Source organism: Pungitius pungitius, chromosome 10, assembly GCF_949316345.1.
Source record: "Pungitius pungitius chromosome 10, fPunPun2.1, whole genome shotgun sequence".
NCBI lineage: Eukaryota > Metazoa > Chordata > Actinopteri > Perciformes > Gasterosteidae > Pungitius > Pungitius pungitius.
In genome coordinates, this window is record NC_084909.1 from 7,967,842 (window position 1) to 8,039,930 (window position 72,089).

The window sequence follows — 72,089 nt, forward strand, 5'->3', positions numbered from 1 at the left end:
TTGATAACTCAGCAGACAAGCAAGCTTAAGTACCCAAAGCATTTGTGACGTAACTGTAACTCGGTGGTTTGGTCGTCTGATATTCGTACATCGGGGCAACACTCACGCAGATGTTTTCACACGTTTCGTGCCCTCTTAGTAAATCCTGATCACTGAACGAGTCAGGCAGGACTGACTCAGAATCACATACTGAGACGCCGTGTTGGGATTCTGGCGGGAACATGAGTCAGGCCGGTAGTCGCTGGCTTTGACTCAGAAGGAAGGCGCAGCAACATCGGAGCGTTGCAGGAGCAGCGCAGGAGGCCGTTTGACACACGCTCAGGGATTCGAGGAGATTAATAAGCAGTGTTGATTAATGTAGAAGTTAAAACTGCCAACAATTTCCACATTGAATGAGGATAAAGGAAACATCTATCTAAATTCAATGCCAATTCCTTGCTGATAGAGATTTATAAGTAAAGATATGTTCTATATATGAGACCTCTATGGCATGACTTTTTATTTTGGGGGGTAAAAAATATTTTAGCCCATATTTGATACAATATCAACCATAAAATGTATGCTCCCCCTCCCCCCAACTTGATTTTGGTTTGTTGCCTCAGGCCAACAGTATGCTATGGGGGTACTGAAAGCCCAAGGTTTTCTCTTGTTCATATAATAAGTAAAATAAGTCAAACAACCAATGTAGGTATTTAGAAAGACTTAATTTTGACAACAAATTTGATTTTATTTGGGGGTGTTCTCCACCAGGGTAGGTGTGGATTTTCAACCTCTACTATATCTTCATCTTCATCTTGTTCAACAGACTCACTGTCATGAGACATGCATTCTCCTAGAGCAAATAAAAAAGCACACATTTGAATGTCATTTAAAATGAATTATTATGAATAAATGACACACATTGTTCTATTGACTGACCTTTGACTGACCCTTGACCTCCTAACTGTCTGGCAAACCTGTTGCAGGGATCTTCTTGACTCCTTTGAAGCTCACTGTCCTCGCTGTCAGAGGGATCGGCCCTAACTGCTTGATCCTGAACCTTTCGCCCATAAAATGTGTCCATTCCCATTCAATATCAGTAGTTGGTGCAGGAAAAACATTGACTATGGTCTGCACAGTGTTGCCTTGAGGCAACGAACCAAAAAAAAACAGTTTGAGTAAATAAATAAAAACAAATGAATTATTCAAACTATCATAGATACTTCTTTACATTCTCATGCACGTGTAAAACATTTTTTTTATGAAGTTATTTCATTTGGTTACAAGGTTAAAAAGTTGATTTGTCTTACCAATTTGTGGCACTCTGTCCCATGCAGCTTCACCCCAAGAGAAAAGGTCACACCCACTTTGGGCCCTCATTTGATTGGACACAGACATGTCTGCTGACTTATATACATTGTTTTGAATTAAAGACATTTAAGGGGCAGTGTAAGGTCCAAAAACGTACTCAGGGCAACAGTATGCCATAGAGGGTTAGGTAAATAAGCCACCATATTTTATCACAGAAAACGTGATGTAAAATGCCTCTGTAGAGGATAGAATTCTGTATCCTTCAATCCAATACAGCGAGCGCCACCTAGAGGGCCGCAAAACACTTTCAATTTGTATGAAATATTTCAACTTGATGCTCCGCTCGTCATCCCCTCCGTCCTGCTGCCACAGCGTGAGCCTCACAGGAGACACACACACACACACACACACACACACACACACACACAGCTGAGAGTGAACGCCTGTGAGTCAATTTGTGTCTGACCGAGAGACGCGGGCACCGAGACACCGACACAACAGGTCTTCAGACCGGCTGCTGGTCCGCATGAAGCAGCGCAGGAAGCGGCCGGTCATCCAGACGCACTTCCTGGAGGAGTCGGTGAAATTAGACGGACGATGCCTCGAACACAAAAGCGTTTGCGGACACGACGTAAAGAGCAGAGGTAGTGGTTATTTATTTCTATGCTGGATAGCGAACATTATTATAATATTATATTATAACTTGTTATTATTATAACAAGTAACGGAGGTGAACCACGCCCTCTTCCAGGCGCGCAGAAAGCGGGACGCGAATGAAGCGAAATAACCACAACTAGCCGGGCCAGTGAAGCGTGGCTTTTGGTGTGAACGCAGCATAACTCCAACGAAGCATTGAAGCCGTACAGAGTAAACCGCCATGTGGAAACAAAAGATCCAACGCTCTGGGAAAGCAGGTGGATATTTTTCAAAGAAAGAAAAATGGGTTACAGATGCAGAATAAGTCCGTCATCTCACCAACTGGCATCGTTAGGTAGTGTTGTTTGTTTGTGCAGGTTTACATACAGATAATAAATAAATATCCATGTGATGATCACTTCATCAGATTTTTGCTTTAAAAAAAAAAAAAAAATTATTGAATACAAATTCAATCTAGAATGATATCAATTAGTTAATCCAAGACAGTGTTAATATTTGAACGGGCCCCGTGCCACTTTGTACTTAAAAAGTTGGGCCCTGAGGTCAAAAAGGTTAAGAACCCCTGCAATACAGGACAAACTGGATTGTCTGCCCGCATTTATCAAGAGAGAGACACCTTTTATTTAGGTCAAAGCAGATAATAAAAAAAACACAAAAACTAGCTCTATTCATATTGATATTACTTTATTCTCTCATTGACTTCTGCTGAATTATTCGGAATGTGATATATATATATATGTATATATGCACACACAGCTGAGAGTGAACGGCGCCGAAACCATCACTAAAGTGTAATACAGGGGCATTTCTTGTGTCAGCAGGGCAGAGGAAGCGAGAGACTAAATGGAAATTTAACACACAGAGTATTGTGCTGCCTGCATCTCTGCTGAGGTAAAGTATCCTCTCTTGTAGCAACAATTGAAGCATTGTAACTGTATCTGAAAGTGTTCCGGAGTTTCTGTCCATCACTATTCGGAGAGCCTGGCAACCTTGAGGAGAAGGCTGTCAGTCACCGCCAGTCTGGAGTGATGGAGGCAGATATAGAACAGAGACACATGAGTTGAAGTGAACACATCCAGTAGAGTACATTGCTTCCTCTTCAACATGAAAAGTGTCCGGGGAGAGTGAGATTTGAGGTGATTCTCCTGAGAACTGCATGGGACATTGGGCCGAGGTTACCAGCTGAGCATCCCCAACTGAAGTGGTAATTCTGCAGGCACATGGACTGATTTGTTGACAGTTCTCCCGCTGTACAGTAGATGGCACTCTTGTCCTTATAATGTGATCGTTAAACCCACAATCTAATCAGAATGTCCTTAAATCAGCATTATTGAGACAAGCACTCAGCATATCTTATATAAAGATTGTTTCTATTTTCATAACACCAAAAATAGGTTATTATTTGTTGATGTCATTATTGCAAGTTTTAGTGGCGATGGTCATAATGACTCGACTGCAAAGCAAGAGAGAAACTGTCGGCAACATAATGAAAATGAACCATTGAGAACCGCTGGTTTGGAACATGGTTGTCACAGATTGTTGCAGCAAATTACCATATGGCCATTTCAATAATTAAAGCTTCCACATCCTGTGTAGAGTATGAAATCATATATCAGTAGATCCTATTATTTATGTTCATAATTTACTCAAATGCAAAATATATCAAGGCAAGAAACAACTTACTGAATATAATTTGACATTGTTCATACTACTGCTTCTTTTACTGTGGTGCCTCCTGACACTCTTAGTGGTTTGCTTCATGGAATCTGGAGTTAATATTGCTTGTCATCATTTTCAATGAAGATGCACGGCGCTAAGAAGCTTACATCCTGAGGGCACTTTGCTTTCATATGTTGTTGTCTTGCTGAAGGATTACCTTGCATTCTCTTGCATCTTCACACATGCAATATGTTCCCAATTTCATGCAGAACATCGTAAACATGCAGAGTACCTGATTGTGCTCATGAATTATTTGGTATTATCTGATCACAGAGGACTAGACTTTGAAAAGACTGAACATGGTAATCCAATCTGTTCCGAAATATCTGTCAAAAGGGGATTGAACAATTCCAAACAGCCCCATTGTAAATTTTTCACAAAGCAGGAGATATGTTTTTGGACAGAGTGCATTAGCAATATCACACAAACAAACACACACACGCGTACGCACACACTTACCTTTGTATAAATGAATAACCTTAATGGTGCATACACATCTCTCTGATCTGCCTAAACATTGCAACAGATCAGAGATATTACATTAGGTACATAACACGTCCAAAATGTTTAAAAAGCAGTATAATTGCACGGCCTACACGGTTAAACTTTTCACAAGAAGATGAATTTCATCTTGGGCCCATGCAATCTGAATTATTTATCCACAAATTCAATGTCAGTCTAGCTGAACAGCATAAACAGCACAGAGTATTATGCAGCAGAGAGAGAACCCGTTTCTCGCTATCTCGACAGAGCAAGGGGGCCCGTGCTCCACATCAAAATGAAAAAACCTTCTACACCTGACAGAGCTCGTCTGACAGTAGAACCCATTATACTGTAGGCCACTCATTATCTGCTCTACCTGTGTGCGTGGGGGAGTGCAGGTGTGTGTGAGTGTGTGTGTGTGAGAGAGAGACTCTGCTTTAGCGTGTGTGTGCACATCTATGTGGAATGACTTTTCCCTTCTGAGCATACATGACAAGGCTTCATGTTTTATCCCAACACAATGCGACCATCAGAGCAGAGGCACGTTTTTTTTAGAAATTGTCAGGAGTGACAACAGTGAGAATGGAGATCAGTGTTTTACTAAATGTGACAAATTCTCTGACCTTTCCAGCACTGCTGTAACTCGCACACACAACCTCACATATTCCAAAAAGATGTGATAACCTCTTTTTTTCTCTTGCCTTGAACTTTCCCCCCGTGTCAGTTCACAGGCGTACCTCCACCAGCTCTCTCTGTGGCTGCGATGGTTGTGCTAGCAAAAAATACCACGTTTTGCATTGGAGTGGCTGTAAGGATGATATTAATTAGCATAATTGCAATGACCATGTGGACTGAGATTATTGTGTGGCTGCTCCGCTGTCTGTTCTATTGTAGCTCCTCTTAGTGCCCGTGGATTGCTCATTGACTCACCCAGCAGTAGCGTATCCTAGCAACGCCTCTTGAATGTACTGTACAGTACTTCCCCCTTCTCATGGGCGCCTTTAATAATCTGCTTTGCTATTTCCGTGTAAGCTTTGTTAAAATATGTATTGTGCATTTGAAACCGTGTTCCTGTGCGGCTGTTTTCTCAATGTTTTACAGCTTGTATTCATACGATTAAATTGTGTTTTTACCACAATAGAAATAGATGCTGCAAGAAAGTTCTGTACATTGTGGAGAAAATATGGTGACCAGCATTCAAAGCCCTGGAATGATTACACAGATTTACTAAATGAAGGATTTGACCCAGGCGATACCATCAACTGTACCGCACTCCTCACAGACAGTTTTTATAAGTGAGGATAATTCCATTCAGTGACCTCGTTGTCATGACGAAGCCGGCTGAATGCAATACACAATTCCTCAACGCGCTGGCCTCAGTCAGCTGCGTACGTCAACTGATGATTAAATGCAATAGGTCTGCGGGAGGATCGCAGGTTTGCAGGAGCCGTCTACAAGAAGCGTTAGAACGCTGCGAGCTGAGGACGGTAGGGATGGAGGGCGGTTTATCTGTCTGCCACAGACGAATCCTGACATGTTTTCGTCTGAGTCTGGCCGTGAAATGTATGGCCCATAGAAAGGCTCCTCATCGTGTGGCTGACAGACAGTATACGTTTTCCGGGACAAGAGATCATGACTTCTGCTGCCCTGTGAAATTGCGACAAGGACCTCTCTGAATCACCACAGGGGGAATCTGTCCACATGTCGTTTGGTGTTTTTGACCTCCGGGAGCAGGTCGTCGCCTGGGATTGTAAGTTATTTACTCTTTTCCCGACCATTCACCAAAATCGCGTTACCTTCATCCTGGGTTATTTGTTTAGAGGCCGCCACAGTTACTGAGAATAACCTGACCAACCCCTCCATACACCGTTTGCAGGGTTATGTTTTAACACGTGTACGTATTAGGGTCTACATCTTCCCAGCATGCAGCAGGAAGCCTCCCGTGAGGGAAACATGTTTCCCTGCATCGCGTTCACCTTCCTGCTCGTCCAGCTCTTCCATTATTTTGTTTTATTCATGCCTCCTGTCGAGCTTCCTCTCCAATGATCCAGAGCTTACCAAGACGCGTGATTGCTGCTCAACTGCTGCAGCATCGAACATCCTCTGTCAGACGCGGATTAAGCTTCTTTAATTCTGTTTAGATTCTTGTTTTCCTTCTCTCTCTCTCTCTCTCTCTCTCTCTTCCTCTCTCTCTCTCTCTTTCATTCTCTTTCATTCTCCTGTTTCTGTCCAGTGCTTTTCCCTGAGGTGAAGAAGATGTTGTCTTCCATCTGGCTGACTTCACAGCAGATTGACAGTCTGTTGCGGTGCTCTTGTGACTCCCTGGTGCATAATGTTCAGCCCACTGCCAGAAGCCCCACTGAACTAATCCAGCTATATTTCTTTTATTGCAACCACTGACAGACACCTTGTAGAATTTGAGGTATAATACACTACTTTGTTGTATTGGGAAAAGGATCCGCTTGTTTATCCTGGTATAGTTAACACAGCACATTGCTCACAGGCTGTATATGAATAGACATCTATTAAGTGTGTTAGACAACTAAAGAGTGAGCAATGTAGTTTTTTCCCCCTTTGAATGAGCAGTCATCTCGCGGAGCTTAATCGCTCTTTATTGTCAGTGACAGCGGGAATGAATGTGACACTGATATTACCCCACTGAGATGAGATTCCCTTTAAATCTGTGCCTGCACTTCATTTGACTGCCCCCTTTCAACATCCCATTTTGAGCCAGATTTTTCGCAAAAGATCTTAAAATCCCTTTTACTTATCGTTAAGCACATTGCTTCCAGCATTGGTGAAACGTTTCCCCTCAAATATTCTCCAAACACGTTTTCCTTAAAAACAGGAAAACAGGAAATTGTGTGTTGTGCTGTTGTAAAATGATTTTTATTCAGCCTGAGCTTAGATTATGTAGAACATTACAGTAGATCTGATGGATTACTCTTTGCAGTGCAACCCGGGCGCTACGTCTTGATCAAGCCATTAGGAGACACATTTCCTGGACCTGGATGCCTGGTGTTAATGAGCCACCTCAGCTGTCCGCTGCGGTTACTTTCAAGGCCATGTGGCTCTCTCAGGGCGAGGGTAAAATGAAATGAGGACGCATGAGTCAGCAGTGAGGATTCGCAGCGAGGTGATTAAAGGAAGTATTGAAGGCCTCTTTTCTGGGGGGAAAGGATTAAGACGATGCTGCTCTCTTCTTCCTCAAAGAGACATCTGATGCGGCCCATACAGGCACCTTGTCCACTGGCATCTTTACTCGGCGGGGAAATGCAAATACACAAATTCAAATATGTTTTTGTATGAGTAGCTATTATTAGACTATGAATTGAAAGATTGGCTTGGCACACCACGGAGTGCATTGGAAATTCCTCCGGCTGAGGATCCAGAGAGAAGGACTTTATGTCTCCGGAGCCAAACATTTGGAAATAAATGAACATATATGAAAATGATTCTTCTGACCCATATGTATGAGACATTAATATTATATATGCATTTATTGTCCATTAACATGAAAATGAGACAACATTACAGATGAAATGATTAGTTGATACATTATACATACAGTAGACATATATACAGACTAAGTGAAGCTTTTTCTCTTTTACATTCTCTTTCTTGTATTTTCAGCCTGAATATTATTTTTTATTTTGCTCTTTCAAATGTTTTTCTAAGGCTCAGTTTTTCCTATATTCTTAATTCATGGCTACTCTCTATCCATTAACAGATGCTCTTTGTTAAAAACCTGTAATTATACAGGGAAGGAATTAAACAATATAAAACTTGTTTTTTCATTGTATTTGCCATAGGACTGATCAGTGCTAACTATGGATTATGGATCAATCCTCATCATCAATCATTTGGGTTCTAACAAATGATTGATTAATTGATCCATCCTTTTTAATGGGTTTTTGGGAAATGTTTTTGTGCATATTTTCTCAATGTTCTGGTACCATATGGTTAATTTTTTCATAACTGGATAAGTAGCAATGATGATGATGAAATAAGCCTTACTTAATGAGACGGAAAGTCAAGTTCCTCTTTAAGACATGTGACCGTCCTTAAGGACATTATGAATACGTCTGTCGAAAGCCTTTTCCGTACATGGTAAAAAACGTGAAGCTTATCACAGGGACGTTGCAGGTGTGAACTTACGGAAACGTACACTCGCTTCTTCTTGACACAGCTCGTGTAAGTAGAAGGAGGCTGTTCCATGTTGGATTGGTGATCAATGTGAACATGTCATTTGTTTGTACAGTACAGTGTGTAACTGGGTTTATGTGTTGATGCGCATTTTTTTAAATTGAATGAGTGCATGTATGAGCAAATGTGCCTCAAAGTCCTATTACATATTCCACTCCCATATGTCTCAAGAGGATAATCATAATGAAATGAGTCACACTTGACCTCCCTTGCAGAGGACTTTAATAGACTATAAATGCCGCTGCAGTGTGGTCAAATTACTGATATATAAATATATATAATTGATAATGTGCCATGCAGCTGCCAAAGGGTTTGTAATGGCTTTTCCTTTATGAAATGTAATGCAGGAGGACACTTTTCATGGTCACTGTTAAAGTTTAAATCTACAGAGTAAAATAAATGATTCATATAAAAGTTTGCTTTAAAGGCATTTCTATACCCAGGGTTGCTTTAACTGATTTCCTGATGGACACATTGCTATTGTACTGTATGTGGATGATGCCATTAGCACATATACATTAAACATGAGCCGGCACTGGAATAAAGTGGAGCAGATGGTAAGCATATTTTGAGCTGAGCCAGAATGAATAATCCCCCCAACTGATGACAAAGCAATGCCAGCAACAGCTTCCAAAGTGAGCAAAGTTTATGTTGTACACTCAAGTTGTCTTTTTTTCGTCTTGTGTCAAAAACCTTGGAATAACACATTTTAAGTGAAGCGTTTTGACGGATCCAAAATGCTAAAACACGTGAATGTTACATAAGTAAACTGTAAAAAGAAAACACAGCAGCCACAAACTTGTCTTTAACGGTAATTGGCTTAGTCTCACTCCGCTCGCTGTGATCTTTGGTTTTAGCTCTGTAAACAAGCTGCTGCTGTGTCTGACATTCTGCTTTTACAGCAGCTTAGCTTTCCGGGTTTAGATGCTGGATGTTTGTCCTTCAGGGGACAGCTGCCCTTAGACCTACCTGTCAGTTTCAATGAGATGTGGCAGAGCATTTTTTGGTACATTTCCTGGAAGCACTTTGGGTATAATCCTTTTCAAAAATGTAATGTGCCTTAACAGATTCATTTTTCTGCAGAGTGACATTAATGTTTCCATCAAATTATCAGGTTAGAACCACTTTATTTTCAACTAATGCTTTGATAAATTACTTTTTAAAGAGTGACATGTCAAGCATATAATTGTACTCTTGCTACCGTATACTTTCAACCAGTTACAGTCAACATTAACTGCACCTAACAGCCTGTACATGTCTTATTTTGTTGACTTCTAGCTCAATCTCCTTCGTTTTTTCTTCTTTCCAAATGATGATGAGCTTTGACATTTCATGGCAGCCCTCGCCAAACCACCGTGGTCATTATTTCTCCGGGATGGGAATATATTTTTCACAAAAGTTTTGTTTGACTGCATTATGCATTACGATTTTTGAATGATTCATTATGTCTGACAAGCAGCCCATAATTGAATGTAGCTTTCAAACGCAGGGCTGTGAAAGCCATCCCACTAACCCGAGTTCAACTTCATCACCTCCAGAAAGCCCATTGCCTGTTTCTGCCCCAATTAAGAATGCGTCTCTTTGTTACTACTTTCAGCGTAAAGACCTCATAATGGAATACGGGGAACAGGAAGGGTCGAATGCAAATTTGAGCCAACCAATTAGGTGGTGTTTTTGTGCTGCAACACTAAGAGTTCTATCTTTAATAGATGGTCGTGTCAATCATTCAGTTATCTGAACTTAAACAGAAGTGCTTTCTGCAGCTCTGTGTGTATTCTCATTGTGTAATAGAAAGTAGTCCTCTATTCCTTTTCCTCATTTAATCAGAAACTATTGATGTGTTAAAGTGACGCAAACACTTTTGCAAGTTTCCTATTCTTACGAGAAACCTTGTGTCAAAAGGGGCCTTACTTTCCTTCGCTTATCTCCATCTTCATTGTCCTCGCCCCTGTCACCCATTGATCTCAGCGGTCCTTGAAAATATTAGCAGGGCGAGGAAATTAAGCTCCTCTGTGCCTATGTGACCCCAACGAAAAAGTAAGACGGAAGGGGGAGAGGAAACAGTGCTTCATTCTGCAACATTTAGTCCAATCAGCTCCCTGAGGCTGAATGCCGACGGGAGGCTGGGTCCCTGTGGCGAGGGAAAGTGGAGGCTGCAAGGCTGCTCTATTTTTCTATGGAATCAAAAATGCATGTGGGTGAAGTGCATTGTGAATTACATACAGGGCGATGTCTTACAAATCCATGCAGCCTTTGAACACGTGTCTGCTCAGCATCGCAGATTACTGCCTAACTGACGCAATAATCAGGAAGCATCCAGTGTCGAAAATGAATGCTGTTCGATAGAACAGAGAAGACACACAATTATGGCTTTTATTGTTGTATACATCTTAAATTGATTAACAATAAGCTGTGCACAAGCAGTACAGATTATTCAGTGATCTTACATCTTACATCTGTTTGTGAATCCTTTATCTGAGATTCAAATGTTTAGCATAGTGAATTTTAACTCAGTAAAAAATAAAATGTCATTGTTGTACAACTGCAACTAAAGAACTGGGTAGATATGCCCAAAACTTGATGTAATTGCATAGTAGCTAACGGCCGAGTGTTTCGACGTGTGAAAAGTGTCTCTTGGCAGCTTGTAAACTGCCGACCACTGTACCTGGGGAGGAGTCCAACACCGTTTACAACCAATGGCATAAAAGGAACACCATACAAGCTGCTGAAATATTCGTCCCACTGCCACAGCAGGCACTGAAATGGCAGCTAAAAGACAATGATGAAGTGAATGACCAACAGCGGGACAGAGGCTTTACACAGCCACGTCTGAAAAATGTCGTTTTACTCCCGCTGCTCAAAATATAGACAGCAGTCATGAATCAGAAATAAACTCACTCCTGTAGCAAACCTACAGTGCACAAAAAAACATCCACATTTAAATGAAAACATGTTAAGGCAACATGCAGATACAATGTATTGTGGTTGTAGTTGCTAGGTAACAAGTGCTTCCGTGGAAAACCCTCATTACAAAGTACTTAAAAGGATTTTATTGATAGCTAATTTGCAGATAGAAGTATTTGGGTACTACCAATAACCACATTAGTAAGAGCTTGTGTACATTCAACCATGATTTCTTCACATTACTCATCTTCTTCTTAAGCAAAGCTTTGCTCTGGAGTTGCTTTTGAACATTTGATTTGTTTCTATATGTAGGAGGATGTGTACGAATTGTAGATCAAAAGCTTGTGTACTGCGTGTCCCGCATGCAGAGGAACAGAGGCACGCAGTTACGTACTATCTCTCTCTCGTAGCTCCACTCTTATCAAACAGTACAGTTGCCTCCACAGCCAGAGCCGGGGATGCAGCCGAGAATCCGCCACCCTCGTCTGAACAGGCTTATTTTTAGCGTGCATGGATTGTGAGAGAGCACTTGTTTTATTTCAGTCGTACTGGCTCTGCCTGAAGCACCACAATTATTTGGTGCCCTTTGAGTATGCAGTCATTTTCCTGGTGGTAGGATTTGTGAAGGTTCACTCCAGCTCAAAGAAACACTCCTTGTGCCCCGATGAGCATGGCGTGTCGTATCACTGAGCTGATGATGGACAAATTTGTCGTAGTTTGTATTCATTGATTTGATTCATTTCCCAAATGTAAAATACGTTCAAATATCTTTTGATCATTATTTTAGTTTGAATGCAAAAGAAGCAAACTGGGTAAATTACACACTGGAATCAAGCCAATACCTTTTTTTTTGCTGAGGATCACATTCGCAGTTACCGTCCATCGCTGGAAAAATACCAAGAACCCGCACTGCCCGTGGCCTCAAAGAATATTTCTGGCGAAGGAGGGTGACTGTTGCTTTGCAAACACGGAATGGAAGAGAGCAGATAAAGCCAGTTTGTCAGTGAGTATTCTACAGCGAGAGTGGGCTCAGTGTGACGTGTCCTCCTCAGCTCCTTTTCCCGGCGCTGTTGGGGACTAAAGCAGAGGTAGAGTTTGACTTTTGGTGGACGCCCACACCAGCCCGTTATCTTAAAAAAAAACAAATAAAATACACCAGAGACAAGGCATCTGTTGTGGCTGCGTAAGTGTGTGAGTGTGTGTGTAGGTGTGTGTGTGTGTGTGTGTGTGTGTGTGTGTGCGTGCGTGCGTGGGTGTGTGGGTGTGTGGGGATATTTTTTATTCTGTCTGTGAGCGTACAGACGTTTCAACAAAGGATGACAAACAACTGATGGATTTTTAGCTTCCCAGTCTCTTTATAACCTATAACGATGCACTGTGAATATTAATACTAATAATACGACATATTAGACGAGACATAGAGAACCCTACAGCGTGCTGTCTACGTGGCAGTTCCATTCTGGCACAATTACAGCAGCCGATTCCACAGTGAATTGTCCAAACTATTTGTAGTGCCTCGGTGTGAGTTATCGGACAAAGAGGGAAAGGTGCAAATGTAAAACAAGTCATGACAGAATGTGACAAGAGACAGAATTGTGCTCCCTGCGGTATTCGCTTTTTCACTCAGCCGCAACACCATCCCTTCCAGAATCAACTTTGATCAATGTCATTTTGCAAAGTTAAAGAATTGGAACAATTCAGACAATTTCATTATTCATCTCACACAGCAAATTGGGTCTCTTCTGTCTGTAATGCACCTGCTCTCATCTCGCTGTCACTTTTGTCTTATTACTGATGTTTGGACATCTGTAATAGACTGCAAAGAAAGCTAAAACAGAATCCCTTTAGTTAAAAGAATACGAATGAATTATTACAATAACTTGGTATATCATATTTAAGTGTAACGGCTAAATGATCTTAGCGGAAACAATGATTGCATATTACCAGTGCAATACATTGAGCATTTCTTTATTTCATTCATTCATTTCTTCCACTCCCGTTATGTGACTTCAGTTTATCACAAACAACAAACAGCAATACCACCTTCTTTTCTTTTCACGGTGCAGATATCGTCCGACCGGCATCACGATCGCCTTAAGCTAAAGTGAGCGCTAAGCTTTCCAACCCTGCGCTTCAGTAAATCACAGCCAGACCTCATGAGTCAGGAGCTGAACAAAAAAAAATGCATTTGTAAAATACGGCAAAGGCCTTGAGAATGGATTCATTTACCAGCCTGATGGACTAAAGACTAATGTAAAGTAAGTGGCAGTTACATATAGAGATTGTCAGACTCTCTCAGGTTACATTTGTGCCCAAACAGCAGGATAAAACTGACAGACGATTGAACGACAGAGATCTTTCTAGATTTCCAATATATGATGAGACATAAAGAACAATTGTTGCTTTTGAGGTTTTTGTTTTAACACGGCCTCTAGTTAATAATAATAATAATACAGGTTGATTTACCTCTGAATTTCTCGATCATTTTTCGAACAAAGGGAACTTTATTTCATATAAAGGTAGTCAAAGAAAGGCTTCTTATTTCTTTTTATTTGAGTGGTTAGCTAGATAAATAACAAACATTGTCTATTACTTTTTAATGTTGCTTATCCTGATTCTTATTTTTTAAATTGCTTTGTAACAGGTTATTGAATAGAGGCTAATAACAAACTATGATAAAAATAATATGAACATGTCGATACAACATGCACGCTCACTTCATGTAGTGCTGGGCTGAGGTGAGAATTTTGCTTTTTTCCCCCTTATCTTTAGTATTCTTGTCACTTTTCATGTGTGAAACTATGTGCAATGCAAATGCCCTCCAGGAAAAACTGTCCAAAAGTGTGAATGGTTATGCTGACCTGGGGCCTGTTTCAGAAAGGAGGTTAAGTGAAAACTCTGAGTATGTTAACCCTGAAATGAGGGAAACTCTGAGTTTTCTGTTTCAGAATGGGAGGTATGTTAAACCTGAGAAAGCAGAGTAAGTCAAGCCTGTTTCAGAAAGAGAGGTAACTTATACTCAGAGTCAGTTACCATGGCAACTTACTCTGTGAACCTAACCTGGTCGGGAGCAGGTTTTCTTCGGGGAACCCAGAGTTTATTTCGTCTCCTCCCCTTTTTTAAAGAGGAAGTGGTATTTAATCACCTCATTCATTCTTTCGGTATTCATTCATTGCGCACATTTCAGTCACGCAGAGCGCATCAAATCAAGTGAATGAAATGGCATGTCCTTTTATGGACGATCCTGTGGATGAAGAGGCTGCATTAATCCGTAGGGAGTTGCATTTACGTCGGGAGAGGATTTTGAGACCCAGAGTGGATTTTTTGTCATATCCATATTCATTTTTATTTGAGCGGTACCGTTTTTCTTTACAGTCAATAAGATACATCCATAATCTCATCCATCCTTACATCAGAAACATCAGCCATCGCGGCCGTGCTCTAACATCCGAGCAGATGCTTTGCGTTGCATTACGTTTCTTTGCAAATGGTAGTTTTCTGTATAACATTGGGGATGCAGAACATATCAGTAAGGCTACTGTTTGCAGAGTTGTAAGGAAAGTGTGCCTCGCTCTTAAGCGCTTTCTCCGAATTTTTGTGCTGTTTCCTGGGCACAAAGCCGTGAAAGCCATCAAAGAGGAGTTTCACAGGATTGCAGGTCAGTGATGTATAAATCGGTTTAAATGAGGCTAACCTGATAAATGACGTTCAGTTAAGAGCATATTGCTGCGACCCCTGTGTAACAATAGGAACTATAGTTAGGAACCATTGTTTAGTTCCGTGGGTCACACGGACTATTGTTGTTGAGACACCGCCTGTGTAACCAGACCGAGCACGATGTACCATACACGCTAAGTTAAGATATTAAAGTTTATAACCCAGTGGGGTGAAACTAAGAAGAGTGTACCATTATTTGTGACGAAGTACCACGCTATAACATGGTGGCAGCGGAAGAGGACTCGGTCTGAGTGCGTACTAGTTTTCTCCGGTCAGAAGAGAGGTAACTGATGCTAGGTTGAGCCGCTAGCGCGCGACTGCCGTGCGATACCATGGAGGGACTTAAGCCGCCACAGACGTTGTGTTTGGACTCCAGCAACCTCTCTAAAACATGGAAGACTTGGAGGGATGAGTTTGTCCTGTATGTGGATCTGACAATGGCTGAAGCTGACGATAAACAGAAGGTAAAACTGTTCAGTTATCTTGTCGGCGAGAGCGGCAGAGAACTTTTGGATACCCTGATGGGCGACATAGCTAAGGATGCATGGAAGATAGAGGACATCATCACAAAGTTTGATGATCATTGCAACCCCAGCGTGAACGAGATTGTCGAACGCTATTGTTTCTTCACGAGAAATCAGGGCGCCAGTGAAAATATAGACAGTTATGTCACTGAACTGAGACTGCTGGCCAAAACATGCAACTTTGGGACTTTGAGAGACTCGCTCATTCGTGATAGGATTGTGTGTGGTGGTAACAACACAATCATGAGAGAAAGACTGCTGCGGGAGAAAAACTTGACACTTGACACATGTCTACAACTGTGCAGAGCAGCAGAGCTCTCCAAGGAGAACGTCAAAACCATCACCGGGCCGATGGTTGAAGAGGTGCATGCCGTTCAAGGAGCACAGTACCAGTGGAAAGGGAACAACACAGTGGAGTGTAAATTCTGCGGAAGAACACATGAAAGAAACAAACAGAAATGTCCGGCGTTCGGAAAGAAGTGTGCAAAATGTGGCAGAGAGAACCACTTTGCAGCCAAATGTAAAGCCAAACCAGACCAAAGGAGGAAGAAAAATGTGAGTACAATAGTAACAGAAGATGTGAGTGATGAATATGAAGATATAACATGTATCACTGTGACAGACACTGAGATAGTGGATGCAGTGGAGACAGATTCGGGCAAAGATGTAGACCCAGAGAGAGAATTGGATGTGAAAGAGAACAACACTGTTAAAGACAACACTCAGCTTCTCTATGCTGGTATGCTAGTAGGCAAAGACATGGTCAAATTCCAAATAGACTGTGGTGCTAGTTGCAACATCATCCCCATTAACTTGCTGAATCCAGACACCGAGCTGGAACACACTAAAAGTGTACTAGTGATGTACAACAAAAGCAAGCTGAGGCCAATGGGGAAATGTACCATTAAAATAAGAAATCCAAGAAATCACAAACAATATCGCTTGGAGTTCCAAGTGGTGAATACGGACGGTGCAGTGCCTCTGCTGGGTAGGAAAGCCAGTGAGGCGATGAAACTGATTAAAGTACACCATGAGAATATCATGACAATAGACAGTATAATCACAGCAGGAAAACCGACAACAGGGTGGACGATGGAACAAATCAAAACAAGTTATGCTGACGTGTTCACTGGAGATGGATGTCTTGGAGGAAAATACAAGATGGAGGTGGACAGCACAGTGAAGCCGGTGCAGCTGCCAAAGAGACGGGTTCCAGTGGCCCTGATGAAACCACTGAAGGAAGAGCTCAGAGACCTGCAACACAGAGGGATAATCACTCCTGTAGAATGCAGCACAGACTGGATCAGTGCTATGGTGGTAGTACAGAAACAGAATGGCAAGCCAAGGGTCTGTATTGATCCCAAACCCTTGAACAAAGCACTAAAGCGCAGTCACTTCCCACTTCCAACCATCGAGGACATCTTACCAGACTTGTCAAAAGCTAAAGTGTTCACAGTGTGTGATGTCAAGAGTGGATTCTGGCATGTACAGCTGGAAGAGGAGTCCAGCTATTTGACAACATTTGCCACTCCATTTGGACGGTACAGATGGCTGAGGATGCCGATGGGGATAAGTCCGGCCCCTGAAATATTCCAGAGAAAGCTGACACAAGCATTGGATAATGTACCCGGTCTGTACATTATTGCGGATGACATCCTGATCACAGGACAAGGGGAGACACCAGAGGAAGCGGAAAGGGATCACGATGAAAAACTGAAAAAGTTTCTCGACAGATGCAGGGAAAAGAACATAAAATTAAATGCAGAAAAATTCAAACTGAGACAGAAGGAGACCACGTACATTGGACACCGCTTGACGGCAGATGGACTCAAAGCGGATCCTGAAAAGGTGCGTGCCATCGGGCAGATGCCAGCACCGATGGATGTAAAAGCAGTGCAGAGGCTCATAGGTATGGTTAATTACCTCACCAAGTTCTGCCCTCACCTCTCAGACCAATGCAAAGTATTGAGAGACCTGACACACAAAGACAGTGAGTGGACATGGACATCAGAACATGAGGAGGCATTCCTCAAACTGAAACAGACAATAGCGAATGCTCCAGTATTGAAATATTACAACCCTGAGGAGGAGCTGACAGTACAGTGTGACGCTTCAGACACGGGTTTGGGTGCAGCACTGATGCAAATGGGGAAGCCAGTCGCTTTCGCAAGCAGGGCACTAACACAAACTGAGGGGCGCTATGCCCAAATAGAAAAAGAGTTTCTAGCAGTGGTTTTCAGCATGGAGAAATTCCACCAATACACATATGGCCGCAAAGTCACTGTACAAAGTGATCACAAGCCACTAGAAACCATAGTGCGCAAACCCCTGCTGAGTGCACCCAAAAGGCTGCAGGGCATGATGCTGCGCATACAAAAATATGACTTGGATGTCATTTATGTGCCTGGAAGAGACATGTTACTGGCCGACACTCTCAGCAGAGCCTATCTTCCTGAGAGTGAGCCTGTGGAAACTGATCTAGAGACTGTCAACATGGTGCAACACTTACCGATCTCCTCAGACCGACTTCATGACATAAGGTCTGCCACAGAAAAAGACACCACATTGCAGCTTCTCATTAAAACAATGAGCCAGAGATGGCCCAAGGACAAGGCACAGGTGCCGAGTGAAATCAGGCCCTACTTCTCATTACAAGGAGAATTAAGCCACCAAGATGGAATAGTCTTCAGAGGTGAGCGTGCCGTCATTCCTGACACGCTGAGATCGGACATCACTGGTCGATTACACTCATCACATCTGGGAGTCGAAGGATGCCTACGTAGAGCTAGAGAGTGTGTCTACTGGCTAGGCATGAACGACCAGATTAAGAAGTATATAGCCAAGTGTGATATCTGCAGATCGATGGACAATAAACAACAAAAAGAAACACTAATGTCACATGAAGTTCCAAGCAGGCCATGGGCGAAGGTGGGCACGGATCTGTTTGTGTTTGACAACAAGGACTATCTCATCACTGTGGATTATTTATCAAACTTTTGGGAAATAGACTACCTGGCGGATACCAAATCCACCACAGTGATAAAGAAACTGAAAGCTCATTTTGCCCGCCAAGGCATTCCGGATTCAGTGATGTCAGACAACGGCCCACAATACGCGTCCCAGGACTTCCAAAAATTTGCCAAGCAGTGGGGATTTCAGCATGTGACCTCGTCACCTGGCTACCCACAGAGCAATGGCAAAGCCGAATCAGCTGTCAAGACGGCAAAAAGACTTCTTATGAAGGCCAAAGCGGCTGGACAGGATCCTTATCTTGCAATTCTTGACCACCGCAACACACCGTCGCAGGGCCTGGATAGTAGCCCAGCACAGCGACTACTCAGCCGCCGTACCAAAACACTGCTGCCAACGAAAGCAACCCTGCTCAGGCCAGAAGTTGTTCAGGTCAGCCAGAAGCTGAAGAACATGCAGCAATGTCAGAGTACATACTATGACAGATCAGCTAGAGACTTGGACACTCTTGCCACGGGTGACTGTGTGAGGATACAGCCACTCCCACCACATGCTGTCTGGAGATTAGGCAGGGTGCTGAAGCCAGTTGATGGGAGGTCCTATGAGGTTCAATTGCACTCTGGAAGTGTCATTAGGAGAAATCGCAGACACCTCAGGCGTGCACCTGGTGTGACCTTTAGTGACCCTCTCGATATGGAGATCAGCATCCCCAGTCAGCCACAGGCTGTGAGAGATGAACCTGCAGAGTCTGTTCCTGTCCCTCACAGCGTCGCAGCAGAACAAACACCCAGAGACACTGGTGGCGGAGACACACCTGTCACGACCAGAGCCGGTCGCACAGTGGTGCAGCCACGGCGATATAAGGACTGTGTGGTATCATGCAGATAAAGGCTGATGTTTACATGCACCTGGCACTGAAAAGTGAACAAGCGCAAAAGTTATGGTTTATTGGATGTTGATGTGATCATTTGCACGTTTCAAGTTCCTAGCGAATGTTTGAATGTTATCTCACTGCGAAATTGGTGATGCTGTGTTTTCAGTCTTATTATAGGCTATGTTCATCAGTTGCTGAGAGAAGATTTTGATTGATGAGCATATTGAATTGTTTTTGATTTAGCAATAAGCAGTGTTAGTATCATAATTTTGTTATTAGCCACAGTCAAATTTTGAGCTAACAGGTCTAACTTTCAAAAGAGAAAGGATGTAACAATAGGAACTATAGTTAGGAACCATTGTTTAGTTCCGTGGGTCACACGGACTATTGTTGTTGAGACACCGCCTGTGTAACCAGACCGAGCACGATGTACCATACACGCTAAGTTAAGATATTAAAGTTTATAACCCAGTGGGGTGAAACTAAGAAGAGTGTACCATTATTTGTGACGAAGTACCACGCTATAACACCCTGGAAGTAAACTAATAATAGAATTCCTTTTAGGATTTCCGAATGTGGTTGGATGCATTGATGGCACACATATTCCCATCATTGCACCTTCCGAAAATGAAGCGGACTATGTCAACAGGAGGTCCATCCACAGTATTAATGTGCAGGATTGCACCTACATGAAAATTAAAATTAGGTTGAATAACACACTGTTCTTCCAGTTTCACTTCTGATATTATAACAGTTGGGCAAGTCACTTATATTACTAACTACAACTGGCTTCTTCAACAGTGTAATTAGATTAATGTAATAATGACTATCTCTAGAAAGTATTGGTCTACTTATTACTAATTACTTTCTAAATCCCATATCAACTTCAACCACTTGAACAATACAAGGAGAGACAAGAAACTGCACTTTTAATGCTTTCAAATAAACATTATACAATTGCATGAACTATTCTTGAAAAAATATATCTTTTAAATTTGATGTTAAATCCACTATTGTTTTATACAGAATTGCTTTATAGTTTATGCAGCATTAAATGCAATTACATCAGATTTTACTTTAAATTACGGAATTAAATTAGTTTTTAGATTACATAGAAATTAATTACACACAACACTGTATAACAGTAATTCAAATGTAAACTTACGCATTGACTCGAGCAGCTATTTTCTCCCAAGCTAACTCTCTGTCCTTCGCCGCTGCAGCCGTGTTGCTTTTTTTTAAAAATATATGTTCGTACTCTCCATATGCTTGCATAAGCACATCCAGTTCTGCTGGTGAAAAATATGAAGACCTCTTTTTGTCTGGCGCTGTTGCCATGGTGACTCGTAATATCTGCGCTCCATTGATAATGGCTTTTTATAGTTGTGGTGCACGCGCTTAACTCAGAGTAGGTCAACTCAGAGTTGATTGAACTAACTCATTTCAGCTGTTCTGTAACCGAAAACTCAGAGTTTCCCATCTCAGGGTAAGTCAACTCAGAGTTCAAGTTTTAACTCAGAGTTGGTTGAACCTCCTTATTGAAACAGGCCCCTGATCAGGGGTATTTCATGCATTTCCCACCGCCAGCTTTTCTCTACATGTGAAACCGTTTAAAAGGACACTTTGGTTCTTCCACATGCCTGACGTTGCCCTCAGCAGATTCTTTTTGAGCACAAACCAACTATAAAGCTGTAAGCCCCAAGCAAAAAGGCAGTATCCTTCCCACCAGGTGATCCATGTGGAAAATGTAGAAAAAAGAACTAACTGTTTATTTTTGTCCCTGCATTGCAGTGCATACGTACACAAACACATCCAGCATCAACACACACAGACGTTTATTTAAATTGTCATTATATTCTGACACGAATCTCGTTGGCTTGCTGGTTAGCACATTGACAAGCAATGGAGATGACAGATGCTTTATTGTTTGCATTATTGATTAAGTTTCCGTTTTAACAGTACAAGGGGAAAACCTTTACGCACGTGCTGCAGAGTGCCGAGTGCAGACGTCAAGGACGGAGCTGCTGGCGCTAGTTGGTCATGAAGACGGATTAACAAAAACAAAACACCATCCGAAACGTACAAGGCCTCCAGTACCTCATTATTGTTGGGTTGGATAATCACTGTTAATGGGGAGGGGCTTAGAAAGCTGTCAAATGGACGGCTATAAAGCTCCAAATTAACATCCCCTAATACAATTCTGCAAATTGGATGTGGCATGCCGCAGCCGACTCATGGATTACATTTCACATGAGCGTAGAAAGAGGGAAATGCAGCGAAAACCACTGGAACTGTGAGAAGCTATTTGCCTTGTCCCTGCTGCGTGTCGTGGGCAACAAAGTCACCGGCGGGTTCCGACCCGCGTTGCGCCATCTTTCACAGGTGACGCATCGTAACCACCTGGACGCTGACACGCGGTGATGTGGTGACAGAAGTGATCCAACAGCCAGGTTGAAAAAACTCTCTGGTTCTCAGTTGTGACAACAAAGTAGATTGTTTTGCAAACGTCTACCTTGGAAAACTTCTTCAGTGTAAATTGTTTCATTTGTCCTGTAATCTGTGAGCGACACCAGCTGTTATTTTTCTTTCCTTCAGGATGGGTTTGTGTCAGATAAAATTTGTCTTGAAACCTGATTATGGAAATGATCAAAACATCCCTCATAGAATTACATTTTCTATGGAATTTTAACAAGATTTTAAACTCTGAATAACCCTTTTCTAGCCTCCTGCTACAATCCTCCCACAGTATCGACATCCAGTTGAGTCGTTCATTTTACTATTTCAAAACTATTTCTGTGGAGAGTCCCATCGGCCCCGCTGCTGAGACATCGTGTGACAGAAGAAAAAAGAATAGACAGCAATGATATCCTTGGTCGTAAGGGGCCATTTCTTTTCTGGCATAAAAATAACTGATTTATTATCGCCTTAAGGGATTTTTTAACCAAATCTCCAAGGAGAGAGGATAATACCATCAGCTGTTTTACTATTCTGAGCCAGGGAGTTCGTTTGAGGGATTCAGAAGAAAAGGTTTTCTTAAGATAACAACGTAATTAACCCATCTGCCTGTGATACATACAGCCGAACCACTGTCCTATCTCCACGAGTTCAGGTACCTCCTGAACCACGGTTATTATTTGACAGCAGAGAAGGGTGTGCTGTGAAATATGGCCAGCAGCAGTGATTACACGGCGTACGATCAGGACAATGAGAGCACGAGAGTAAAAGACTTCTCGCAGTTAAACTGGCGGCTCTGTTTGGATGTGGAATCCTTTATCTGGCACAGTTGTGGTCCAGATTTAGAAATAGATCACATCAGTTTTCAGCCCTGCGTGTGTTGTCAATAAGGCAAGATAAACATACAAAAATAGCAAAAAGGAATCCATCGGGAATGTTGTATCTCTTTGTTTGTGAAAAAAGGGTCTGCAGAGTGTTCCACAGGTTCTAGAGGGATGTGATCAGCTGCATCTCTGCTCATGACAATTTTGACAGTTTTTTTTCCCCAGATATCGAGGAGGCAAGAGCACATGTTCACTTCAGTCAGCATAGAAAATCATCATCATCCAAATATGTCATTTTTACTGGGGCCTTTTAACTTATCTTAGTAAATGGATAGAGTACATTTATATATCCTCAGAGGCGTTAACAAAGAAATACTTCAGGTTCTGGATTGTTGCCTTGTTTCTTTCCAGGATTTCTGATGCATTTTAAGATTGCATCAACCCCCTGCATGTACAATACAGCTGAAGCTACTGCTAACAGCTGCTCAGCTTAGGTTACAATTAGCACTAAACACAGCAGGAAAGCATCTGTAAGGCTCACTGGTTAAGATATTAAATTCAATTTAAATCAAAACAAAAAAATAATTCAAAATAATTTGCCATTTTACACTGGGTATGTGTTGCTTTAACACAAATGAATTGATTGGACAAGGTGTAAGGTGATATGTTTGTGAAAGATGGACTTTTTTTTACCAACTGGACAGAGCCAAGCTATCGGACGTACAGCCTTCATTCTGCGTGAAGCTAACCATCTGCTGGCTGTAGCTACATATTGTTATCTGACTCTGGGCCAGCAAACACATGAGTCAGAAATGCTTTAGTTGCCTGTGAGTTGAAAATGCGTTTTCTTTTGGCAAAGATCAGACGCGTGGCGCTTTGCGGTGAGGTAAACACGTTGCAGGTATTGTGTCATTTCGACCAACCCCTGTTATAAGTAATACAATTGTTTTACTGGGTAAAGCATGCATTACATCAAGTCCAAGTAGTAAGATGTTCAACAGTTAGGTTAGATGTTTATTCCTGAAGAGATTTGGTCATACAATGTCTGTGATGCATTTAGAGAATACCAGATGTCATGGCATGGATTCAGTAAACAGAGTGAATGTGGGACTGTGGCAGACCCCGTGGCTATATAAGGATTATAGTCATTATAATATTATTGCTTTAATCACAAAGGAGGCAAATTATGGGCCCTTAAGACAGGGGTTATGATTTCCTCAAGGGCCCAAACTCTAAATCTAACAAGTAACACCTAAGTTGAATACTAATTGAGTGTCTTGTGTGAACGATCACGCTGCTCTACCGTATGTTTATGTGTTTATATTGATTTTGTTATACGATGAAAGAAAGGAATCGCACAGGACAGACTTGCTGTCTGCGGTTGATTTATGAGAAAAATATTCCACCAATAATTTCTGATAACGCAGAGTATAATAAAATAATGGTTTTGTGCTTATCAAGTAAAAGTATTGACTCTTTCAACTTAAGTGTTACTTTAATAAGCAAGGGAAAATTGCGTGGCATTGTGCCCACTTCAGACAGGTCAAATGATGCCAATAATACATTTTTTTAATGCAAAATGCATCATCCAGCAACATATGCTGCATTTGATCAACTCATAAAGTCATAAAATCGCACATGGTAAAATAGTCTATATATGAAATACCAAAAGTCCTGCTGTAAACAGACATGAAAATGGAAACAAGGTAATATAATTAAGGCTAAACATCTTTGTCTATTACCTTTTTTATAGCAAAGTCAATAAGAGGAGCATGCAATCAACGTAACATTGCCACAATTTTACATTAAACGACAAAAGCAATCAACTCAAAGCAAATGTATGTGCCTTTTGTCACCACAAATTAGAACCATGTGATGCAGGTTTTCCTCGTTGTAAATCATATGGCTTTGTGCAATTTTTCACTGTCTGTAAAATCACAAATGTAATTGTTTTTGTAAAATAATATTTCAATAAATGTCATGCCAAAAAAGTTTGAGATTCTGCTCGACATGCGTTGTTTCTTACATGCCAGTTTGTGCTAATTGTACATCATCCCTAAAAAATATATCAGAGGTCTTTCATAGCATGTACACTCACATCCAGGGACAAATGTGCTCATCTCCATCACCCTACTTTATATAAGGTGCATTTGCACATTTTCCGACATTTCTTTTCATATAAGAATATTGTCCATTAATAAATTAGGGATAGTACAAGGACTTCAGGGAAGGGAAACGAGGGTGGGTGGCATCAGGTGAAACAGCCCGCCTGCTTTATGTGAAGCGATCTGAATTCATCTTTCTCAGTTTGGGTGGCAGGTGTCCGTCCATCCTGCCCCCTCCCCCACCAGCCATTCGCTGCAGTTTGGGAGGTAAGTCAGCCACGGACTTACTCATGGGCTCCGAGCCGATCTTGGAGGTTTTACCCGTCAGCTTATCATCGGAGACGCCCGGAACGGAGCTGATTCGCTGCAGCTTCATGGGCAGGTCCCCGAAGTTGTAAGTCATCTCGGAGGTGGTGGAGCTCATCCTTAGGAGCTTCTTGGGCAGACCTTCCCGCCCCGTGATCTTCTGCAGCTTGGTGGGCAGTTTGGTGGTGCTGTCATTGTCCTCTAGGGGCTCCAGGCAGTCCAGAGAGCTGTTCTTGTCCCCGCTGTTGCACAGGGAAGGAGCCATGAGGGGGGAGGAGAGAAGCAGAGCCTCCTCCTGCTCCTTCACGCTGTATGGAGGGGTGGGCACCTCGAATGTGGCGTGGAACTGAGAGTAGTCCACCTTAAAAAAGCCTTCCTCCAGGGAGATAACTGGGAAGAAGCGATGTCCCCACAGAACCTCGTCCTCGGTGTAAGACGTCCTCGCTTGGCAAGTCATCCCTGTTGAAAAGACACATTAGAAGATGAGACCATTGCGTGGATGAATTGTCAGATTTTCTCCTACAGGAGCCTTTTGAGGCCTCAACAACGATGGTAAATTATGTGTCAATCTTGGCACAGATCGACGAAATTAAATTTACCAGGATTTCACCCATTTCTCATCACAAATCAACCAATATAGCAAGCAAAAGTGCCTCAATAAATAAGCACTTAATGTATTTATTGCTATTTATTTTTAATTTCATGAAAGGTAGTTACATTTCCTCTGTTCTACAGCTTTTAGTCATTTTTCAAAGACATAATTGATATGGTAATTCCTCCAATGTATTCAAAAATGTAATTGAACTGAGTCGACCGTCCCCGCCAATCACAATATACCATCCAGCTATTGGAGTTGGTATCTTAACCGACCGACCCATCAAGTCAGTGCTTCTAATGAAAAACACAGGTCTTCCCCACATCAGCCGTTATGCTACAGCACAGTTCAGTCCGCACCTTCAGCTTGGCTGGTAGCCACAAGAGATGGAGGATTAAGATAATCAAATTGCTGGATACCACGAGGAAACGGCTGCAGGCAAAGGCTTCTGTAGATCACACAACATTTTCTTTTGAGCTTTCTCAGACAAGAAAAAGAACCCAATTAAATCCAAAACACAAAATAGCAACAGGAAGTATCTGTTACATAACATTGTTCAGCTCGAGAGAGAAGCCATCGTGAGTCAAACAATTTAGTTAAAAGGGTTGATTTCTCTCATTGGCAACTACAAATTAAAAAGAGATATCCTATTTAGCATTTTCTGGGTTTGTGTGTGTACCCAGAATATTAAATTCAGTGCAACATACAAGTGAATGATGAACTTTAAATAAATGTTCTCTTAGAGGAGAATCTTAACTAAATCCCTTCATAAAACTCCACTTATGTCTTTGGGAAGCAAATAATGCGATTAGTCAAATAACGAGCTTTAGATAAAGGATCGACAAAAAAAGTTATTGTATGCATATTAGTGATTACCCATCACCACTCTTTAGCAGCTGCTTGTACATAATTATCATTACATCACGCTACCCTGCTCACAGCAAAGCGCCATCGATCTTGGCAGAGTCAATACTCCGAAGAAGGCACAACTTTCCGTCCTTACTGAAAGTGAGAACCACAAATCTATAATTAGCTTCACACTTTAAATACAATACAAAATTGATTATATCATTCCCAAAAGCCCTTATTTTGGCGTAGAGGAATATCAAACATTTTTATTACCAGCTTAATATATCGTTATGGCAACGTCGGTTGGCTGAAAACTAGGATGAGGCGCTCGCTCACAGTCAGACGCCGCTGCTGATTGTGAAGATTGTCATCATCGAAAACTGGAGGCATCTGTGATTCCACCCTATTCCCAAGGTCATGAAATAATTCGCTGATAGCGACTCGGTACACAATCGCAGATGTGCAAGAGACTGAGCATCAAGTGCGTTCTGGGTAAGCGCAGTATTACTTCTGCACTGTTGCTTCTCAGTCCCGGAGCCTTTGGGCATATGGAAGCGTGTTGCAGTGAACAAGGCGCGCAAAGCTTATAAGAACTTTAGGACGTAAGCGATTGAGACTTAAGTTAGCTAAAACATAATCACCATTTGACACCATTAACAGGTTACATTTACTTATTATGGTGTAAAGTTTTGGTTTGGGCTACTTAACCGTCCACCAGTCAGTCAGTCATACCCGCTTTATTGAATAAGACAGTGATGCTGAAATGTTAACTGGACATACATTAAACAAAGGGATGGAACTTCAATAGGTACTTGTGCATAAGAAAGATGGTAACAAGCAAAATGACATTGTGCCTGAGGCTAAAGTTTGCTTTACTAATTCAAAAGACTTAAATAGCTTCATTTTACATCTATTAATAATGCTCCATTGTTCCTGCACATGGTGTAGGAGTTAGTGCAAGCACTCTGTCTCTGGAAAAAGACATGGACCCTGGTGTCCCTCTCCATCCTGTCTCCCCTCCTTTAGAGCCACTCAAGCCCAAAATCATTAGGAAGACATCTCCCTGATGTGGATGCTCTCATTAGCTAGACCGTCTTCAAAAACTAACAAAGGCACTACACTAAATTATGGTTGTTGATATGCACTTCATTCCCATACATTATTCAGGAGCCGATGCCTGAGCCGTCGCATAATCACAGACATGGTTGCATGACACATGTGCAATTGTGTTGATAAAAAGAGCCGCTCTGCAAACACCTACATTCATATGGCATGCAGAAAAACAGATGCGGCAACGATAGCGAACTGTGTGCCTCAACTTTTACTCGGGCCATGACACAGTTGAAAACGGGACATAAATGGGGGGGATAAATCGTTGACAGAGACCTTGAGATCAAACAGGGCACAGTTTTACAGCGACACAAAACATTGAAACCAGATTAATGTATAAATGATCCAGTAAACTGAATGTAATTCCTAAAAATAGGAACCGAGTCAAATGAGAACACCCATATCGGTGTGTTTTTTTTGTGTGACTGGCAACAGGCTTATGTAACTGAAAAATACACGCCTGCCCAGGACTCAGTGTTTCTATGGAAACAAAACTGTAGGAATGTGTGCATGCGACAGCCATAAGCCTCTTCACCGCTGAGTTTGGTCAAAGGTAACAGTGACCAAACAAAACAAAAGTCTCTCTCGTTGCGATCAGATCCAAACTCTACTAAGGGACGGGTGAAATGGTTTCGCTGTCTCTGAAACCTGAACTTTTACAACACGAGAGGTCAATCACACACTGACTTTTCATCAGGGAAGCATAGAACAATTTCTTCCTTTGTCATCTCTCATGTTGTTTTCAAGCTGACCATTGGTCACGGCACCACGTTTTATACAACCCGAGCATTGTGTCGTAAACACACATTGCAAGGGAGAAAAAAGGATTCCTATCCCGGTGCTGCTGTGTGCTGCACAAAACTTAAGGACATTACGGATAAGATGTGCGGTGTGCAGTGTTTTCACAGCCAGTTTGAGGTGTTGGTAACATCAGTTAACATCAACAAAACAAACAGCACACACAGCTCCAGTTACACGCTTTCCATACTGTATCGGTACGCCTGGTTTCATCTTTTTAGATCTTTTATAATGTTTCTGCAATATCCAGTAAAATAGCAAATAATGATATTAATATACTGGCCTGAAATGAAATTGTTACTTCAATGATTATACTTTATTTCTTACTAATCTTTCAAGACAATTACCTCAGATCAACTTGTCTTTATTGGCTTTAATCCCCTTATTTTCCCTTAAAAGATTAGATTAAATTAATCGGGAATATTTTGGATGATTGGTTGATCTTTTTATTTTGTAACCAAAATTCTTAACATAATTATGTTTTACGGTATTTATTTTAAAGAGACTATTTAAAGCTGTAACCTTATTTGTAGTGAGATTTATTTAAAAAAAATTATGATATTATTATATCATTTTATAATTCATAAAAAAGTTAATCAAACATGATCATTGAGACAAATTGTACAGCACCACAACCCTCAATCAACACAGAGGTTAAACCAAAAACAATCAACACATATAACCACACATTTATTATTTTTTGTCTACCCATAAACAATAAAGAAATGCAGTTAAACTCCACAAGCTTTTTTTCAGGGAAAGAGAAGGGCTGAAGAGGGAAAAACGTTGTTGGAAGCGATGGAGGCAATTCCTCATTCAACCCATTAGGAGACAAATTAGAACGTCTATGGGTTTACTACAGTTCTCAGTAAATGGTTATCCGGTTCCCTTTGTGACTCATTAAAAGTCAATACCAATACATTTGAAATCAAACGGAGGGCCTCCTCTCAATAAAGTGACGCACAATAAAAAAAAATGGTAACACCTCAAGTAAACAGCAATGTTCTGGTTTGCTTTATTACACAGGTTACATGGTCAAAAAATTAGAATAAATCAATTCTACAATTGCATCACTGTGATAGAAGTAGGTGAGTTTATTTGAAGGCCCACTTGAAAGCATTACCTGTTATCAGTCCCTTTGTTGCACAATAATCAAAGAAGACAAATGGTGGAAGAAAATAAAAAACTACTGTCAAAGGAAAATCTTGCAGTAAAAAATGACTTTATGTTTAAGTTAACAAAGAGGTTTAAGAGTAAGTGATCCGACAGAAAGAGGCTGTCTAAGGCAGTTCCCTCCAACCCTGAAGAGCTATTTTTAGAGAAGGTAAAGCAACTTTATGTTTTCATCTTTCTCATCAATCATGTCTAGCAGCAGCATCAGCAGTGAAACAGCTCCAACAAAATAAACAACTGCAAAGTGCACTATCTGCACCAAACAGCTGATGGACATGATTAGCAGCTGGGGAACATAGTGCAGCATTTAGCATTTAAAGCACCATGCACACATTTCCCTGTCTCCTCCAGAGTCACTGTGGCCAGAAACACAACTATGATAGCATGTTAATGTTGCTCTAAACCTTCTTTAGATCAATCAGCCAAGGTGTTTTCACATATTTACCATTTATAAATGGTTTGGTCAACCTGTCACACACTGCAGGTCTTCATTTTATATTCTATTTCTGACATAAAATTAGTTTTTTGTCTGTTAGTAAGAATATTTTATCTTCACAAGAGAAAACCTTCAGATGGATTAATGTTCCTCATCTCATCTAATGATTTTGTATTTATTCATGGCAATTACATATGAAAAAAATAAGGGAAATAACAATTGCAATACAATTATGAATAACTAACGAACCTCCAATTTGCACAAACAAATCAATATGCATCAAATAATAATTAATAAAAAAGAAAAGATGTGTATCAGCCTCACAGTTAGAAAAGAAATCATGCAAAACTGCTAATAACGTGACATATCAAGAGCTGCTCTATGAGTTCTCCTTCCATTTATTTCATAAATATGATTTCAGTATAACGGTTGGGACGATCTGAGTGACTCCCCAGTGCCAATTTTAATCCTCGACAAGTGTGAAATCCCATCGCTGAAGTTCACCAGGCAGTTTACTGCCTTCAAACTGTATGCAATAACCAAGTGACAGCATGAGCAGCATTAGAATAATCCTCTGCTGAATCCACAAATCTATGAAAAAAAGAAAAAGGTCCACGCCATTGGAGCTAACTTCAGAGGGGAAAGGACAAAACATGCTCTGCAACAATGTGTGATATTTTTCTGCCATCTCTGCGCCAATTACATTGTGAAAAATCATACTTTTTTTTTTTTAAATGAAGGACATGGACTAGGATGTTTGTCTACTGATTAAAGGTGATCCATCTGCACCTTACAGGTTTAACCAATATTTCATAGACTTCTATCTTATTCCCTTATGGACCGAAAAAGAGGAAAATAGGCAAGAAGTGAGGAGAATAAACTTTGAGCTTAAGATGCCCAAAAATGATCTCAGCTTGAGACTCTAAATAAAACCACTTTCCTTTGATGACACGGAGCCGATTGCTTTCCAGGTCCAACAAAGTGAAGCCAGCGGAGTGACAGCGGAGATAAAATGGGTTCTTTGGGGATAAAAGAACGCTGTAAACTCTAAGGCAGCCTGCCAGTGTTTCTTGATGGTAGCTAAAAAGAAAACTAGCCTAAGTGGTATTCACTGACTGAAGCCTAAAAATAAGCGCATTCAGGTTGGAGGAGGATCAAATGCGTTTAGTGCCTGACTCGATCCAATTGCCAGCTGCTGATCTGCACTTGACACCGTGAGGACAGAGAAGAGTCAAGGGCCGGACCTGAGAGCAGATATCTATTTATTGCTGTTCTGTCACACCATGTTGGCAGTAACAAGCTATCAAGCTTTTCCTTTTTTCCTTAAAATGGTACTATTACATGATTCAATAAAGGACGAGTGAGTCGAGCAAGCAAGCGATGGTAGAAATGAAAGCTCATTCAAATGACGACTCAGTTTGAACTGCTGAAATGCAAAATCACTGAAAAAAGGAAGATGGACGTCAACACGTTCTTCGCGACCCTTTTTTTGTGACATAATCACAAATAACCTTTGTCGCTTTCTGTTTTCCTCTAATTATTTCACTCAAGTCACCCAAAACGGTCACGCACATACACACACACACGCACTCACACACACAAACACACACGTCTTGCTTTGCTGTCAGCAAAGTCACCCGACAGTCACACTGTGGAAAGTGTTGTGTATGAGAAAAACGCCAGCACAAACAAGCATGTCCTTTCCGGATGCTACACACACACACAGAGCACCGCCACACAACACTGTCCACGACTCATCCCGCTCGCATTGTCAGCCACTCGCTGCAGCCAAGGGTGTCCACAAAATGCCTTTACTGCAACGCTGGATCGTGAGGAGCAGCAATTCATTTAAGACAATTATCCAGTTCTTCACATTGCAAAACAATTCCCCTTTGTCTTGTTTCAGGATCTGTGCAACAACATATTAAGCTGCTGCGCTGAATGCGGTAGTAAAATGCTGGAGGAGAATACGAGGGTGCTGGGTGGTGCATCTAAGCTCAGTGAAGAGAGGAACATTCAAAGCGTTCGTCTGAACACGACGGTTCTCAGTTTGGCTTTTCACTGACTCTCTTTAACGTTGTGTTACGAAAGGCTAGAACAATAACTGCATGTAATGGGGTACAAAAATAATCAAATTGTACGTCTGATCGTCTGTTTCTATGGTGACCACCATCAAGCGGTGTGGAGAAATCCGCATGCATTCAGTGACCTGTTTTTCACAGTTTGACTTTTTCAAAAATGTAAATAAGTGCCCTCCCTCTGTTAAATACTGTTTTCCAACGTGATCCATTTGTGAAGGTGGCTTTGAGTTGTTTGCAGCTCTGATGTTTATCCCACATACGGACCGGCTGAGCAGTGAGAGCGAGGAGGGAGCTGATGGAGGGAAAAAGGCAGGGGAAGCGCACTGCCGTGGGGGGAGGGGAGAGCCTGGATGCTGAGGCAACTGCGCGGGTGTGGAGGCTGTTTGGAAAGGGAAAGAAACCGGAGCAGGGGCTGGCAACCATCTCCACACAAGGTGGGATGTCAGGCCGGCTCCAGGAACATATGGCGGGAGGCCGTTACCCTCAGCCAGGAGAGCGCATGTTACCAAGGCAATCTCAGTGCGAGCGGCTCGAGCACGACGGCGATCGATGGGTTTCCGTCGGGCCAAGCGGCCACCGTCGGTCATACAGGACGATCCCATGGCATCCAAACCACGTGAACAACGCTCTCTTCATGTTGCACAGAGTGCAGGGATTATCGGGAAAAGAGCATTTTCTCTCCTTGAAACCCGACTGAGTGATTGAGAGCTCTAATCTCGTATTGATCACAGCTATTAAATCTACTTAAGGCATGAAGAGGAGTTAGAGATGAAAGGGGAACACAATGGAGGTTTTAAGCCTCAAGAAATCTCAGACTTTGGTGGTGCTAAAGAGGAGTGACTCTCTCTTGTTCTACCAAGTCTGTCGTTACTCGAGTGGGAGACCAAATCAATCCAAACAAGAGAATGTCTGAGTGAAAAAAAAAAAAACAGAAAGAGAGTCCCAGAGGGGGTGGGGAGACCTGTCTTGCTCGAAGACAGGTCTTAGGAAAAACATGTTAATGTGGCTCAGTGTTTCCGTGTTTGATTGATTCACCTGCACTTAAGGGATGTTCGCAGCCCAACCAATCAATGCTGCCGGTGTCCAAACACTGCAAGTGCATCACAACCTTCTCCGTGACCTCTTAGGCAAGTGGAACCACAATTTTGTGCCTGTTACGTCCATGAAACACTATTGTCTCGAGTGTCCATCCTCCATATAGAAAGTGGCTAATATCAAGGTGTCCAGTAATTGTTGTCAATCACCAAAAAATAGTGCAAGTATTCTAAGATACAGACCACCAGGACCTAGTCAATCGTCAACAAGACTGAGGCAATTATTGGTGAATGCATTTCTGGTGATTTGGTCACCTCAGTTCAGCTCAGGTCCGCTATCACACCTCCTATGCAAGTGATTTATTGCCTTCTAACACAGACTTGACAAATCCCTAAAGACACAATTAGCTTTTCCCCCCTTTGGGAAGCCAGCACAGTTCATCTAAAGGGGATAATGAATCGAGGATGTCGTCGCCGGTTCGCTGCAATGCTCGTTACGTGGAGTTCATTCGCAGTGCAATTATTGTATTTACAGTAGACATAAGAGGTTCATGTCACAGATGCGTTCCTAGAATACCCTTGTTTGTTTATCTCACATTAGTGAAGCTAATTACAGCCTCGTTCAAAGCAGCATGCAAGCTGCCCTTGTACTGAGTGTAATGAGTTGGTCAGCAGATGCCTACGGGGCATGGACCAAATATCATAAACACTTTTATTAAGTCATCAAATCCAAACAGCGATCTGTGTGAAGCTAAAGTTCAGTACATTTTTAGACTTGTGTATTTTGTATATTATCCCGTTGTTATAATGAACTAAAATATCCTAAAAATCCTATTATAATAGATTTCTTTTGATTATAATGATCTTCATATTTCCGCAACATTTTCTTTGCTAGTCTTGTTTTGTAATCAAGTCTCAAGTTTTGGGGGATTTGGTCCTCGACCACGTCTAGAATAAAACCCATCTGACTTTGACATCTGTTTCCCCTGAATTGTGCACTCGAGTCCTCCGGTTGCTATCCATGACATCTGTGATGCGTTAAAGGACTACAATACTATCTTGTGTAAAAACACAGTGGTGGAAGAAGTAAAAGCAGCATAACGTAAATAAGTCTTGGAATTGGCACATTGTTTGCAGGAGGATAAAGCAGGGATAACATTGTGTTGAGGTCCACCCGCTATGCAACGGAGCTAACATTATCCATGTTTGTCACGCCGAAACCTTCCGGACAGATTTTTTTTTTTTTTAAATGGACCAAGCGCATGAGATTCTAACAAGTGAGCTGTGAGGTATTCAAATGGGGCTCCTCGGTGCACAGGTGGAACTCGGCAGGGACAAACACTTCTCTCCTGGGTTCTCACCCCGAGCACATTAGATTTAATTGGGTCTCACCTGATCTGCAGCCTCAGCGTCCCCGCTCCCAGCGCTTTGACCGGCGGGGGCCGCCACGGCCGCCGGCCCGCACCCGGGGAAGGGAGGATAAGCTCGCCGAGGACCAGCTCAGCGTAATGGCTCAGAACGAATTACAGTCAGTTCCTCCAGAGGACGGCAAAGTCTTGGCTCATATGCGGGTTTTCACCGTCTACTTGAGCCCTGGAGCTCTCGACGTCAGGCGACCCCAGACCTCCTGGGGCGAGGACCTCCCACTCGTACGGTTGAAACTATTAGGCCGGCAGTGCATTACAACGTTCTCCATTTTCATTTCAATTTCTGTGACTGATGGTAAAACGCAGAGCAGACCACGACATCGTCCTCGCTGCTAATCGGGGGCAATAGGCGGCTTAAATGAATTATCCCAACTGGGGGGCCCAGAGAAATTATTATTCCTAATTTAATTTCTAAATATACACTTCCTGTGTATTTGTTGCAAAAGGGTTTCTTAATTAGCTATGCTGATTATCATCAAACAAACGTATTGTTAGGTCAGGTAATTACTTTTTTAATTAATGAATATGTTTGATTTTATATTAATTCAGCTCCGTCAAAGCACATCAGGTCAAATATTTGTAGTTGTTTTGTTTCTTGAAACTGTGATGCTACACAGGTCTAAACACTGAATTTTTCGAAAAATAAAGTGATACAATTTTAAATACCGAGCATACAGGAAGGCGATTCATTATTCCAAGCTGTTTTTTCGAGTCACAAACTGCATTTATGCACACATGAATAAACATTACCAGTTGATCCAGTCTATAAGCAACTAACCCCCTGCCGCCCACACTCATTTTAAAATGAGCAGATAGCTGGGATATTCTATTTTGTATTCCATAACACCTTGTAGCAGGATGAAAAAGAGTGGGCTGATAGAAATAGAAAGAAAAAAAATCCAAATCAAGACTTTATCGAAGAGAAGAGACTTTTTGACCTTTTAAAACATTTGCCTTAAAACCAAATCAAGAGATGAAGTTGGGCGCAGTGTTTCGTGTACATCAGACATTCAGTGGAAAAATAATTTAGAAACATGGGTATAATCAGTTAGTCCAGTAAACGAGTGCTCGCCTTCGGTACTAATGTGATGTGTCTCCAAAGGAGGGAAATGAAGTAATAGAACATGGCAGAATTTACCTTGAGGAAAACTGCGACACCTTTTTTGGAAACAAGACATATTTACAATGTTTTAAGCTAAATTAATTTAATGATGTAAATTCTGCAGGATTCAGATAGCTGAGTTGTGTAACAGCATCATGTACAAATCTGACACTGAAAATCATTACACTGATTGGTTTCATGGATGGAGGAACCTAAACGTCTGCTGCTGGCAGCTACAGTTAATTTTGGGTTCCCAAGAATCAGCTCCACTAATGAACAGATGGCCTCTGGCTTGGTTTTTAAGCCTTTGCAGTGTTGAACAGCATCACTGGTGTTAATGGGACACTTAACTAAACTTTGGATTTATTTTATGAAGTTAGTTCAGAATCAGATGTTCAGTGATATTTGCATTATAAATATATGTGGTACCTATTTAAGTATGAATAAATGAGAACTGGATTCCTTTCAGCTGGTTCACTGTGACTTTAAGTATTTCTTTCCAGCTGCTTTTATGCGCAAAATCCAAGCCAACAAAAATATTAGCAAAAATTCTAAAATTGCCATGAAGGAAAATGAAAAACAGCCTTGGTATGAATAGATTATGGCGTGCAATACATGAAGCATGTAACTTCAGGGTTGACTGAGCTTTGAATGTACTGCGATGACACATGAGTATATGGAACAATCAGAAATGCCATATTTCCATCTTGTATCCCACATTGTTGGCCATCATTTGAGGTTTGACTGTGGATCAGTCAAATACATAACATTCTGATAGCAACAAGCAAAACAATTAACTAACACCAACATTTATTTTGTTGTTTTCCTGAAAAAATCAATTTTCTGGGGGTTCCAATACCCATACTACCATACTATTTATTATGCAAAGTGAATATTTAAAAGCATAGAAGAATTGATTTTCTATGTTGATAAAAAATGTATGGTTAGGTTGCAAGTAAGAACCACATTAATAGAATGGTGTAAAAAATAATGCGTATCGTATAATAACTGAACGGAATATTGACTTTGACTGTTCAGCAGACTCGGCCATACAGCGAGTGAGCAGATGTAACTGCACTGCGGCCTCTGTGAGAATGTAGAAACACATTGTCCTACCATTAATGCTAGCAGTTACGACATTTTAATTTGTCTCTTTAGTCGTATTGATCATCCGTTTTTTACTGGGCCGCAGTCTGTTCCTTGTTATCCCCCTTTTGTTATCCACACACAGGCCTTGCCTGCAATGCACAAATAACGCAACTCAGCTTGGTGTTATCATGCCGAGACTCACGTCAACAACGTAACAAGCGGATAAGGCGCTCTCACACACAGAGCATTACATGCACATTTGCTTTGTAGCCAATGCCAGTGTATCTCTGTACTTGCCGGGGATTGATGTGGTTTGTGTTCCATTTATTGATTCCTATTGTGTCAGACATCATCCCCGTTAGGGCTGTTAACTCGACCAAAACGTGTTACTACAGGCCGGGTGTTTTTCAATTTTACTGTTATTGTATTTTGGGGGGAAGGCAGTTGTACAGTACAATAATTGCGACGTGATGTAGAGCCAAATCATCCACAGTGTTGCAACATATTCAGTGAGAAAACCCAAAACTCAATAACACCACAAAGCCACGACTGGCATTACTCCAGAAGAAAATCTGCTCTAGCAGACATCCTACATGGGCCATTTGGATGATGCAACTTACTCAGGTGGTGATCAAAAACACATTGGGCTCCTCTTCAAAGGGAATAACAAACAGCTCCTGCCTTTTTTTATACAATGTAGAGGTCCCAGCAGAATAGAACAATTCTATACACGTGTCTTTTTAAGACTTTTTACCAGTGAACAGAACTTACAAAACAGTCCATGATAAAAAAAGGGTATTGTGTCAAACAAAGCACACGCTGTTGTGTGTTATTTATCTGGTAGAAATGACACAAACGAAGGGATTGTGTGGCTTTTATCTGTAGTGAACTTGTGTTCCCGACACATAACAAAAAAGTGACAACAACAAAAACAAGCTAGATCTGGGGAGTTGGGCAGCTTCTTCACTAGTAAACACCAAGCCTCGTAAATAGTTCATCTTATTCCTACTCTGCTGTTACACCTGTGCTGGCGAGCTTTTCTCGGTACAGTAACGCCTTTGTGTGCTTTTCATATTTCAAAAGAGATTCTCTTTAATAAAAGACTGTGTTGTCAACAAAGACATTTCATTTAACGTGCAGCGTGTTTGCCTGTTTTATTACTGCAAAAGTGTTAGGATTCCTATAACATATAGGAATCAAAAAAAAAAAAAAAAAGTTTAGATGCAATGCTGCAGTCCTGAATACTCACGCCGAGGTTGCCATGGAAACAGAGTTACATTGGCCAGGAATGAAAGAGTCTGACAATTTAGACTTTCACTGTACATCAATTTTTAACCATGGATTGTTTTTACATCGGCCCTTTTCCCGACTTCACACAACCACAACTGTTTCGCCATGCAGCAGGTTCTGTGACGTGAACATGTGAGAATAACATTCCCAAACCAAAGAATTCAGTCAAAACCTTAAATTGAGACTATTAAAAAGCATACAGGAACATCTGCTGTCATACTACAAATACCTTCTAATATAGCAATGATTTATAAATATACAATAAATATTTCCATGCCTTCAAACCAGCCTTTACACAACAGCAATGTTTCGACGACTCTCATCAAAAATAAAAGTTTGAAACTAAATGCTTATTGGTAATTAAAGGGATAATCAACTGAGAGAATAAATCAACATGTCTGGTGTTTAAACAGTGAGCCTGTTTATGTTGGACATACAAAACCCTAAACCCAGTATGTAATCATACTCTAGTTATACTAGTCATACTAGTCATAGTCATACTTTAGTGTTTTACTAAATTACCTCGTCTAAGCACCATGTTTAAAAATATATCAAATCTCATCAGATTGACTTAAATGCTTCAGTCATAGACTGAAAAAACCCTTTGTCAAACTGCAGAATGACTTTAATGAAACTAAATGATTCAACCTACCTATTAGGAAATTAAGATCTCCGCTAATTGCTGTCTGCTGTGTCAAGTTTCGCTGTCACTTCTCCACATGCTGTTTTCTAGAAACGAGCGTATTACAACTGCTCCTCAGTTCACTCTATAATCCTAAAGGAGCTCCCCCAACACTATATCAGCTGTGTCAAATAACGCTTGAATTCAAAATGACCACACTGGAGGATTTTACTCGGGGCGTTACTCATCTTGTGGAAATGGAATTCCCTAATTCCAAAGGGACCTTAGAAAGCAAGTTATTATCCCCTCGAAGAAAAGCCACGAGGTAAGTGCTGCACAGCCCCAAAGGCACGGTAATGCAACTGGTTTCAGATGAGAAAAATAAAATGTATGTAACATTGACTCTGCTGGAGTTAGAAATGGTTCCACAGCCATTATGTGGCTTCAATCTCGGCTCTACTTTCTCCAGAAGTGGTTTTTAATGCATGGATTAAAAACTCGATGCATCTAACATAAAATGAGTCAACTACAATGCATAATGTCCACCACTGCCATATTCTCCATTTGTGTGCCACAGAAACAAAAATCAATAAAATGTAATGAAGGGGTCAGAATTGTGTCCATATGGATGTATTAACACCTATGATTGAGCCTAAATTGATCTAAAACCAATATTGCAGCACCTCCAACAATGTAGAGACAATAAATCATCTTATGATTCTGTGCATTTAGCCTGCAGCCTGCAAAACAATATTCTTTTCTTTTTTTTTCTATAGCTGGCCTACAAAATGCTACATTTTTGCTTTTACTCACCTGTAGTCTCTACTATTCCTTCAAGTATCACCACAATTTCAAACTGCTCCGTTTGCATGGATCTCTGGGAGAGGTCGTAGAAGGGGCTTTTGGTGTCAATCACATGGCAGATCGTGAGGGGCGAGACGAGGAAGAGCTGGTCTGCCCCAGTGCTGAAACCCACGTCCAACTCCAACTGATCCAGCGGAAGAAACTCACCCTCGGGCGTCTGGCGAGACTAAGGAAGCGTACAGGAAGAGACAGAGACAGAGATGTTGAGTGGGGGAAGGAAGGGGTTAGACAGACGTATCCACAGCACATCAGAGCCTTTGTTGGAGCGTTTCACAAAGCACACGAAATCAGAGCGACTAGTCAGCATATTAGAGAAATTGCTATACTATTCCTAAATGACATTGCCAAGAATATCCGAATTAGCATGTGATTTGATGGGTCACTTGGGACTTGAAATGTCTAATTTTCTCATGCAGATTAATCAAATCCTTTGGTTGGTATACTTTTATCTCTGTTGGTCTCACCTTCTGTGTCAGCTCATGGAAACTACAAATTCTGAAACTAAATGAATAATTTACAAAGACGGATATGATGCACTGGGGAAAACTGAGTTTATACTTACCTTAGACTTTAAGAGTCAGCATTGAATTAATTACATTATTACTCTAATCCTATTACATAATAATTGGTGGACATCTATATAGGAGCATTTCAAATTGTATATAGTTAACTAAGGACTTTAGTAAAGCCAGTCGGTGGATCGAGAGCTTGTGTTTAAGCCCCGCTGCACATTTATATAAGTTGTAAAACACTGCCTCTTTAAAACAGTTGAACAACATGTTCTTCTGAAGATCTGATGTAATGACAGGAAGGACTCAAACAAGCAAATGAAGTCTCGCTGGTTTATTTTTGCAAAGTAAGTCTCGGTGACTTATGGTCTATTTTGTCTTCATTCGCAACGCCGTAGTCATGACGCAATGTTAAGAGTGGGCTTGAATCTGTGTGTCGGCCTTTCAGCATCAGTTTTACTAAAAAGAAGAAAAAAAAGAAAGCATGGACTGAGCCAGGATGAACAAAGAGATCAGTCGATGGATCCCGACTGAACGTGTCACTTACTTTGAGTAATTTGCAGCGGATCTGTGCGGAGACCATATGGCTGTTACGCAGGTTGCCGACCCTGAACATGAGAGTTAGTTTTCCATCCCGCATAGAAATCACCGCGTGTTCACTGAACATCAACGTCTCGGCCCTTTTCTTGGGCTGAGACATCTTGATGAACATGCAGCCGATCAGAAAGGCATCGACGATTGATCCAAGGATCGACTGGAAAAGAAAGAGAATGATCCCCTCGGGGCATTTGTCCGTGATGTATCTGTAACCATATCCTATGGTGGCCTCGGTCTCTATGAAGAAGAGAAAGGCCGAGGGAAAGTTATAGACATTGGCCACACATGGCGTGTACTTGTCGTTGTGGGCTCTGTTGAGGTCTCCTCTGATGTACGCGATGCACCACCACATGGAGGCCATGAAGAGCCAAGCGACCGTGTAGGTGAGGATGAAGATGAATAGATTCCATCGCCATTTCAGATCTACTAGCGTCGTGAATAAGTCTGAGAGGTATCTACTGGTTTCACCCCCCAGGTTCCCGTGCTGGACGTTACATCGCCCGTTCTTGTCCACGAACCGCTGCCTCTTCCTCTTTTTCTCCGGGGGAGGCTGGCTGAATCCAGACCCGCTGGATGAGGTGGTCACTACCTGATAATCGTCCCCAAATTTCTTTCGAAGTGCAGACATACTACGATGACAGCAGCGAAAGGAGTAACAAAGGATTCAGTGGTATAGAAAAAAAATAAGAAGTCTGAGTGGTTGTTGCCGCAGTCGGTAATTCCCGTGCGCAATGTCTCCTCTTTGGAAAAATAAGGCGATAAAAGTGCACCGTGTTCCGCCCGGTTAGTCTTGCACGGTCCTCTTTCGCCACGCGCTACTGTCACTGCGCTCTACAGCCATGAACAACGAACGAGCAGTTTACAAACCCAAGAAGATAGGAGCCATATGAAGGAATATAAGCAACTCCTGGGATAAAGGATCCAAAACGCGCCAGCCACAGTCCAGGTTTTTTTTTTCTCCAGCTTTATCAGTTGCTGCGTCGTGGATTACTCATCGCCCGTGGAGGTTGGGGCTTTATCGACCGGTTCGAGGTTGTACTCAGAGAGTTAAGTTTTCATAGGAAAGTTCAAAATCCTTCCATCGTCCCAAAAACACCAATATCTCCGCGTAATTGGTCGCTGGGGAAGGTTTCCGCGCCGGAACGTCTCTGTGCGCGCTCGCGTCTGCGTTGGAGATGATCAGGTTTCCAGCGCTCCTTTTGTAATCTGTACGCATAAGAGACGAGTTGCATCCAAGCGTCTGAATGTAGAAGACGACGAGATGGAGGAAAAGAATCACTGTCCCACTGTCGTCATCTTTGGGTGCGCGCATCGACGCTGCTTAGCGGGCTCTTTATGGGCACCTTTTCCCCTCTCAGAGAAATGTCGAATGGATTCTCATGGTTCTGCGGTAGACATCCAGCAGACGCTGTTTTGGCCGCTTCGATCCGTCTTTCCCGTCGATTTCCCTGCGCGGATCCTGCGCACTTTCCACAAGCTCCAGTGGTACACTCGCTGTTGCCTAGTGGTACTACAAAGAAGGGACCATTCGGAGGAGGCGGGAAGAGTGTTCGCCGGATTTGACTTTTCTTTTTTTTCAAGTGATCAAATCAAATGTGTGAAACTGCAGCTGAGAGGTCATGACGACTTTCCAATGATCACAGTTGAGGCCACGTTTAGCCTTTGACAACCCGGATTCTGTCTCTTTGTAGCATCACAAAATCTATTATATGTTTATAAAAATGGGGAAAATAAAATAGCAATATTTTACAGCTTTATTTTTACGCTGAATCGTCTTGGTGTGCACATATATTAAATGATCATGTTACTTCCTCTGCAATACCAGCAGTTCAAAAATAACAACTGTCCTGAATCAGTATTTAGTGGACATTTACAAGTTATTATTCTGGGGCACCCGTGCATCTTCCATCCCACCTGTGACTGCGCCCAGTTCATCCAACCAATGCTAAGAGATCTCAACGGACTGACAAGTTTTGCAGGAAAGCTGCTGACATTCTCACCGAATTGTATTAGATCTCAGGGGGAGGGGGGCAACCAACCAGGGTGCATTGCTCAGGATTCACTCATCGTATCACCGAGAGGCCACAGGGGAATACACCCACACCATAGTTACCGAGGCTTACACGTTGTCCCTCAGACACACGGGAGGCAGGACGAGCAACACGCCGCTCTCACACACAGCTTAGCTCCCTCCGCCCCTCTACCTTTTCTCTCTTTCTCTTTGCACTTGCTGTTGTTCTGTTGGTGTGTCGCACCACATGAGCATGTTTCTATCAACATTTAAAGCACCATTGTCAATTCAGTAGTCAAGAAATCACCGATACGACACGTGTCATTGGCATTTATTCACTTGTTTTATGGCCTATACAGTTCCAACGGGAGACAAGGAGTAGTGGATAAGCCCGATGACCCACTTCAACTAACGCATTCAAATCCTTTATTTTAGTGGTTTCCACAGAGAGAGCCACCACACAAAACTCCATGTGAATGTGAAAAAGACTGTCAAGTCGATCAGGGTTCCCGGCGAAATCCACCTCTCCGATCATCCTGCATCTGGATGTGGTTTACAGCGTGCTCCTCCACCTTCAGTCTGAGCTCTCAGTGCCCTTCTGCACAATTGGAAGCTTCTAAAAAGCAGCGCATGGAGCCCGACACGGCTGTCTCCAAATGACCGATGGCATGGAGGCGGCGCAGTGCGACGTTGATGTGCCTCCTGAAGGGTGGGCTCGCTTGGCTCTGTGGCCCCTCGAGGGGGACAGACAGGAAAATATTTCTCCCGTCAGTCACCAGGCTGTCATAATTGCCAGGTGAAAAAGTAGGGCTTCAGCAGGACTTTTATAATGACTACAGGGGGGACACAGGTTGTTCACCAAGCATTCTGGTCCTCATTAGGAGGAAAAAGGCCCCTCGCATATTTGCGGAGCAAAAACGAGGCTATTAGTTTTGGCCAACTGTCAGCCTGTCATCACTAGACATTTTTTAATTGCTGATGTTGAATTAAAACAAAAGTTGCTTCCACAACTCTTGGAAAAGTATCTGCCCTTCATGTACATTTAGATAGAGCATTCATTAAGACACGCTATGTCTGCATTGTAATCAAGTGTTCATGACTTTTAAAGGCCCAGAAAATAAAATAAATAAATATGACCAAATATGTTCAAATTCAAAGTTTAAAACCAACATATATGGGTCTTACTTATTAAGACTTAAATACTACAAATAGGTAATTTTCTTGTTTGCTACATCAGAGACTGTATGGGATGACAGTGATGACCTCAAGACAATTCAGATTAAAATGTTGCTCATCCAGATTCGTGCAAATTACTGAAAATTGTGGGACCAAATCACATATGAAAAGAAGCTGATTCACAAAACTTGTTTAGAGCAGTAAAATGTTCATAACAGACATGAATATTTATCAGGCACAATTATTTTCGTTGTCAAATCAAGCTATTTCAAAATGATGAGATAGCATTCATGTGTGGTAGTCACAGAGACAATACGCCATGTCACTAGAATAATCAGGCACGGGGAAGTGTATAGAAACACATTTCCCATTGTGCTCCACACACACGTCTTTGCCACTAAATGACAGCTAAATGAAAGAAAGAGGTTAAGGTCCAGGCCCGTTCTTGTCACGCACCGGGAGGTAGCAGATGTGTAACACTTCGCACTGAATTGGAATATGCAGATTACTTCTTATCTAATATCGGCTGAATTTGGAAGAGCTTTAAACTTTACTTCTTCTTTGCGCGTTATCCCGAGAAAAACAACAAAATACCGTCTGGCATCAGAGCTATGGACCCGTGTGGTGTACGTCGTTGGCTCCTCTCTGACAAACTTTCTTTAGTTGCTGATCAGAAATACTAACCCACTTCATAAAAATAGCCCGGGCAAAACCTGATGGGCGGGTGGGGGGGGGGGGGGGGGGTGCGATTGATTTATTAATCTAATCAGACCAATGTAGGACACCAGATGCATTTGTCATCCTCTCCGAATCAGCTCAGATAGCTCTTGAGGTCATCCTCAGAGAAGATCAGCCAATCACTTGAGACAATCTTCTGTAATTTTCCATTTTCCTTTATAATCTCCACAATCAGAGGCAGAGCAGGGACACCGCCTCAGCTGAAGATGATGCTTTGATGGATCCGTCCTTCTATTTCCCCCCCGCCGCAAGTGCCTAACTTCCGCCCTAAAATTTCTCCCTAATCTTATTTTCAAGCTACAATATTGATTTTAGACGAGCAATCTTCTCTTCCCTGAAACACATGCACTACAGGTCTCTCTCCATTGGGTTCAAACGGGAGGACGCCGAAGCGGTAACAGACTCTCCGCCGAGCTCGGGCCCCGTGCGGGGGATGAGAGGAGCGGCATCTCTAAACCCCGCGATTCCACGGGGGGGCACAGCAACTGGGTCAAAACACGGGGCCTCCAAAGGGACATATGAGATTGTCAGCATCTTGTGGTAATCAAAGGACAGTGCAGCAGTCTGTGAGCAACTGTGAAAGAAGCAGAGCGAATGGCAAAGTAGCATCCGCACAATAATATCGGATGATATGTGGACACAATAAATTGATAGGTTCACTTAAAAAGTGTTGTTTCGGTGTGGGCTGCTGTCTTTTTTTTTCACAGCTGAAGTGAAGACCGTATTAGTTGTTGCTATGTTCAAAAATAGCATCCAAACAGGAGCGTTTGGTGGAACAGCTACTGGAGATCGATGATTGATTGCTACACAATTACTGCTGAAAGCAACAAGGCTCCTCCGCTTAATCACTGCTTTCGATGCTAAAAGGAGATTATCACATAGAAGAACCTTGTTAAAGGCACTTTCTTGCCCGTGAATCAATAAAAATGACACGAGAAACTGCAAGCGCACATCAGAAATGTCTTAGGTTGAATCCTTAGGCTGGCGCGCGCGCATTTAAAATCAGGTACACTACGCTATTGTTTGAGTGAGCGTGTGGGTGTACGCCTCCTGTGGCAGTGCACCTGACCCCAACTGAGATACAGACCACAAACTATGTCTAATTAAAGCTGCTACACAATGCAGGCGGCGCTCTGGAACTTTAGGTACCCTGAACAATTAAGTGCAGGATTTCTTCCCTTGTCTCAAGTGAGAAAAAGCAAATCCAGAGGGTTTGATAATCCTGTCTGCCTTTACACAGTGGATGCAGCTAGATGATGAAACTCGCTACGTCGGGCATGGGGGGGGCGGGGGTGGGGGTGGAGGGGGGGGTAATAGGAATGGGATCGAAAATGCACAGCATGGGATTTGAAGTTGAGTCACAAAGGCTTTGTTGTTATGATGGTGTAATGGAAACAGGTCACATAAGGAGAGAGGTTATGGTCCAGCTGCCGTGGCCTGAATACGAGCCCTGTGTGAGCGTTGGTTTGGGCGGTATAACAGTAGGGTGTTCTTATATCTGCTCCCAATCATTCATACATCCGGTTTACTTACTGATGAAAAAAGAACATCCATTTCTTTCAACTTTCAACAAAGCGAAATGTCTTCCATGTACATATAAACTGTCACCCATAGGCTAATGTTTCTACTGAGTTACTGGCATTCACATGAACACGGCACAAATCAAAGGCATCATCTCATTACAAATGGCTTTAAGACTTAAGTTATGACCACTTTGCAAATGGCCTCCGAGGTAGCTCAGTTGGACTCAAATCCCGATCATGCTTTTACATTTTTGACTGAGTGAAGAATGTAATTCCATCATCGCTATTTCTGTTGGAGTCCGGCTCTGCTGCAGTGAACCAGCGACACTTTGCAGTTAATTATGAAGACTAACTGAGAAAATGATGATATATGACTATCTTTTATGCATAAGGATTATGCAAAAACCTGATTGAACGTTTTGGAGAAGAACAACAGAAAAATGGTTCTTTATCTCAGGAGACCTGAGGTTTTTGTTCAAAGATTAAAGACCGAGGCAGAGCCCATGCTTCATATTTGTCTGGAGAACGATACTCTGTGGTGAGAGGCTCTGAACTACAGTCGAGAGCCACAGTGAGCCACAGATACCCACAGATAAGGCCTCCATTAGGGCTGTTATTTCAAAGAACCGTACCCCTTAATGGGCTCCCCTGGCCCAGCCACAGACCCACTATCTTATCCTCGCAGGCCCTGTTAACCAGCCTGGGTTTACAGGTGTGGGACTGAGACCACAGTTGGGCCCCACAGGGCCCCTGCTGAGAGTGTGGTGAGGCGCTGATGTGCTGGCAGCTCCACAACAACTATTAATACTTTTGTAATGGCTAGCGTGCAGAGGTATGCAAATATATTTTTAAAGCCTGAGGGGAAATGAACAGAAGCAATATGGATGCAGTTAAGTTTAGAGTCAATCATTTCATTACTGTACACTATACAACTTGTGTAATACCATAAGATAACAATGATAACTATACAATACTGTAATGTTAAAATAATTAGGTGATTTAATATCAATGTAGTTTGACATTTTAGGATATATGCATTGCTTTTTTAAAGGTGCAAGAAGAAGCGGAATGAATGAAGAATGTACCGTTTCCCACAAAATGTGTTAATCATAGATCTTAAGATGTGCCGGCCTGTATGCTAAGCTAAGCTAACGAGTAATGGCTCCTAGCTTCACGGCGTGCAAGTGATGTGATTCACCACTGAACTCTGGACAAGAAAACGTATTTCCCCAAATGTCAAACTGTTTAACTCTCTTTTTTTTTAAACTCTTCATCCGCTGATAATGGCGACCGCCTTTGCGACAAAGAGGAAGGTGGGGATTTACCACCTTTCAAAGCCTGCTGGTACGCAGACGTACAGGGGGTCATAAAAGCTTCAAGAACAAGGTTCATCAAACAGCGGATGTGTCAGCGTGTAATATCTTTGCTTGACACTGAAACGAATGCTGAATCCATATGTTCGGACAAAGCTTAGGTGCAAGCAGGTAAAATCACTTTGCAACCAGTACATTGACATATTACATTCCAGAGCAACACCATGCACTTTAGGGTAATGAAAAACAATAAACGTGTGCGCCTGTATATGAAAGGCTTGATTGAATTCGAGCCTGACTGCCGAGCAGGATCCAGTAGTCAAGCCGCATTGGTGGCTTAGCGGCTCCCTCGTGCGCGCTCGCCTGCAGAGGATTGGCTCCGTGGGGCTGCTGATGATTCTCAAAACACACGGCAATTTTAAAATCCAAGGTAAGCGCTGGTTTTTATTACCACGATTCCAAATGAAACAATACATTACCTCGGGATCTTTGTACCACTCTGTGTCTCGTTCAGGACTGTTCAGGTTTTACAGCATCTTAGAAAAATAACTGGTTCTGTATGTACAACAACAATGGTGATAGAAACGTTAACAGCATTATGTACAATAACAGTGGCTGCCTGATCAATAATTTAGGGAAAAGTCACATTTTGCATGTGTGATGGACGATGCTTTGATATATAATGACTTCAAAGTTTGATCAAGCATTATGAGAATGACAATGACTTATTCATGATATGACAATTCAACATCCAATGCAGTTTTTTTTTTACTCAAGATGAAAAAAATGCATTATTCTTCTTTATTAACATCAAAATAAATCAAACATTTTCTATCAACCAATGAACCAAATACAAACCGACTTTCTAAAGGCACACTTAAACTATTCTGTTCTAAGATATTGTCATTTTGCAAGATATCGTTAGCGGGAATCAGAAACTTTAGCAATGCTAACACGGCGCAGATTGGATATCCCGGAACACAGTCATCACTTTGGGGAAAACTCTTACATGCATTTAACATTTCATCTAATCATAGAAAAGGCTTGCTTCTTTCACTCAAAATAGTTCTACCCAAATGTCTTTACGTGACCTTCCTCCCTCTTTCACACAGTAATTCCTGTTTCACTGACCTGGGAGGATTTTATAGCTGCACTCGATGGTTCGAAATCAGGTTAATATTTTTGACATGATTTAAGAATCCACCTTAACAACTAGAGCCCGACCAATAAATCATCTGACATTAGCTTGTCACAGATATTTGACCTGCCAATAGGAAAACTGCGGTACAGATGTGCCAAAGATATGTTTGAGGTACTTTAGGAGTTAAGGCCGTGGCCGTTTGGGGTTTTTTGTTCAAGGCGGAACGATCGCTTGGTGTGATGCTGTTTGCAGCGCTTTCGAGAGCCCCTCGTTGCAGAAAAGAACTGCAATCCATGAGCTGTGGGTCTGTAAATCACTTGTTTATTCAGTTTATTAGTGTTGATTTTTGTCGCCTGTCCAAATTGTTCCAACGTCAACACTTTGGTCCAGCAACACACCCGGCAAGTTGTGAGTAGACCGGATGGACGGTTCTCCACATATGCAGCATTGGACACACAAACACACATATAATCAGATAATCATTCATTCATGGTTGAATTTGTGTGTCATTGAAGTGGGTCCTCCAATGGAACAATGAAAAGGACACCAAAATGCCTGGATGGTCGAATTTAAGGACACCCGATAAAACATGTGTTAAGTCATTATGCATTCGGTTTTAACATACACTAATTATTTGTGTACTTACTTGGTATGTAAAAACCTAAAAATGGGTCCTGCAGATGGCTTAAATTCAGGTTGATAGTAAACATTATGTGAGCTTGTAAGTAAGCAGCACATCACAGATACTGACAGCCCCTCGCCGCCTCCACACCTTCTGTGGAAGCCTCCCACCCAGAGGCTCCACCAATATCTCCAGCTACGTGTTAAATCCTCTTTAAAAAAAAAATGGAAAAATATACAGAATGTCTCCAAATAGCCTCGTAGACTCACAGTTTCTTGCACCAAATTTGAGGGCATAACATTTCAGTTGGACTTTGAAACCAAATATCAATTCACATACAGTACGGTTATCACAAAATCCAGTGTTACTCGGGCTCCATTAACAACGTCGCCTCATGTCATGTGAAGGTAACTCAGACGCTGATATGGAGACAGGGATGAGCCGCCTCGCGTTGAGGTCATACCAATAGCCGCCGCCGGCACGAGGAAGGTCACTTACAGCGCAGGCCGTCGCCGCGGCAATATTTTTGTGAAAGACGCATTTTCTGTTCTGATCGTTTGACAAGCAGCTGAGCGGCGGAGGGCTTTGAATTGAATGCCCTCCGTGCACAGACCTCCCGCATTGTTCTCCCCCCCCCCCCTCCCCCCCGCCCCGGACACGGACCAGCTCCCCCCCGAAGTGCCCCCCCCTCGTTGAGTCCCAAAACAGCAGGGTTCTCAGCTTCTCTCAAAAACCAGAGGACAGCTGAAACGGGGGAATCCACCCCCGAAGATAAGCCGCCGCTGCCTGGGCACCTTTGTGTGTCCGCTGTGACGGGGGAGAGGCGGCGTGCGTGAGCGCGCCCACTGGAAAGAGCCACCTGGCGAGGCTGTGCAGAGCCTGAGACGGGTTAGGGTGAGGGGAGAGCAGTGTGGGGAGTGGGGGGGGGCAGGTGAGGCGAGGGATCAGGCGCTCAGGGTCATGTTGCGGAGCAGCCACTGCTGAGCACGGCTGCCGTTGCAGTCTCTCAGGGTGGGGACCATCTTGTCCTCCTCGGACGGCATGTCCAAACACTGGTTGCTGTTGACGTGCAGCAGGGTGAGGCGCTGGAGGGGGGAGGACCAAATAGGATGGACAATTAGATGCAAACACGGCACATGTTGTTCGGCATACTTGTAATGTGTCGTCTGCTTGAAGACTTATTTATCAGGAATCAGGAAACGTTTATTGCCATTATGTGTTAGACATACATGGAAATGGCAGTTGGTGCGTGACGGAAGACAGTACAGTAATGACAACATACTGGTGAGGCTCTACCGTTATGTTTCCCCTCTACCTGCCTCATTGACTCAAAAATATTTTGGGGGCCCCAAGAAATAGCCACAGCTTGTTACAGTCAGTAATTGGAGCTGGAGCAAGAAAAAAAAAAAAAACGATGAAGAACATCAAGGGAGCCGGGTGCTCGAGTCGGGGAAAAGGCGAGAATCAAGGCCCTTGTGCGGCGCGACATGCACTCAGGTTGCTCGGAGAATTGAGGTTATTGTCGGCGAGGAGACTGTTGCCTCGGTCGCTTCACAGAAATGATTTCTCGGTGAAAGACAGTCGAGCATCAAAAGCATCCCAAATGTTTCGAAAAAATAAGGATATAAAAGAGGTTTTCAGTAGCCTCGCTAGCAGTGATAAGCAACCACATAGTCTGCTGCAGCCCAGAGCTGTTTTCCTTTCCTCTTGCATCAGTCCTTCACTCGGAAAGGAACCAGGGATAAAACGCCAGAGAACATCCAAGTGCAATCAGGTGGTGGGGCAGCAAAAGGAAGCCAAATGACCAGATAACAGATAAACAAACAAAGATATCCGACCTAAACGAGGAGGACTAATCAACAGACATGTTCGCATCCTAACTCTGCCACAAATGGCTTTTGGGCCACTCGGGAGCACATCCAGCAGACGCCGTGTGGGAGCCACATTATCCTTCTTGTGAATCGGATGTCTTTTTAGCCGAGTGACCCCTTGGAGCGGTCCTCAGCTAGGACAGTATATATGTATATGTGAATTAACACCTAATTATTAGCAAAACAGTAATGATGGTAAGTCACTGCTTGTCGCATTAAGAAGGAAGCTATTTTCACTTCACAGTCACTAAAGGTTAAAAGGAGATAACGTGGATAATTTTTCACTGTGACAGTAATACAACACAGCTATTTGGTTTATTTACACCTTATTAGTTACACCTTCAGCTGATTGTCACAGCAATTCATCCTCCGACTCCTCCACCAATATAATTGCTAGTTAATAAATAGGAGTAAAACTGTCTCAGATGACAGGAGTCATTTTCCTTGAAGGTGGATTACGATTTAAATACTTCTCGCCTCAAAGAGCCCCGTTATTTTACTCTGAAGTATACCACGTCCTCTCAAATGGCTCTGCTGCATAGCCCCACACGGTGTCCCTCCCGTCTGTTCCCTCTTCTATCACACTCACACAAACCAGAAAAAAAAATCGTAAAAATTGTCCAGACGGCAAGCGCCACAAAGAAATCTTTGGCGACCCGCCACAAAGGCTCCGCAGACTTCACCAACGACTGGAAGGGAGCGGCGGGTGTTGGATACGGGCTTTGATTATCTTCATTTGCCTCGGCATCTGCAATTCTGCTGCTCTCGTCCTAATGATCCAGCGCAGGGAAGAGAGGGAAGAGGAGAAGCTGAAGATGTGTTTTTTTTTTTTTAGGCAAAGCAGAAAGCAATGGCGAGAGATAGAGTGGAGAAATTGTAGGTGCTAATAAAACTAGGACTTTTGTACATTCAAAGATCAGATTCTAGTCTATTCTAAAAGAAATGAATGATCCTTGAACAGAATCAGTCAGTTTTCTTTTATTTTAATAATACATTAAAGTCATCAATGCGTGCCTCCCTTTGTTTGAGACAAGGGGCGAAGCAAACAGCCTGACAGCTGTGAAAAGGTTGCGTTTGAGAAGGCAGAACAACAAACAAACATGACACTCAATATTTAGTGAGATACTATTGTACTTCATGAGGCCCTGGGGGAATGAGTTTGGATCGCACACGTCGCAAACAATCCCACACAGCCACCACCCGAATCCAATTCTACACAAAGCATAATAATAATAATAATAATACGAATGTGGTCTGACCTTTAGCATTTGAACGTTGATCTAGACTCGCGGATGTCAACGAGACAAATGACTATTCGGTAGAGCCCGAAAGCAGAGGGATTTAAAACATTGACTTGTAACAAAATAAGAGATAACCTCAGTTTCACCAGTTTGGACTGTTATCTCAGGAGCCATTTTCATGAAAGAAAACATATGTGAAAGTCTATGAACAAAGTATCCATGCAGCGATACGACGTTAGCAGTGGCTTTATGTATCTTGTCGTTTGAGGAGTAAGTCTTCATTAAAACATGACAGCGCTTTGTTGACTGAGGATATTCAGACTAATGAGCACACAGCGACGCTCAGGCCGTGTTTTATCTTAAGCTGTAAAACACAAGGGCTGGACATTCTCTGCCTGGATACAAAGGAGTGTGTGTGTGTGTGTGTGTGTGTGTGTGTGTGCACGCTGTTTTGTTCAAACAGAACAACAACAAAGAGAGCCTGTGACATTCGAACCTTACACACCTGCCAAAAAAGACCAGAAGAATAAAGGTAGCTCAAGGTTAGAATCATTTGAGCCTTGCTTTGTTACAATATACTGTACAGCAGCTTCTTAGCTAAAAAACTATTTTTCTTTGAGCTGCAGGTAGACCTAATCACTACAACCGGGCTTAGGCAACGAAAAGAATCGTTTTATCATTTCATTTTGTCTAAAGATCCAAACCTCCTCTAGTGGCAGGGGGGGACCGAAGATCAGTGTGACAGTGGGGGGTAGAAATAATATTCCACATTTAATGAAAATACTAGAAATCTTGAGGTCTTGCGCTTCGCCTGTAATTATTTCATGCCTCCTTTGGGGAAGAGAAAACTCCCGTCGCAGCCTCCCAGCAAAGCAACCAAGTTGCTGAGTGTTTGCACAGCTGAGACGGGCTAATTAAAGTCCCGGTTGAGGAGCATTATCCTTTTGTCACCAAGAAGCACAGTGAACATGCTTCCTGTTTGGCGTGTGATTTTGTGATGACTCGGGTGTTCGAGAAGGCTGGGCTGCTTCTTTTTTGTTGTTTTTTTTTTTTCCCCTGTGAGAAACACAAAAGCAGCAGATTCCCTTTGTCTCAAGGCAGAGTCAGGCACCGTCTCATTGGCCCTCGCGGTGCCCTGCTCTTGTGTACTCGCTCTCCTCTGGTGGACCGCCGAGCGTGAACAGCAAATCAGGCCATCTAACAGCGGGTCACTCTACTGCCGCAACCCCGACACACACCAGCAGCCGTGGCAGCTCCTTACCCAATTTACTCCGGTTGCACATAAAGACTGTGGTGAGCTACAGTGAGATTGCTCCTTGTTTTTTTTTGTTTTTTTTTAAAGGGATACGACAGTACAGGACCCCAAGTCGGCGTATAACTGAGCGGAACGGAAAAGGCTAGAAAAATAACGGATCGGAAAAAGCAGGAGAGGCGACGACACGGACATGAAAAGACGGGGGCCGAGCCCCCCCCCCCCAAAAAAAAGATGTTCCTTACAAAAGCATGTAAATATGCTGCAGGCCCGAGTGGTGAAAAGCACTGATTATTTGGACTCGCTGGGTTCACAATGTGCACACGGCACACGGTGGACACAGCTGCTGCAGACCAATGGGAGAGTGGCCTGAGAGGCCGGGGGCCATGAAAGGCAGGTTCACAATGGAGGATCACTTCAAAAGAACTTACAAACAATGGTAGGCCCATTTCAATTAGTCCTGCACACAGATAGTCAGCTAAAAATAAACAAGGGCGGGGGGGGGGGCGGCGGCGGGGGCAGCCGGTGGATTTTCGCATCAAAATAAATGATTTGTGCTGGAAAATAAATGTCAAATAAGATCTGATTTGGCGTGGAGATTGGCTAAAGGTCTTGCAGATAGCATCTTACACACAGAACCATCTTGATGGGACATTTGTCATTGCTCCATGTGCCTCCGCCCCGGTCTTCATACGCTCCTCCCGAAAGGTCACTGGTAAAAGCTACTTTTAGTGCCTCCTAAAAACAATTTGCATGCATATTCCGACTACTACCTGAAATATAAAAATCACAACAACAAGAACTCTGCATTCCTCACTGACTAAAACACAAAGAAAGAAAAAAAAAAAAGAGCCTAATAACAACCACAAAAGGTGCAACTGAAGCCTGAACAGGTCAAACTAATCTACTTCTAACAAAGCTCACGACAAACTACATCACTACTGACCAGCTGCTTCTGCTCTTCGCCTAATTAGTGCCGACCTTCTCACCTCGGGCCCCCCGACTCAGAGAAAATAATCAGTGGGACTGAAGTAAAGGCGCCGGGCCACCTCCAGGCGCGTGTAGTTGTGGAGGATCCAGGCCTGTTTGGGACTTTGGTTACAGTGCTCCACAGTGGGGCCGTAGGTGCCGTCCTCCAGGCGGCTGATGGTCAGACATGATTGGGTGATGATGTGGAGGAAGGTGTTCTTCTGCGGCGGGCCGGTGGGTGAAAGGGACAGGCGGGGGGTGAAGTTAAAGGGTGTCGAACAGTTTTTTTTTCTCCAATTGATCTGTTCCTCGTGGCCCGTGCTTCTGTTTTTTTGTTTCCAGTTTAATACGATTTTCTTTTTTGATGACAGTTGATTCAAAGAGGAACGATGGGCGGTTTATTGAATATGTTTGAAACCTGGACAATTTTCTTGCATTAAATTATGAAACAACATGTCTTAATTACCCTCTTAATGATTGAACAATGTGTCTATATATATATATATATATATATATATATATATATATATATATATATATATATATATATATATATATATATATATATATATATATATTATGTCCTTTCTTTTTTACTCTTTAACATTGGTTAGTGGTTTTGGCTTCAACACATTTTTTTACTTTTTTAATGCATATCGCCCATAATGGCGTTTTCTTGTAGTATGGATTTTAATAATCATAGTCATACCGATGTTTTTATTAATTTGTCAAAATATTCAATAAATATATATTATTATTTGACTAAAAAGCATTTGCTTCCTCTTTTCAATAGTTGATACAAAGGGTGGCTTTGGTTCTTTAAGATTTGTAAATAGCATTGGTGGCGTTACATCATAAAGGCTTATGCTCTACTTATATTAGGTGAAAGCGGTATTAGCATAACGGTTTTGTTGGTTTCACACAGACCTGCCCAGTGGTGAATAACACCGGGGGAACAGTCATGGTTGTGAGTGAACACATCAGAAATAATTGAGTCGGGTATTCCTCTGGAAGTGAAACTGATGAGCAGATGAAATGTTAATGGGCCTGTAGTTCACCAGGATTCCGTCCCTGTCCATCACACCTGGCCTTAAAATAATCTTGGCCACTGTGAGCGGTGAATCCCCCAGTGCCGTTCGCCACAGAGACCAGTCCTCTTACTCTATGAAATATTCAGCTCTCTTCCGTGTTAAGAATGCACCCAGAGAACAAAGTGTAATGAAAGGATTTCTCATAGGGTTTGTTCGCCGCTGATGGAAAGGCCTCCCGGCTTCCTCTCCTTGTCCGCGTGTCAGCGGTAGGACGTCTCAATCGCTGAGAAATACCACTGTATTCGGTGCAGTCCTTTCTAACCGGCTCACAGTGGTTTAACAGAAAACACATGCATTGTTAATATGGAAGATACTTTTTGTGTTGTATAATCCCAAATGTGCTTTGAGTTCTGAGTCAGCAGGGCTTGAGGAGAATTTTTTTTGTTGTCTCGGAGGATTCAAAATGTCTTTATGCAACATCTGTTTCCATATTTCATTGAATAATGTCATGGTAAGAATATTACAGCTTGCATAACCAGGAATATAAAGTAAAAGGAACCATAACAGTTCTCCTAGGCTTTGACAGTCATCTAATCGTTTATTTTTTTCATTTTGGTGCCACTATAAATAAACAATGAGTCACTCACACATTTGTATGCTTTGTAAATACAGTATCGACTTGCCAGTGAATTTTACAGACCATAAGCTATTTAATGTGCCACAAAACAATGCAGAATGCCTTGGGATTAGGTTTGTTGTTCAGACTGGCAGGTGTTTCTATCGTCGATTTGATTTCAATAATATGGCAGATTAAATATCAGAATAGCAGCACAAAGCACACCCTCCAGAATGACCATACAGTCGCCACCTCTATAAACAATGGTTGATTCAAAAAGAATATATATTTGTGGAAATGTTCTGTTAGACTGCATTGCTTTTAGTGACACATACTGAAGTTCATTACCCTTTTTCATGATGATTAGATAAGTAAAATGACAAAATTTAAAATACAATCTGTCTCAAATTAACATTTCAGCCCTCCAAAAAACCAATGAACCATGAATGATCTATTCTACGGACACTTACACCTTACTGGGGTAAATCACAAAACCCGAATCACAGGACTGCGGAGCAACATTCAGGGGCAATGACTTGAACCGCTTACCTCAAAATCATAATCCCACTTGCCAACATACTGAGTGGAAGGAGAGAACATGAGAGGAGAGACACAGATGCTGGGGTGGAGAAACGCACTTCTGTGCAGCTGTAAGAGCTGACATGCAGCACCACCTGGTGGCAGCAAAAGCACGCTGCTTCTCCCACGGTGTGCGTCTCAAATTCACCCCGACGGCACAAATAACAAACCATTTCAATCATTCATTTTCAAGTCACTTTTCAAATTGTCAGGCATGAGGGAGCAAAGAATGGCTGCATCGTGCAACAGCAGCCTGGTTATGAAATATTTGGCTGCAGCGGGGAATTTTGGACCTTACCTCGGCGTCATACTCGAACATCTGATTCCCCTTCATGTGGTGACACTTGAGCATGATGACGGGTCCGTTGAGGCGGGAGACGTCCAGGCAGAGGTCGTCTGTCCTGATTTCTTTATCCGCCGTGTAAGAAAACACCTGGAAAACCAGAAAATCTCTCAGAAAATCAAACAACAGCACCGCTAGAAATATGTGGATGAGTTGCACATACTTGTTTTCTTGATTTTATTTTTGAGGGGACAAGCCCCGTTTTTATTTACTGTACAAAATGACGGGTGTGAGTGCCATCTATGCCCTTGTCCACATTTTTGTATTCATTTAGGGTTACATTGAGTGCAGCTCGCACAGGATGTCCCATAACAAGGTCCAAAGGGGAATAAGAATTGGACCAATGTACACTCAAATTCTTGGCACAAACTACCCTTCCCAATGGCCCACAGCATGGAGCCAGATCAACAAAGGACTTTAGAAGCAGGGAAACAAACACTTGGAAAAAACTCAACTTTGAAAATGTGTGGATTGACTTGAAAGTTGCAAATTCACTCACACATTGGGTCCAACACAACCTCAAAGAGAAAACCCTAAGGCTCATGTATCCTGGATGAAGAAGTATCAAAGGCTTCGCTTGTTCAAACTAAATGAGATTAAAGAGTCCGCTCATAAAAAAAGTATTCTCCTAAAAGTATGTGTTCATAACACATTGTGTGCGTGTAGTTGAAAAGCCAAATGCAGGCTACATACAGCACACATTCATCACCTGGTTTCCACCCATGCCGTGACAGTTGAAAAAGCCAACTTTCTCGTTCTCCTTTCTTCCCATGTTGTCCACACACTGGTTGGTCTCGACATTTCGTATCTAGAGGCAGAAAATCGGAAGGGAAAAAAAATTAATAAAAATGACTTTAACTCAAAATACTCATTAGAAACTAAACCAAACAAAAGCCAATGACATTTATTTTTCTGATAAAAAGTGAATTATTCACGGGCAAAATTTGTTTCCAAGTTAATTGTTAGTGTTGCTGGAGGCCCTTGAAATCAGCTATATCACATACATTGTGTCACCAGATCATGTACATGATATATAATATAATAATATGTATAATATGCGGTTCTACATTCAGAGCTGAAACTGAGCTCTATATGTGCCGGAGCGTCTTATTATGCCTTTCCCGCAGGAACGGAACATAATTAAGTGATATAAAACCTAATGGTTTCAGCTGTTGAAGGAAATGCTGACTGTGTGTTATGGAGGATGATAATCAGTTGGGAGAGGTCTGCTTTAGAGGGAGATGAGAGCTGAGGTGCTGCAGTGGATTGAGAGGCAGAGCGAGGGAGAGACTCAGCTTGTACAGCAGCAGAGCAGAACAGATTAAAATCCTCTCATCCTCAGCTGTATGGATGTGGGGAGATTACGAGCTCATTTCGCCATGAGTTCTTCAGCTGACATTACTTTTAAATAGCTGTTGTACGGGCAGCCCGGTACCGGCGTGTCGCCGCCGGCTTCGCGTCAGGCCGTCGACGCGCCGCCTTGGCCATCGAGTGGAAAAATCAGGTCACTCAAAAACTTTTCTGTGCGCATGGAAACTAACTAATGAAAGGAATTATCTTGAAAACAATTAGCAATTAGTTCTCTCGGTTTAGCAGCAAATGATCGCATAATTCCCACAAATCCCCTTTCTAATTTCTAAGGAAACTACTTTGTAAGTTCCATCTCTTATTAAATCGCTTATTAAAGTCATAATCTGACAAGAAATTGTCCTTTTTCAGCTTCGTCTTGAATCATTTTTGAAAAACAGTCTTTGCCACACTGTGTAGAATGTCTGCATTATCTCTGCTACCCAGCAATCACAGCAGGACTGTGTAAACATCAATACCTGTTTGTTTATCCTGCGTGTCTAATATGAGCAGGTGGGAATGTTTGTTTTTACTCAGCTTTTACTGGATCCTGACTTTTTCTGATGCGCCTCGCAGCGATATCGCCTTTCTGAAAACACAGCCGAGAGGCTGCAGGGACGCGTCTCACTGATTGCAGATGAAGGCAGCCTGCATCTATCATTTTGCTGCATCATAGGGGCTCAGAGTACAAGAAAGGCTCCTACTTCACCAAGTGAGTAGTATCGTCTCGGGATCTGGGAGTCCGGATAGATGTTTTCTAGATACCAGGCAAACGGCTTGCACTTCAAGGCCCCACGGAGGTCTTTACGGGAAGAAACGTCTCCGTAGTCCACGCGCATCACACCTGCAGACGAGATGCCGAGACAAGGATTCAGATGTATGCATCAGTGAACATCATCAGCCAGTGTTTGTTATAGTATTTATATATTTTATAAAAAATAAAAACACTAGTGTGGGTTGTGAGAGAAGGATCTTCTCCACATAAAAACACTGAAATCACCTAATTTTGCCAACATGGACATGTGAGGAAGCAAATTCAAGACTGTATAATTTCAAAGATTTTTTCAGAAATGCAACAATGCAACAACTGTGGAATACTGTGTGCTGTGATGCATGTTATTTCAGCCAACAAGGGGACTTCATAATGCATCGGCCTTGATGCAACTGAAGACGGAGGATTAGACAGCGACTGCGCACAGACACTTACACACATGGATGGATTCTCCCCAGAATGCCTCTTAAGAACTCATAGCTTGCATGTAGATATAGATCCAGGGTGGTAATCAATCATGAAAGAGTGGGATTGCAATATGGGAAAATACAACACATCAAACCATCAAACACGAGCCAGGCAGCGCAAACAGCAAAACCAACACCTCTGCAACACCTGCAAGGTTTTACAATTTAAACTGAGAAATAGACCTTTCTGAAGGACACTCCTCCATCTTTCCCTCTCTCTGTTGATTCTGTGCATCGCGTGTAGCAAATGATGAAAAACCTCTTTGATCTTCAAATCACCAGAGCACATGAGAGACGAGGAGGGAGATACACTTTTAATTGGATCACATGATGCCACTCCCAAACTCGGGCCTGAGCAACGCGCCGCGTGCCAATAAGTGAGGTCTGGCAGCCCACATCACTCTCCATCGTCTCCTGGAGGAACAGACGGTCTTTGAAGGGCCACAAAACACAGAGAGGCTCATCCATCACAACCCTCACGGCTCCGTGTGCAGTGCACACACCTGGAAGGAGCGTCCTGCCTACGAAATGATCCCTCACAGGTGAAAACCATTAACCAGATATATCTGGGGCACTTCTGTCTGCTAAAGGGTAATCACAACAACAGGTCGACAGATGGGAGAGGTTGGCAGATCTCGATCTGCACTGTCCTATGGTTCTAGTTTGTCCGTGCGTGTGTGTGTGTGTGTGTGTGTGTGTGTGTGTGTGTGTGTGTGTGTGTGTGTGTGTGTGTGTGTGTGTGTGTGTGTTTGAGCTTTGGCTAAGAGACTGTGCTGGATATTAAACAGTCCTCTTCCTCTAGAAGTTCAGTTACAAGTGTGTCTGCAAGTAGAACTGAATTAATCATTCTTTTCAAGATAATGCTGCACTCAACTCCAATGCGAGGATTCATTCGTAAATGAGCGAGATAAAAGTCCTATGCGAGACAATGAAAGGATCAAATAGAGCGGACAAGTCTTTCCTCTCCAAACCGATTTCGCTGGATGTCATATCAGCGACCAGCAAACAGGGGAAAACGTCTCTTAAATCCCTGACTGAGCTACGCTGAAACTTGCATCTGTGGTATGTGTGACACTATTCCAGAGGCTGAAAGAGGCAGCCAGGAAGGCTGCTTCACAGCTCTGTACCTGGTGAAATGATATAGAAGAAATCTTTGAAGTCGTCCATCCAGACTTCGGCCAGGCGCCTGTTGTTTTTGTTGATGACTTGGCCCGTTCCTCCGGGGAAACTGTACGGGGTAGCCTTCCGGAAAACATGGCCCACGTGGGAACATGTTACTATTTCCAAGGAGCCACCGCACTGCCAGATCTGCAGACACATACAAAACAATGGAGCTTTTTATAGCGTCAGGCATGAAAGCAGGAAAATACATTTCCATACAAACCGAAGAGTGGGTGAAGTCTAGTTGCTTTATTTTATTGTGTTTTGCTCCTACGGTAACCCTGAGGCATTACAATGCTCTTAACCTGCACGCAGGGAGGTACAAGCAAACGTACCATTTTCTTCCCAAACCCTTAGATTTCATGTGTGTTCTTATTAAAAATCAAATAATGATAAAAGCGGATGTGTATCACCAGGAATCAGGAAACATTTATTACCATAATATGTCAGACATACAAAGAATTTGTAATTTCCATTCAATCCCACATTGACCTACAAATGAATCACTGTGCAATTCTATATGAGCAAATAATTAGAAAAACACAGCGAACATTAGAAAAACATGCAATTTAAACTGAATTATCCTGAAAAGAATAATTGCAACTCACAATATAATCCAGATCAACTATGCTTGGAATTATAGCATCCGATTATTAATTTGCTTTAAGAATCAAATACATCTATTACAGATAGGAACCAGGAAATTATAAGTCCACATGCATAAAAACACATGATAAATGCATATATAAGTAGCAGAAATTGAGATTCTGTTCTTTGTTACATAAGAAATCCATTTTAAACCTTTCTACCGTAATAGAAAAGTCATTCCATGAGACAATATTGGGATTGTGTTTTTAAATCGCAATCGCCAATAAAATCCTGTATTGTCCACATTTTTTTCTCTTTTCTAAGCGTAACTAAATGAATGTGTTTTTAAAAACATCTCATTTCACTAAACATGTATTACTATGAATCCTCTTTTCTTGCATTTCCTTTTGAACCCCTTAATTAAATCTTAAATGGAGATGCATCAACATCCAAATATTGCTGCATTCTCTCCAGCTTGTGACTTACTCGAAAGGACATTTCCAGGTTCTCTCCGCCCCAAATATCCATCCCCGGATCGTAGCTCCCGATTTCTTCAAAGTATGATTTGTCTATGGAGAATAATCCTCCTGCCATGGTGGGAGTCCTGCAAAACAAAAGCAAAACCATCCTTTTGAAATATTACTTTGCTTTGTGCTCAGAGTATTCGTTACGTAGTGTAACTCTGAGGAACATTCAGAAGATAATAAAAGACCAATTTGTGGGACAATTTGAAACAAAGCCTCAGAGGGGCGATTACTTTCATCTTTTAATTCATTCCATGTTAATGTCGGCCCTTAATTAAGAATTTTGTTTGTTGCTGGTAGTGATTTGCATACACATGACAAATTGTGCTTAGTTTTGTGAGGCCTAAAAAAAGGCAACTGTCAGTAGTTTTAGTGTTTCTCTTTTTAGAATAAATGAGCTCATGCATTCTTGGGCTTCAACGGAGCACAATCGAAAGCAGCAGGAGACTATTTAGGCGGATGTTTTTCATCAGTGGAATACACAGAGGAAAGAAGATCTATTTATATCAGAGGGTTAAAAATCACTCTTTTGACAAGAGGAGTTTGGGTGGAGAAACTATCCTCGTCTCCACTGTAGCCAACATCAGTTTGAGCTCACAAATATACGTCCCTTCAACTTATTTAGTGTCACGACAGGGAAAAAAATACGTTGCCAAAGTGGACAGTGGCTCCTCTGGCAAACGATCTAGATCTAGATCTCTGGAGGAGGACGGCTTGTTTGTGTACTTGACAGGCAGCGTTCTGTCCCCCTTGCGTCGGTCCATCTCGCGCTGGGGAACCGGGTACCAGCGGAAGTTCAACTTCCAGTTGAATCCCCCGTAGGTCATGTCTGAGCCGGCCATGTACTCAAACGTCTCGTCGCTGATGACGTCGATGATGGGGCACACCACTGCTGACCTGAAGGGCGCGAAAGAACACAGCATCAGATCCTGTGCTTATTCAGAAATATACCAACGAGGTAATGGGTTAGGGTTCTAAAGGTAGTGGGAGCCAGGTGTTGATCTCGACAGGGCTACATCAAAATCTTATTCATATTGTGGATTATTTTGTAGATTTTTTATTAAGAATTTATCAATTAAATCGATGACAATGAACACTTGAATATCTCAAATCCTGAGCACTATAAACCCACTGTGCAATAACAGTTATGTAGTCACTGTCCTTATTGTGGATTTGTGATTCCATTGTTATTTTAATACTGCTTATTTTGAATACGTTTTTGATCTTGTTTCTATTTTAATGTCTCTTGTTTGCACTTTATCCTACGCTGCTGCAAATCCTGTGAATTTCCTCGCAGCAGGATTAATAAAGGATTATCTTATCTCATTTCAGGAAAACCCAGAGTAGAGGAGAGAATAAATGGTTAATGGATTTGCATCGTTCTGAAAGGCATCTTCAAATCTCTTGTTTTGTTTTTGTCAGACAGACCAAAACATAAAAGATATTAAAATCACAACAATGTTAAACAGAGAAAAGTCATCTGAACCAAAAGAATTTGCCATCAGGTGATATTCGTGGTACAAACCAGTCCTTTCATCCCTTCGTGACATCAACCTGCATCATCAATTCCTTCGACTCGCTGTGTGTTTATCTCATTCGTCTGCAGCCATACTTATTGACATTAATAAATGTACAGCAGCATTCGTAATGGCTCCATGATATAATAGTCTGAGTCATTAGATCCTGGTTTCTTCCTGAGGGAAAATGACCTCAGATATGAGAGGGATCGCAGGAGATTTCATCCACAAAGTCATTCTCACGAATACACAGCGCAGGTGGACCTGGTGTTTTTTTAAAAGGAAGTTTAAAAGACCCTAAAAAAAAAGATAATGTTCTGATTGATGTCACTTTAAATTTTAAAAAATCCCATTTATCTTTAAAAATACCCATGTCCACTTTAATCTTGTATTACGTTTTAGCAAAAAAAATGAAGCTACTTTGTAATTGGAGCTTTTTCTCTCGGGCAGCAGCAGAAGCCGACGATGCAGAATGACCATCTTCTCCCATCAGCAGCTTCCGGATACAACAGTGTATTCACAAATTGATAGTTTGCTGTCCCATCAATATTCAGAGGGAGTTTTGGCTCAAGCACTCCATGATGCAAATGAAGCAAGAATGTAATAGTGCCCGTGCTATTAAACCATGACTGAGCCACAAGATTAAACTGACAGAAAATGAGAATAAGTACCCAAAGAGTCAAATCAGTTAAACGTTATCATTCAATCTTAGTCCTTCACCGGGGTCCATTTTGGCTCCTACCTGTCCTCTTTGATGCGCGCGAGCAGGGGCTCCAGCCAGCCGACGGTGCACTCGCAGTGAGCGTCCAGGAAGGTGATGACCTGCCCTTTGGTGGCGGCGGCCCCCCTCAACCTGGCTCTGATTAGACCCGAGCGCTGCTCCATCCTCAGGATCCTCACTGGCAGCTCCAGAGTCCGCACATAGTTCTCCAGCTTCCTCTTCAGGAAGTCTGAAAAAAACAACAGACATTCTAGCAGAGGTGCACATGTAGAGGAGTGAAAGTTGAGTTGTTTCTCAGTTGATCTGTCAGTCAATCTCAGCTGAAATGGTCCATTTATTTTGAGCAAAAGTGTTGACTTGAATAGAATAAATCAGGAATATAATCAGCTGATTAATTAAACAAACGCAAATTGTTAATTGCAGTTGCGGGGTTATTTTCAGAGTTTGGTGCATCATCATCCCGTTCCAGCTCAAAATGCACATCCCGTATCCCCGACTACGGAGTGCAGATTTCCGACCTCGCTCGCTGGCATCGTCGACGAGGACAATCTCCACCAGCAGCTGTCTGGGGGAGCGCTGGATGACGCTGTGCACCGTCCGCAGCAAGGTACTCCACGCCTCGTTGTGAAACACGATGACGATGCTGGTGTTTGGCAGCTCATCCGGGTACAGCTTGGTCTTACAGCTGATGGAGCAGCAGAAAGAAAATCAAATCAAAATCAGGGAGGTGGACTTGAACAAAGTCAAACCACGAGTATCACTGAGCTACAGGTGTGAGGAAAGTTAATATGGAGCCACTTCTATTTATAACTTCCCGTGATAAATCACATATCTGCTGTCTGAGTTTGAGCCGAATAGTAATTCCACTATCTGTGATTACTTCATTTTAAGCCCATATATTCCTGTCAGGTCCCCTTGTGGGGGTCCTAGCCTTAAGGTTTGTAACCACTGTTTTGACTATGACTATAACCATATAAAATAAAAAAGCTTTTTTGGTTACATATTACCCTTTAATCCTGAATTCCACGCATTTGCTTCTTTAAGCTTGTTTCGAATACACATTGTATGAAATAAATAATTAATCATCTCAAGAAAATAAAAATCCATTTAAGCAGCCAAAAACCGTGGCAATTATAACACATAACAGATTGTACCTTCATGCCTTACCGTAAAACAGACCCGGTCTAAATATATTGGTCAACAGAGGAAAGTGTGATTTTCCCGCGGTAGTAACGGGGTGGTTCTCTACCCCCGGACCTCCGTGTATTATGTGAACCGCGGCGGAGGAGAGAGCGCGTCCCACTGCTATCCAATGCTGCCGTCATACTGACTCACTGACAAATATCTCCAAAGAGAGTTAGAAAAAGTCAAACCGGCGTTGACAGCTACGTCAGCACGTCCACGCGACGGCCTGTCCGTCAAAAGCCAAGGAGTGAGAATGTGTCACATTTTTGGCGCCGTCGGCGTGGATGATGCTGAATAATGAATGAGCTGCATCACAGAAGAGGAGGAGGTGGACGGCCGGGGCAGGAGGAGGTGGAGGTGGGAGGCTAAGGGAAGCCATCCAAGGAGAAAGCATTGCTAGTTCAGTCACGTCTATTCAAAGTGACAGCACTGAGTGACACAACTGGGCCAGTGGGTTTCCCACGGGGCAAAATGTTACTGTTGTTCACAGGCAACGACTGGCCCCTCTGCACGGGTCAGGGTCAAAGAAAAATATGTATTTAGAAATTGTTAACCTGTTTTTGGAGAAATACAGGTCTTCTTTTGCACGTTGCAGGGGAAAATATCTTCATATTTGCATCGCTACATTGCCGAAAGTCCCATGGAAAGCGTTTTCTTGGGATAGGCTAGATTTGCATACAGATCTGGTAACGTAGGAGTGAAAAAAGATATTCAATAATGTCCCATTTCTCATTGTGTATCTGACTGGCAGAGCCTTTGGCAGATGCTTAATGAAAGTGCTGTGGAGAACTGCGTTCGGTTGGAACATTTAAACATGAATCACTTGGATGATGTCTCCGCAAGAGGCAAAAGTCGGTGCACCATCAGCCGTCTGAGACGATCAAGCTCATGTTTCACACAAATTGCTCCTTGGATTTTCATTAAGAGCTCGAATGGATTTTGAGTGACAGTAAACAAAACCTCCCTCCCGCTCTAATGTCAGGCCTAATGTACACACTTGAGGGATCTGATTCCGCATTGAAATGGTGCGGGTAATTAGAGATGTCCTTTCACATTAGATAAAGTTATAAAGACCAATAAAATCTAATGGACTAAATAAACAGTCTAAGAATGACTTCCATCATCTCAATAATAATAATGAAGCGTATTTATTTTTGCATCACTGTCTCCAAATCTGTTGAGACTCTTTTAACAAGATAACAAATCCTCTGTGCCACGGTATTAAAAGTGGGATTCACAACGTGCGTCTAGAAGGCATCAGAGCTTACGCACCCGTCCAGCCTCACGTCGGGGAGACTCCTGTTGAGGGCGATCATGTCGCTGGCCATCAGATTGAACTGGTTGATCTTAAATAGCTCCTTCATTTTCTCCTGGTTGTCCTTGGGGATGTTTACGGCCTTGCCCATCTCCCCCGGACCTTCGTGGCTCCGAGATATCACCGCTGTAACATAGATATGAGCATATGAGGAATCCACCCCCTTAATGTTTTATTTTCAATAAGAAGGGGAGCAGTAATGTTAAGTTCACTGTACAATTCATCGTTAAATATGTATAATCTATTCTTAAAGAGGAAACCATTGAGGAGAAAAACTGTTAGAAAAGCTCTTTAGATTGCAAATACTTTCATATACTTAATTTCATTAAGTGAATTGGCCTCATTAAGGGAAAATTATCCAAATTACAGATTTATTTTAGAAATCGGCTGTTCTGACAAAAAAAAGTATCCTTTTTTTATTCTGTATAGGTCAACAACAATGGATGAACTACAGATTTCTTTTTTATTGAAAGCATTATGCAAGCATCATTATTTCTCTTCAGGCAGAGGGGAATGCAGCAAAGTACGCTATCCCATCTCCCTCCTCTCGTTAAACTGGAACTTTCTGGTAAAAGCCAGCGAAATAGACCAACTCTTCCAGATCAATGTGCAGGTACCAAACATGTGTGTTTTAAGATGAATTCATGTTCTGGCAGCATACACTGTACAGGGAATGTGCGCGTATGAAATGTGTGTTGTAATCCCTTCACACATTTAATGCAGACTTGTGCTTCAGCTCTGGTCTGAATGACGTGTCTTGTGCTAATGTTGATCACTGCACAATACTGTACGTGAGCTATACGTCATAGTGTAGCACAGTCCGCTCCCTTCACCTTTGGTAAATAACCTTCCACAGATTTGTGACTGTCCTCTCTTTAATAATCTCAAAGAGCGGGGGCAGTGATTTCCATGAAAGGGGGACACACAGTTCTCATTAGCTGCGAGATCCCAGGTTAAGCGGATTCCCGATGACCTCTCATGGAGATCTGGAGGTGATAACCTCGTCTGATCTTGCTCTTTTGTTTGTGGTGCTGCTGACACTCTGGCTTAAATCTGATGGACAAAGCTCAAGAGCTGAGCTGGATGATTGAAGAGTCCATCAAACAAACGCCCCGGCCTCTCGAATCCATCAGTCTGTAGCTGCTGATGAAAACAAGACATTACTTTTTGGGGGGGGGGGGAAACTGTTAACCGTCAACACCAATCTGAGTTGCTTTTGCTTTGTTTGCCGTCCCCACAACATATAATATGTATTTTAAAAGTGTAAAATGGTCGAGACATTATTAAAAGCTGAGTATGAAAGTGGATCACTGAATTATGTATGTAATATCAGGTGTAAACGAGAACTGCAAAAAGCAGAATATGCCGTGTTTTTTGGAAGGAGACGTTCTTCTCCGCCCTTGAAATAAAACAGACAACTGTAAGTCCCACTTTACCACTGAGGCAGATGCATCATTGGTTCAACCTGGGACGCTATATCACAACAATCAGGCCTTTGTATTAAATAAACCACGATATAATCAAGCAAGTAATTTGTTTATCAAGGATGTGATCTGGGGAATAACATCATGTGGTACCGGGAACAGGCTAATGACATTATTCTTCTTTCAGATGGAATGGAACCCCAAGAAGCAAAGAGTTGTGATTGATTGACACTTCACCGCATGATTGGAGCACAGAAAAATGTTGAGCTCAACTTTGATTTATAGCCCGTCACGTCTGTCACACAGTGAGAAGTGTGGAGCGTGACTTTGTGGCTTTATGTCGTCAACTTTAATTGAAAGTGACCTGTAGCCTGTTTCTTTGTTGAACGTTCTGTAAGATCAGAGATTTATGCTGAGAATTCTGCGTAGTATACCATTAAACATTGACAAAACATTTCTATGGATGTTTAACTTACGCATTATAGCTTTTGCAGCATCTAAATTTAAGTGTTAAGTATTCAGTATATTTTTTGTATCCTCCAAATATAAAATGTAACTATTTAACAATGTTCAATTATACGGTTCACTTCTCGTCACCTGTTACGCATGAACTGAAGTTTTTCATTGCAGAATTTGATAGTTAATGTGCAATCTGCAGTGGCTTAATTAAGTGTAACTGATGAAAAAAAGATCACACAATGTAATAATAACTTCACTGGTACTGCACTTTAAGTGTGGTTTCTCATAGTGAAATATTCAAATGTAACAAAACACAATGGTCACATTTGAAAAGAACTCTGCAAATGCCAAAAGTGGATGTGACAAACACTGATGTGTTGGAGCTTTTCACAGCAAAGTGTCTTTCCTTTACATCGTTTAGCTCTGCATCTACGCTAGCTGTATGGCTCCTGGGATTATCAGGCACAGTCCCTGCATACAGGCATGTATTGTCCCGTGGTGCTTTCAGTGTGAATTTCATGGAACATTTTGGAAAGAGGATTCAGCGAAGATTCCCTCATCATGACGGTAAAGTATTTGATCCGACGTACCTGAATACTAAACCATTCAAATTAGTTCAAATAAATAAAGTCTAGAAATAGAAACTGTCCTCGGGTCAATGGATGTCGGTGCCTGCAGCTTCATGCCGAGCCATTACAGCGAAAAGCTCTCCGTCGCTCTTGCAGGCAGTGGGTCTGAGAAACAATAACTCACATTTCAGTGCTGAACAAATATAAGTGCCACATGTCTCTCTGTCAACCTGTCCATTATGTGATTCATTGGCTCATAATTCTAAACCGTTTAGCAATAGATGTGCAGCTCTAAAATCTCGACATTTGAAACAAATGTTACACGCGAGCCTTCTCTATACGATGTTTCATTGTTTAAATATCGCTCTCATCAAGGTGCACTAAAGAGATGAATCTGCATGCATATTGAACACTTTTCATTCTCATTTACTTTGCGGGGGGATGGTCTGCAGTGGTGCACAGCTGGAGGCTCCATCACAAGCATCTCGCTTTCCTACATAGTTTACCTCACCTCTTCTTCCTGCAAGTCTGACCCAGCGGGCATTACATTATATCACAAAAGCTTCCGCTGAACACAAAGCCACAGCAGGCCATGAACAAAATGCCCCGCTGTATACGGCTCGGCTGTCGTGGCTTGCAGTACCAGTCAAAAGTTAGGACACGCATTCCCGTTGAATCAAATGAGAAAATGTTATTTTTTAACTGGTACTGTGGGTCTGATAATGACAATTTATTCATTTCAAAAGTTAAATTTATAGTGCAATTTTAATTACTGCGGGAACAAATTATCCCAGTATTTAAAAAGTGTACTCTTGAATTGTCAACCCACTGATGCCCACCTTCAATACAACTGCAACATACTGTTGCATAGATACCAGGTGAGGATCAGAAGATGTGAAAGTCGAATGCTATGAGAGTCTAAATGGAATGACAATCAAACAAATATGGATGCTATTTATGTGCCTTTTTATTGCACATAAATTGCAATTGTGCATGTAAAATATGCATGTGTCACGGTTTGGTCTCTCTTCCTGTTTTAGTTTGAAGTTTCATGTTCCTTGTGGTCTTGGGTTAACTTCACTTCCTGCCTTGTCCCGTGATTGCCTGAGTGTTTCCACCTGTGTCCAATCACCTGCACCTCCCTCGTGTATTTAAGCCCCGTGTGCCTGTTGTCCCTTGTCGTGTCATTGTCTAAATGTACTTCGTCGTTGGAGCACGTCTTTGGTTTGTTTGTGAAATAAAGAGCACGTTAACTGGAAAAACTCTGCGCTTGAGTCCTCCCTGCATCCTGCTTCAGCTGCGAGCGTGACAGCATGTATGTGTGCACGTGTGCTGCACTAATAAACATAAGTGCAGTGATTTGCAGCAGAGGCGCAGCAAACCAGCACAGACAGTAACTAAATAACATTTCATTTTCAAAGATATCAGATTTTATGGGCTGAAAAAAAGCTGGGTTTTATCCATTTCTGTGCCTTGCAGTGATGCAACACCCTAACCCACACACACACACACCTGTCTTTGCAGAAAAACTTTGTCTCTGACATGACCTGACTGACCAAAGTCTCCCATCACCCAACTAGATTCTCTTAAGATTAAAATACTTTTCAAAGCCCAGAGTAGGTTTAGAAGTCTAGTTATTTTAGGCCACTTGAATTACAATTTGGTGATTATGGATTTTTTGCCCGGTGAGGCTAAAATTATACTGTCTGCCCTAGTTATAATACTCACAGAAACTGTTGATGTCTCAGGGTACATCCCAAATTGGGATTGAGAAAAGAAATAGAAAAGGTAGGTGTAGGTGTGAAATTTTCTTTTCTTGAATCTGTGCCCCCGAAGTCAACCGTATGTATGGATGGGCAGTAAATGACCTCAAATGTAGCCTTCACATAAACCTGCTGCTGACAAGAACCTGCGGTGTAATTGGTCTAAGCTGCATTCTTTCCATTAACATTATATCACTTTACATTAGTTTGTCAAACAAAACGTAAAACCTTACATAAACATAAAGGGTAGGTCGGGCTGCCATATAGTTAATTATTGTCAAACTTTATATCACTGGGGGGGGGAGTTCGGGGTGGATGCACTAAAAATGATCATATGGCAGACATTCTTTCAAAGGTTATTATCAACCTGGCAATGACCAGAGTGGGATCAATGCTGTCGTCTAACTGGATTTAAAGGAGTAAAAACTGCCTGTACGTGATGTCACACTAAGTGCAACTCATAATAAAGTTAGTACATTTTTTGCCTATTGTAACCCACAGCAATCTCTATGCCGTATTGTTCAGTGAGAGCCACCTCAATCAACAAATTGGCAGACGTTTTCCAGTAAGAAAGCTACACAAATGGCAAAAAAACATAAGGTCAACTTGCTGAATAGAGATACTGTGCAAAGAGTAAATGATAAACACCGGAAAAATCCTTCAAATGAAAGCAGACAACTGTCTGCGTTCCTGCATGTCTAGATGAGGAAATGTTTTGCACACAGTTAAGCAGCTGCAGTCCTGATGGATAGAAATGTAATAATGCAACCAGTGTTTACCTTCGGGAGGAGCTGGAAGGTGGGCGGATTATTTCCATAGTTTAACGTCAACCATCACAGTGTGAAGTAACGTTTTACCGACAAGCAATATTTGGGTAATTAAGCGATGAGGTCATCGGCATTATCATTGATAATGGTACCTTGTAAACAAGCAATGCCTGTTCAATTAGGGATGTTTTCACAGCAACAAAAATATATACTGGAGATTAGTTTATGACCCGTTTACAATACCTCCACATTCACTATAAGGATAATAATACAGGAGGGCACACACACATGCATGAAGGTGCACTAACAGCACTCAAGCTGAAGCTCATTTACCAACACACAGAGAGAAAGTGATTCACTCTGAGGTTGATATTACTCGACCATATTTACATCGCATTCGTTTTCTGCTGTTAAATTAATGCTCGTAATTAAAATGTAGCACCTTATAACTAAATGGTATAAAGAGCGACCCAAC

General features: G+C 42.2%; 2 protein-coding genes across 4 annotated transcripts in view; both read right to left on the reverse strand.

Annotated features, from left to right (window-relative positions):
• Positions 1 to 23,608: 23,608 nt before the first annotated feature.
• Positions 23,609 to 42,245, reverse strand: kcnj3a (potassium inwardly rectifying channel subfamily J member 3a). Of its 2 annotated transcripts, XM_037488877.2 has the most exons (3): positions 40,560 to 42,242; positions 39,453 to 39,669; positions 23,609 to 25,492 (listed from the first exon to the last, which is right to left on the reverse strand). In XM_037488877.2, the coding sequence occupies exons 1-3, from the start codon at positions 41,235 to 41,237 to the stop codon at positions 24,897 to 24,899; spliced, it is 1,491 nt and encodes a 496-aa protein (XP_037344774.1). In that variant the 5' UTR covers positions 41,238 to 42,242; the 3' UTR covers positions 23,609 to 24,896. The 2 variants fall into 2 exon arrangements, with proteins under 2 accessions (XP_037344774.1, XP_037344776.1); XM_037488879.2 differs by lacking the exons at positions 23,609 to 25,492; positions 39,453 to 39,669 and adding an exon at positions 39,676 to 40,471 and having other exon boundaries at positions 40,560 to 42,245.
• Positions 42,246 to 49,806: 7,561 nt separating this feature from the next.
• Positions 49,807 to 72,089, reverse strand: part of galnt13 (UDP-N-acetyl-alpha-D-galactosamine:polypeptide N-acetylgalactosaminyltransferase 13) — a 27,653-nt gene continuing 5,370 nt past the window's right edge. The window contains exons 3-13 of one of the 2 annotated variants that reach the window (XM_037488654.2): positions 66,590 to 66,758; positions 64,651 to 64,817; positions 64,154 to 64,361; positions 62,621 to 62,791; positions 61,857 to 61,974; positions 60,749 to 60,929; positions 59,087 to 59,226; positions 57,745 to 57,843; positions 56,991 to 57,125; positions 56,663 to 56,692; positions 50,225 to 54,687 (exon numbers count right to left, since the gene is read on the reverse strand). In XM_037488654.2, coding sequence (XP_037344551.1) covers positions 54,502 to 54,687; positions 56,663 to 56,692; positions 56,991 to 57,125; positions 57,745 to 57,843; positions 59,087 to 59,226; positions 60,749 to 60,929; positions 61,857 to 61,974; positions 62,621 to 62,791; positions 64,154 to 64,361; positions 64,651 to 64,817; positions 66,590 to 66,758 — 1,604 coding nt within the window. In that variant the 3' untranslated portion in view covers positions 50,225 to 54,501. The other variant, XM_037488653.2, reaches the window with a different exon arrangement.

What these genes read in the sequence shown, in the direction of transcription:
- kcnj3a (XM_037488877.2), bottom strand. Translation starts at nt 41,237, where the DNA reads ATGTCTGCACTTCGAAAGAAATTTGGGGACGATTATCAGGTAGTGACC. An exon ending in TCCGCTGCAAATTACTCAAA is followed by an intron (nt 39,670 to 40,559) that starts GTAAGTGACACG and finishes ACGCTTCCTTAG; the next exon opens with TCTCGCCAGACGCCCGAGGG. An exon ending in AGGAATAGTAGAGACTACAG is followed by an intron (nt 25,493 to 39,452) that starts GTGAGTAAAAGC and finishes TCTTTTCAACAG; the next exon opens with GGATGACTTGCCAAGCGAGG.